Source organism: Zea mays, chromosome 3 (genome assembly GCF_902167145.1).
Source record: "Zea mays cultivar B73 chromosome 3, Zm-B73-REFERENCE-NAM-5.0, whole genome shotgun sequence".
Taxonomy (NCBI): Eukaryota; Viridiplantae; Streptophyta; class Magnoliopsida; order Poales; family Poaceae; genus Zea; species Zea mays.
In genome coordinates this window covers 40,262,579-40,334,667 of record NC_050098.1, presented here as the reverse complement: position 1 = coordinate 40,334,667, position 72,089 = coordinate 40,262,579, and the positions used below count along the sequence as shown (strand labels likewise).

The 72,089-nt window shown below is 49.5% G+C and overlaps 1 protein-coding gene and 1 pseudogene across 2 annotated transcripts; both read left to right on the top strand.

Moving 5' to 3' along the window:
- Positions 1-28,681: 28,681 nt before the first annotated feature.
- Positions 28,682-32,992, top strand: LOC103649984 (uncharacterized). Its single transcript, XM_020550749.1, has 11 exons — positions 28,682-28,891; positions 29,008-29,184; positions 29,319-29,581; positions 29,729-29,832; positions 29,926-30,026; positions 30,214-30,430; positions 31,171-31,229; positions 32,098-32,214; positions 32,680-32,752; positions 32,839-32,953; positions 32,983-32,992. Exons 1-11 carry the CDS (start codon positions 28,682-28,684, stop codon positions 32,990-32,992), a joined length of 1,446 nt encoding a protein of 481 aa, XP_020406338.1.
- Positions 32,993-35,740: 2,748 nt separating this feature from the next.
- On the top strand, positions 35,741-36,953 carry LOC103649982 (DUF789 pseudogene; annotated as a pseudogene). Its single transcript, NR_163501.1, has 5 exons — positions 35,741-35,887; positions 35,968-36,053; positions 36,128-36,276; positions 36,366-36,508; positions 36,614-36,953. The product of NR_163501.1 is annotated as a DUF789 pseudogene (transcript).
- Positions 36,954-72,089: the final 35,136 nt, after the last annotated feature.

Genomic DNA, 72,089 nt, shown 5'->3' with positions numbered 1-72,089 from the left:
ATGGCGGGGATCACTGCAGCAGACGAGTTCGCGGTCCTCCTCTTGGGCGCCATCTTGCTTCTCGCCGGCGAAACAGAGCAGGAGGCGAGTGGCAGAGAAGACTCAGATGCGGAAATGCAAGAACTAGGGCACGGAAAGCAAAGGCGGCTGAAAGCGCGACTCTTAAGGGATATTCTTGAGCCAGATACCTTTTCAAAAGTGCCCAGTCATCACCCGGCGGTCATCTCCGAAATCCCAGCATGCCACGTGGATATCAAACAGTTATTTCCAAGAAAGCCGATGTGCCACCTCATCACTCGGCCATTTTCCTCAAAGTAACTTGAGAAGCTGGCTATCACTCGGCGCTGCCTCTAAAACGCCGACCACGTGTTCAATCGCTCGGCATTACTTCTAAAATGCCGACGCCGACCTTCAATCACTCGGCGCTGCCTCTAAAACGCCGACCCCGTGTTCAATCGCTCGGCATTACTTCTAAAATGCCGACGCCGACCTTCAAATCACTTGGCGCTGCCTCTAAAACGCCGACCACGTGTTCAAACGCTCAGCATTACTTCTAAAATGCTGACGCCGATATTCTATCACTCGGCGTTATTTCTAAAATGCCGGCCCCGTATTTTGTCGCTTGGCATTACTTCTAAAATGCCGATGCCGACCTTCTATCATTCGGCATTGCCTCTAAAACGCTGGTCTTGTGTTCGATTGCTCAGTGCTACTTCTAAAACGCTGATGTCAATCTTCACATCGCTCGGCGCTGTTTCTACTATATCAAAAGAATCAGTTCAACATTCAGCAAAAGCAGTGGCAAGTCATCAAAAAGAGGGGATAAACGATATACTTCATTAAAGGAAAGTTGACGAGCTTACAAACCAACTCTTTATGAGTTGGTACTTCTCTAATTCTACTCTACATTACTACTACTACTAAACTACAATATACTACTCTACATTGCCACTACTACTAAATTACACTAATTACTACTACGTTATTCTAGCTATACTAAACTATACTAATATCTAAGAAAACCAGTGGCGTCTAGCCACTGGCCCTGCCCCTGCCGCCGCCGCCGCCCTTGGTGCTGCCCCTGCTGCTGCCCTTGGTGCTGCCCCTGCTGTCGCCCTTGGTGCTGTCCCTGCTGCCGTCGCCGCCGCCCCTGCCACTGCCACTGCCGCCACCGTCGCCGTCGTCGTCGTCGTCGTCGTCGTCGTCGTCGTCTTCACCCTCGTCGCCGCCGTCCGAGTCCTCCTCATCCGAGGAGCACTCCGACTCGTCCGAGCCTTCGAGCCCGGCGCGCTCGATGGCCCGGATATACGTCCAGACCTCCGCGGCTATCCCCTGGGAGTCGTCCGAGTCATCAGACGACGCCGGGGGAGAGGCGGGAGCCGGAGACCCCTCGGACTCGGAGGAGAACTCCTCCTCCGAATATTCCGAGTCACCAAACTCCTCCGATGGAGGAGTCGGCTCACGCTTACGCTTGTTGTTCTTGCCCATGGTTGAAGCTTTGGGAGAGAAGAAAGGGAAGAGGCAGTAAGGAGCAGCGAAGAGATGTGAAGAAACCAGAGAAGCAAAGGGGTCATTTATAGAAGGGAAAGGCAACCGCTCACTTCTAACCGCGGTCACTGAACAGTCGCAAGGCATTCAATAAGCACTTCCACCCACCCGAAGACACGTCAGACGGCGGACGCCGTTTCATGCAACACTACACCCATTGGGACTCCAGTCAATAGTGCAAAAGATATGATTACACTAGCCGTCCCATCGCATTACTACTCAGAGGCAACCGGCTAAAACACTCAGCGTACCAAGCCGTCCCTTGCCCACACCCATTGGGGGGGGACGCCCAGGAATTATCAGTATATTTTTCAAACGGTCACATCTGTGCAGAGCACGCAGTGAATACCTCAAGACAAAAATGAGATATCAGTAAGGATCAGAGGAAAGCCAAATATAGTCAGCAAAGTACAAGATATGGCCGACAGAAGCGACGTGAAGACTAGGCAGAGAACGTCCGTCAAACGTCCAATCAATCGCAGAAGCAAATAAATTGCACTACCTAGCAAGATATGGATGGATTGCAAGCTCGGCTGCTAAAGACAAAATATACGCTGACCTTTGCAGCAAAATAATGATGACATAATGCTGACCTCAAAAGCATAATGCAAAATAGCTTCATGCCAGTTTCCACAAGCGGAAGGAAGACCTTCGAATGAATTATCTTTAAAAAATCCATTTGAAGGTCGGGGGCTACACCCATTGGGTGCACCTCCGGTGCACCCCATGGAGTATTATTCTAAACCGACATAGCGCCGACTTCTAAGGCGTAGAGCAAAATTGAAAAGACCAATCCTCAACCGAGATGCAGGAGCACGAATGGAGATAACCTTTGGAAGAAGACCTTCGAGTAGATTATCTTCTAAAATCTACTCAAAGGTCGGGGGCTACACCCATTGGGTGCACCTCCGGTGCACCCAATGAAGTCCAGAGTCTTACAATCCAAAATGCCGACCTCTAAGGCACAAGCACAAAACCAAACTTTGGTCGAACGAGTGATCAGAGCCAAAGAAGACAGCAGGAAGTCATTTTCTGGACCTTGGATCTTTGAGTTGATTACCTCTAAATTAACTCAAAGATCGGGGGCTTGTGGGGGATAGATATCCCCTGGGTCCACTAAAGAAGTAAAAGGCCTCACGAAAAGCCCAAGGGCCCAATAATTCGTAAGGTCATTCTTTCGTGGGCCTAGGGAAAGACAACCAATAAAGAAGACGTGGGACTGATTAGAGCAAACACAAGCGGCCCACAACGTCGAACGAATGAATCACAAACAGAGACCCGACTTTCCCGCGCTGAAGCCCCCATGCAACGGAGCCATGCGAGGATAAGTCGGTGGAGGTTACGTAAGGATAAACTCAAGAGGTTCACTATCTTTCAGCTACTTGTTATTATCGTATTACATGTAATGCTCCACGGCCGAGTATATAAGGCCTAGGGGGCACCCCTTCAGATCGATCGACTCTGCTCCACTTAGCCACCCACAAAAACTCTCTGCGCCCTCTATCCAGAGAATCCTCTTGTAACCACGCTCATATACTCACCAGGACGTAGGGTGTTACGCACTTCTAAGCGACCCGAACCTGTAAATCTTGTCCATTGTCCCTCGTGCGATCGGCACGAACCATTTTGCTACAGTCGTCGACACCGTCCTACTCCTAAAAACACCTTGAGGGGCAACCCCGGGTGTGCGGTCGGACCCAAAACACCGACAACGGCCGCAATCAGCAGCAAGTGCACAACATCGCCAACCAGCACCCCGCTGGCGAGGCCCCTCGCCGCCAGGAATATCCCCCCCAAGGCCGCGGGAACGGAACTCGTGGTCGGGGCCGGGGACGTGCATAGCAGCCGCGCCGCCTGTTCCACGGCGAAGACTGCACCCACCAAACCAGAGACTGCCCAGAGACGAAGGCCACCAGAGACAGGATGGCACGGGCGCAACCAGCCGACAACCCTAGAGTTGTCGCGCACACATATCAGCAACCCCCTCCGCCATACATCCACGGCCCCGCTCCGCATCCACCGCACCACGCATACCAACACCACCAGGAAGTACAAATCGTACCTCCCCCACCCCCACCTCCACACCAGCAACAACAAAACATCCACCACCCCCATACCCCAAAGCAAGAGGACTTCGCCGATCAGCCGTATCGCGGAGTCATTCACATGATCACTAGGGGATCCAGCGCCGACTTCGACATGAAGCGGCAGAAGCGGGACCACTACCGCAGCATCAACCACGTCGCCATCACCGGTCCGGTCGTACAGACGAAGTGGTCCCATGTGCCGCTAACCTTCGACGCTCGAGACGTCGATCTGCGCAGCGCCCCCCACATCGACGCCATGGTTATCAACTGCAGCGTGGCAGGCTGGGACCTGCACAAAGTCCTAGTCGATAATGGCAGCCAAGCAGACATCATTTTCCTCCATGCCTTCGACCGCATGGGCATAAGCCACAGCCTGCTCAAGCCTTCGGACAACCCACTGTATGGCTTCGGCGGCAAGGGCATGTTTCCCGTCGGCAAAATAGAGTTGCCTCTCTCCTTCGGTGTAGCACCCAATGCCCGAAGTGAGCAAGTGACTTTCGATATCATCGACATGGTGTATCCGTACAACGCCATTATGGGCTGGGGCTCCATCAACAAGTTTGAGGCAGCCATTCACAGACTTTACCTGTGCATGAAGATACCAGGTCCGCAAGGCGCCATCACGGTCTACGGCAACCAGCAGACTGCGCGAAACATAGAACGGGAATTCATCCCGGACAAAGAAACGTGCACTGCCTCATGGCCCAGCGCGAGGTCCCCGCGTCTGCCAGCCCAACTGACAAAGAACACGACAAAGCACAGCTACAGAGCAACGACGGGACCAAGACTGTTCCCCTCGACCAGGCCACGCCCAAGCAGACGGTCACCATCAGCGAAGACCTCACTTCGCATGATGAGGAGAAACTCCTCAGCTGTTTGTCCAAGAACAAAGACGTCTTCGCCTGGTCCGCCCTCGACCTAGTCGGGGTCAGTCGCTCCATCATCGAGCATAGCTTGGGAATCGACCCTTCGGCGAGACCGAAAAAACAGCGGCTCCGCAAAATGTCTGATGAGAAGACAGAAGCCGCCAAGACCGAGGTACATCGCCTCCTGGAGGCCAAATTTATCGAGCCAGTGGCCTACCCCACATGGCTCGCCAACGTTGTGATGGTGCAGAAAAAGAGCGACAAATGGCGGATGTGCATTGATTTCACCAGTCTCAACAAGGCCTGCCCAAAGGACAACTTCTCGTTGCCTCGGATCGACAAAATAGTCGATAGCACGGCCGGGTGCGAAGTCATGTCACTCCTTGACTGCTTCTCCGGCTACCATCAAATATACATGAAGGAAGAGGACAAGGCCAGCACCAGCTTCATAACACCCTTCGGCACGTATTGCTTCATCAGAATGCCGGAGGGACTCAAGAACGCCGGGTCCACTTTCTCCCGGCTTACCAAAACGGTGCTCGAGGGGCAAGTCGGCAGAAATATATTCACGTATGTGGACGACATCGTCGTCGCCAGCAGAAGCAAGGAGGATCATCTTGCTGATCTCGCCGAAACGTTCGCGAACATGCGGGACGCACGACTTCGCCTAAACCCCGAAAAATGCGTCTTCGGCGTTCGCCAGGGAAAAATATTGGGCTACCTGGTGTCACACCGCGGAATCGAGGCCAACCCAACCAAAATTTAGGCCATCATCAACATGACGCCCCCGCAGTCAGCCAGGGACGTCCAACGCCTGACAGGCAGATTGGCCGCCCTCAACAGATTCATCTCCAAATCCGCAGAGTGAAGTCTCCCCTTCCTCAAAACTCTCCGTGGCGCAAAAGACTTCGCTTGGGGACCAGAGCAGGCGGCGGCCTTCGCCTCATTGAAACAGTACCTGTCGGAACTGGCGATTCTTACAAGCCCCGACTCTTCGCTACCCCTGTTGCTCTATGTTGCGGCTTCGCCACATGCGGTTAGCGCGGCACTAGTTCAAGAGCAGACAATAGAGGGCATGATCAGGCAATGTCCAGTTTATTACGTCTCCGAAGTGCTCACACCATCAAAATGTAATATGACGGAACTGGAAAAGATTGCCTATGCAGTTGTTATGGCTTTGCGCAAATTGCGCCACTATTTTGAAGCATTCAAGGTCCGGGTCACCTCAGATAGGGGACTCGGCGAATTGTTCAGAAACCCGGAGGCATCGGTCCGGATTGCCAAATGGGCGGCCAAACTCTTCGGCTACCACATCACATTCGAGCCCAGGACAGCCATCAAGTCACAAGTTCTGGCAGACTTCGTTGTTGACTGGACTGGGCCAATAACACAGCCGGACCCGCCCGCAGAGAAGGTTTGGACAATCCATTGCGACGACGCATGGTGCCACGCGGGGACAAGCACTGCTGCAGTCATCACCTCACCCACCGGGGTCAAGCACAGATACGCGGCATGCCTCAACTTTGCTCTGGAATCTGACAGATGCACTAACAACATAGTAGAATACGAAGCTGTCATCCTCGGCCTCCGCAAATTAAGGGCCCTTGGTGTCACTACCTGCATTATCAGAACAGACTCCAAGGTAGTCGCCGACCAAGTCGAGAAAGACTACGCAGCGAAGGACCCCTCACTTATGCAATACCTCGCGGCTATCCGTAGCCTCGAGAGACAATTCAAAGGTTTCACCTTGCAGCATGTGGACCAGGCCAAGATTGAGGAGGCCGACGCATTGGCCAAGGCTGCTGCCAGAGGCGAGTCCCTGCCCTCCGACATGTTCTACCATGTTATCGGCACGCCAGCCGTCCGCAGCCCCGAAGGGCTCCAAATAACCAATGACAGCGAGGGCCACCGCATAGTCAACCTCATTATGATCGAAGACTGGCGGGCACCAATAACCCTGTTTCTACAGGGGTACTACCATCCAACCGACATCAATGAGGCCAAGTGTCGGTGTTTTGGGTCCGACCGCACACCCGGGGTTGCCCCTCGAGGTGTTTTTAAAAGTAGGACGGTGTCGACGACTGTAGCAAAATGGTTCGTGCCGATTGCACGAGGAACAGGGGACAAGGTTTACAGGTTTGGGCCGCTTAGAGATGCGTAACACCCTACGTCCTGGTGAGTATGCTTGGTGAATGTGGTTACAAGAGAGCTCTAAGAATACAGAGAGTCGACGTGGGTGGCTAAGTAATAGGGTCGATCGTTCTGAAGGGGTGCCCCCTAGGCCTTATATACTCGACCGTGGGGCAATACATGTGGATATGATAACAACGTGTAGCTAAAAGATAGTGAACTGTTTGAGTTTATCTCCCTATAGTTCTGCCGACTTATCCTCGCATGGCTCCGTTGCATGGGGGCTCCAGCGCAGGAAAGTCGGATCTCTGTTGTGGTTGCTCGCTCAGCATTGTGGGCTGTCCGGGTTTGCACTAATCCGGCCCTATGTCGATCTGCTTTGCTGGTTGTCCTTCCCCAGGCCCACGAAAGAATGACCTTACGATTTATTGGGCCCTTGGGCCTTTCGTGAGGTCTTTTACTCTTTTAGTGGACCCGGGGGATATCTATCCCCCACAAGCCCCCGATCTTTGGGTTAATTTAGAGGTAATCAACCCAAAGATCCCAGGTTCAGCTTACAGGTGATTTGAAGAAAACGACTTCTTACTGTCTCCTCCTGCTTTGATCACTCGTAAACCGAAGCTTTGTTTCGTGCTTGTGCCTTAGAGGTCGGCATTTCAATTTGTAGGACCCTGAACTTCATTGGGTGCACCAGAGGTGCACCCAATGGGTGTAGCCCCCGAGCTTCGAGTAGATTTTAGAAAATAATCTACTCGAAGGTCTTCACCAGAAATTATTTCCATTTGTACTCCTGCGTTTTGGTTGAGGGCCAGCCTTGTCTTTAATCTTGTCCCATGCCTTAGAAGTCGGCACTATCTTGGCTTGGAATGATAATCCATGGGGTGCACCGGAGGTGCACCCAATGGGTGTAGCCCCCGACCTTCAAATGGATTTTCGAGGATAATCCATTCGAAGGTCTTCCTTTTGTGTCTCTTTGCTGAAAAGTTATCCTCTCTTGTTTGTAGAAATTGGTCCTATGGAAGTGGCTGAGGGCCCGTCAACCTTAGAGGTGGTTATTGCGGAGAGCTTTGACCTCAAGAATGGTGCTGACACATGCCCAGCCCCCGAGGATGTCGCCAGGGATGACTTAGCTCGGGTGAAGAGTGTAAGCCACTGCCCAGCCCCCGAGGGTGCTGCCGGGGATGATCCGGCTCAAGTGGGCAGTGCCGACTATGACCCAGCCCCCGAGGGTGCCCAAGCAGGATCTCCTTCCTATACTTCCATGGACGTTCACGCGGGGTCTCCTCCACACTCTGGCTGTATGGTGGTAGCCCAAACTTTGGATCAGGAAGTCGCTTTAGAGGGCAGCGCCCCTGCTGACCGAGTGTTGGGTTCTGCTGAAGGTACTGGACTAATCTCTGCTGGTTTGTTGCAAGCTGCTCCGGTTGGTGGCCTTACGCCTGCTTATCCACTGATCTCCTCTGATTTGGGGATCCCTTTGTTCTTTACCAACCTCTAGGTACCGTGATGTGTTTTAGCTTGATTTTCACATTGTATGAGCTGCTGTCATCACCCTCTTTTGTTTTCCTCATCAGGCTTTGGTGGATGGGATGGCCAGCCAGCTGAGATTGCAGGGTGCTTCCGTCCCAGAAGTGGCTTCGTCTCTTGCATGTTGGAATCCAGTGTCTCTTCAACATCGCGTCTCTGAATTGGAGGCAACCAACGCTGGTTAGTGCCTTTTTGCTTCTCTTCGCCTTCACTGTGGACTGCGTTACCTTCTGATCCCGTTTTGTTTGATTATCTCTTGCTAGGAATGACTCGGCAGATTTCAATTATCGAAGAAAAACACTCCCGAGATCAGGCTGAATGGGTCCAGCGGTGCGCTGACTTCGAGGAGAAGTACTCTCAGAGCCAAATTGAACTGGGTCAAGTCTCCGCTGCCTTGGATGACGCCAACGCCCTGAGCTCTTCTCTTCATGCTCAGCTCAATTCTGAAAAGGTGATTTACAAAACTGTGCCTTGCCTTGCTGAGTTCCTATTACTTGCTCGGTTCTTGAAGGAGTTGATTTTTGCTTGCAGGAGGAAAAACGTATCCTTGCTGCTTCTCGTGACAATCTCGACAGATTGTATCGTGATTCTAGCAACTCGCTGACCATCTTGGAGAGGAGTCACCACTTTACAATGGAGGAATTGGACAATCAACGTTGCAGGCTGCAGGAATCTGCGGATGAAGTGACTCGCCTCAAGCAGCTGACATCAGCAAAGGACGCCACCATCAAAGAACTCCGAGCTTCCAAGAAATCCGTTGCCCAAGAGTTAGAGACTGCTCGGCTGGCTGCTAAAGTTGCCGAAGAAACTTCAGTTACTCTCAAAGCCCAGCGTGACAAAGCCATGGACAAGGCTATTCGGGCGGGACGAATCTTGATGAGGAGACCCGGCGTGGTTGTTCCTGAAGACATAAGGGCTGACGTGACTGCTGCCCCCGATTCCTCGAGTCGCCCTTCTTCGTCGGTTGCCCCTGAGAAAGACGCTGCGAAATAGAGAAACATTTTTGCGTGCTTTGAGCGCGCAGTTAGTATGATCGAGTATTTGTTAGAGGACATCAGTTCAGCATCCGCATGATATAATTACTCTCTTATTGTATCAGAATTCATCGGTTCGTAAATTTGCAGTAGTGAAACGGCGTACGATGATTATGAAATTTGTTTGCGGGATATAGAAGTCATCCCTTGGATAGCATAGGCATGAGCGTGTTGCACCGCCTTAAGTCGTTGCCGACTTAAGTCGATTGCTCCGTTAGTAGGGCATAGTGTTCACCCCGAGTTAAGTAAGCGTGAGCATGTTGCACCGCCTTAAGTCGTTGTTGACTTAAGTCGATTGCTCCGTTAGTAGGGCCTAGTGGTCACCCCGAGTTAAGTAAGCGTGAGCATGTCGCACCGCCTTAAGTCGTTGCCGACTTAAGTCGATTGCTCCGTTAGTAGGGCATAGTGGTCACCCCGAGTTAAGTAAGCGTGAGCATGTCGCACCGCCTTAAGTCGTTGCCGACTTAAGTCGATTGCTCCGTTAGTAGGGCATAGTGGTCACCCCGAGTTAAGTAAGCGTGAGCATGTCGCACCGCCTTAAGTCGTTGCCGACTTAAGTCGATTGCTCCGTTAGTAGGGCATAGTGGTCACCCCGAGTTAAGTAAGCGTGAGCATGTCGCACCGCCTTAAGTCGTTGCTGACTTAAGTCGATTGCTCCGTTAGTAGGGCATAGTGGTCACCCCGAGTTAAGTAAGCGTGAGCATGTCGCACCGCCTTAAGTCGTTGCCGACTTAAGTCGATTGCTCCGTTAGTAGGGCATAGTGGTCACCCCGAGTTAAGTAAGCGTGAGCATGTCGCACCGCCTTAAGTCGTTGCCGACTTAAGTCGATTGCTCCGTTAGTAGGGCATAGTGGTCACCCCGAGTTAAGTAAGAATGCAAGTCAATCGTAAACGAACTAAGTATCTTTGAAACCTCTTTTTTTATTGATGACATATTTCCACTTCACAGAGTACATCGTCGTCCCAGCAGTTTTGAAGTACAGCTAGGGATAAAACTTTCTGAGGTGTTCTATGTTCCAGGAGTTCCCAACTTCTGTGCCATCCATCTGAGTGAGGCGATACGATCCGGGCCGAGTGACTTCTGCTACCATGAAGGGTCCTTCCCATAAGGGTGATAACTTGTGTCGTCCCTCCCCCGTTAGAATTCGGCGGAGGACGAGATCCCCTACTGAGAAAAATCGTTGTCGCACAGCCTTGTCGTGATAGCGCCTTAGAGTCTGCTGATACCGTGCTGACTGGATTACCTCATTTAGCCGTTCTTCTTCAAGTACATCAATGTCCTCCAGTCTGGTGGCCTCAGCTTCTGCTATGATTTCGAAGATCAACCTTGGCGCCCCGAACTTGAGATCAGCAGGTAGCACTGCCTCCGACCCATAAACCATGAAGAAAGGAGTGTTTCCATGCAGGGCTCGGCTAGGTTGGGTTCTTAGGCTCCAAACGACATAGGGCAATTCCCTTATCCACTTTCCTGCGAATTTTTCATTCTTATCGAAGACCTTTTTCCTGAGTGCTTCCAATATCATTCCGTTGGCTCGCTCAACCTGCCCGTTGGCTCTTGGATGTGCTACAGATGCATACTTGATCTGAATGCTCTTTTGCTCGCAGAAGTCGAAGAATTCTAAACTTGTGAAGTTGGATCCTAAGTCAGTTATGATGCTGTTTGGTATCCCGAATCTGAATATTATGTCTTGTATGAATTCCACGGCCTTAGCTGAGGTTAAAGAAGCAATGGGCTTGAACTCTATCCATTTGGTGAATTTGTCAATCGCTACCAGTACATGAGTGTATCCCCCTTGAGCTTTCTTGAAAGGTCCAATCATATCCAGTCCCCAGCATGCGAAAGGCCAAGTTACTGGTATGGTCTGGAGTTGCTGTGCTGGCAGATGTTGTTGCTTTGACAAGTATTGGCAAGCTTCGCACCGTTGAACTAACTCGGCTGCATCGTTCTTTGCTGTTGGCCAGTAGAATCCCGACCTGAAGACCTTCCCAACTAGTGTTCTGGATGCTGCATGTATTCCACATTGCCCAGCATGGACCTCCTCCAGAAGTTGCTTCCTAGTGAACGGGAGAATACACTTCATGAGGACTCCTGATGCACCCCTTCTGTATAATGTTTCCCCAATGAGTGTATAGTGAGCCGACTGTCTGGCAATGCGCTCTGCTGAGTTTTTGTCGTCTGGTTCTTCTTCATTCTTTATATACTTAATGATCGGCTTCCTCCAGTCATCAGAGTCTGACTCGAGTTGATCTATAACGTTGCACTCTTCTGTTTGATCCATTGAGATACTCGGCTGTTGGATTTCTTGCACGAAGACTCCGGGTGGGACCTGAGTTCGACCGGATCCTAGCTTGGACAGTACATCAGCTGCTGTGTTCCGATCTCTTTCTACATGATGGAATTCCAGACCCTCGAATTTATCTTCCAGCTTCCGGACGGCGGCGCAGTATTTTCCCATCGAATCGCTCGAACAATCCCACTCCTTGTTTATCTGGCTGATGACTATCAGAGAGTCCCCATATACCATCAATCTCTTGACGCCCAATGATATGGCAATGTTCAATCCATGGATCAGAGCTTCATACTCGGCTGCATTGTTGGAGGCTGGGAACAGCAACTGGAGGGCATACTTGAGGTGTTCGCCTCCAGGTGCGGTGAAGAGAATCCCTGCTCCCGCTCCCTGCAGTTTTAACGAGCCATCGAAATACATTCGCCATACTTCTGCAGTCTCTAGGTTATCTGGTACTTGTTGTTCAGTCCATTCTGATATGAAATCAACCAACGCTTGAGTTTTGATAGCAGTGCGAGGTCGGAACTCGATGTCATGAGATCCCAGCTCGCAAGCCCACTTGGCTATTCGGCCAATGGCTTCCTTGTTGTGAAGAATATCCCCTATCGGAAAACCAGTAACTACTATGACTTTGTGGTCATCAAAGTAGTGACGTAGCTTGCGGGCAGTTAGAAGTACTGCATATAATAGCTTCTGAACTTGAGGATACTTTTTCTTTGAGGGGCCCAGAACTTCACTGATGAAGTAAACAGGATGTTGCACTGGGTAGGTATGTCCTTCTTCTACACGCTCGACTACCAACGCGGCGCTTACCACGTGAGTCGTGCAAGAGATATACAGTAGCAGATCTTCAGCCGGTTGAGTTGACGTAGCTCGCCGGGGTGGCTTCAGTACTGGTGGTGTTGTCAAGAATTTTTTCAGTGCATCTAGAGCTTCCTGTGCCTCTGAAGTCCATTGAAACTTATCCACCTTCTTGAGTAGCTTGTAAAATGGCAAGCCTTTTTCTCCCAGCCTGGATATAAATCTGCTTAGAGCTGCCATACATCCAGTAAGTCGCTGAACCTTCTTTTGTGTTCGAGGTGCTTCCATCTTCATGATAGCTTCAATCTTTTCTGGATTAGCCTCAATTCCCCGGTGGCTGACGATAAACCCGAGTAACTTTCCAGCTGGTACCCCAAAAACACATTTTTCAGGATTAAGCTTCCATCTATACCGTCTCAGACTGTTGAAAACCAGCTGTAAGTCTTCAATGAAATCCTCCGAATTCTCCGTTTTGATTACCACATCATCTACGTAGGCCTCCACATGCTTGCCCCAGTGATCGGCTAAGCATGTTTGAATGGCTCTCTGGTAGGTTGCTCCCGTGTTTTTGAGGCCGAACGGCATGAAGGTATAACAGAAAGCACCAAACGGAGTGATGAACGCTGTTTTTTCCTCGTCTTCCTTCGCCAAACTAATCTGATGATACCCGGAATAGCAATCTAAGAAAGACAGCACAGAACATCCAGCGGTGGAGTCCACCACCTGATCTATCCTTGGGAGCCCGAAGGGATCCTTCGGACAGTGTTTGTTGAGATCAGTATAGTCGACGCACATGCGCCAATCCACTTTATTCTTTTTGAGTACAAGAACAGGGTTGGCTAACCACTCGGGGTGTAATACTTCTCTAATAAATCCAGCCACGACCAAGCGAGCTAACTCGGCGCGAATGGCCTCTCTCTTGTCGGGCGTGAAACGACGCAGCTTTTGCCGAATCGGCCTCGCCTGGGGATAGACCTTCAATTTGTGCTCGGCCAGTTCTCTTGGGACTCCCAGCATATCCGCAGGTTGCCATGCGAATACGTCTCGGTTATCTTGCAGGAACCGGACGAGCGCGCTTTCCTATTTGTCGTCCAAGCTGGAGCTGATGATGGCGGTCTTGCGTTCATCAGCGAACCCCAGGTTGATCCTCTTGGTTTCTTCAGTCGGCCGCATAGAGGTCGCGTTCTGAGCTTCGTTTGCCGGTACTGCAAGGTCCTCCTCAGGCTTAGAGTTCGCCAGTGTAGAAGGAACTGTCGACGGCTTGGCGGTGAGGGCTGCTTGGATGGCCACTCGGAAACATTCTGCGGCGCCTTGGAAGTCGGCGCACACAGTTATGATTCCCTGCGGTCCTGGCATCTTCAGTATCATGTATGTGTAGTGGGGAATGGCCATGAATTTGGCCAGTCCCGGCCTCCCGATGATGGCGTTGTACCCGCAGTCGAAGTTCGCCACTTCGAACCTCAGGAACTCGGTTCTGTAGTTCTCCGGAGTTCCGAAGGTGACCGGCATGTAGATGTGGCCCAGCGGGTATTCCCCTTCCGTCGGCATGATGCCAAAGAAAGGAGTGTCCGACTCGTGGAGCTCTTTGAGGTGAACTCCCAAACCTTGGAGTGTCCGGGGGAAGGTGACGTTGATGCTGCTCCCCCCGTCCACTAGCACTTTCTTTACCCGGCTCTCTCGGATCACCGGATCAACGAGGAGCGGGTATTTGCCCGGGTGGTCGAAGTTGAGCCATTGATCCTCCCGAGTGAAAGTGATCGGGTGCTCCGACCACCGGTATGGGGCGGGAGGACCGGTGGTCGCTACCAGTATCTGGCGGTCGTTGAGCTTTTGTTGTCTTTTGTTCTCTTGCGACCCATGTCCGCCGAAGATGACGTTGACCTCCCTGTCAACGCGCGGGAAAGCTCCTCCTCCCCCCTCCTCCTACTGATGGGGTTGTCGTGGTTCATCTGGTCCTCCCCTTGGCGGAGGAGGAGGTAGAGGTTGGAAGGGTCGGCCGTGCCCGACGGAGTGCTTGAAGTCCCGGCAGTTACGAAGAGTGTGGCGCATGTCCTTGTGGTACGGGCACTGGGCATCGAGGATGTCGTCCAGCGTGCGTTCGCCTCCACGAGGTCCTCCTCGGGCGCGAGAGGCAGGTGGTCCGGCGGCGTGTACTTCCTCGCGAGGCCTTTTCTCCCATCGTTTGTCGGGTTGCTGGTTCGCGTCGCGTCGTGGTGCTGTCGGTGCAGGCTTTGCTCCTCCGATGAGGTCCTGGGCTCGCTCGTCGGCGGTGATGTAGAGGTCGGCTTCCCGGAACAGCTCCTCGGAGGTAGTCGGTGCCTTCTGTAGTATGGCTCGGACGAAAGCCGAGTCATTGGATCCTCTGTAGAAGTCCTCGATCATGGCCGCCTCCGTGACCTCGGGGATACGATTTCTCATGGTCTGGAACCTTTTGAGGTACGACCGGAGAGTTTCGTCCCCCCGACGCTTGATGGATTTGAGGTCCCATGGTTGCGCCGGTTTGTCGGAGAGGGACTGGAAGTTGGCGGTGAAGCGTCGACTGAAGTCCCCCCAGTCGTCGATGCAGTGTCGGGGTAGATGTCGCAGCCATTGCAGCGCGTCTTGCCCAAGGACGATGGGTATATACGCGGTCATCACGTCTTCGAACGCTCCAGCAGCTCGAGCAGTGGTGGTGTAGACGGCTAGCCAACCCCCTGGATCCTGCTTGGGTTCATATTTGTCGACATTGGATACCTTGAAGTTGGGAGGCCATTGAATGGCCCTAAGGCGCGGAGTAAGAGCGGATACTCCGCACGTGTCCTCTTGTCATCAGGGACGATGTCTGTCCCGGGGAGGGGAGTTGTGGTTGTGGTTCCTCGACCGTCCCCGGGTGGTACCGCCAGTTGAGGCCGTTGCCGACTCAGTTCTGGTGGCTTGGCTCTGAGCCGGAATGCCATGATCCCTGTCGTACTCCTCCCGACGGCGAATCTCGTTCTCGTGCCACCGTTCGCGCGAAGCATTGATGGAGCTTCGCGCATCTCGGCGACTGTTGATGGCGTGTCGTAGATCGTTCGGCGGGTGAGCAAGCGGTAGAAGATGGTTGGCTGCCTGGGTGAACAGGCGTCGGTAGCCCTCAGCGTCGGGAGTCCGAGGAAGTCCATCAGCTATCCGGGCTAGTACCCCTCCGACTTCGCTCGGCGTGTTCATAGCTCGGGCGAAGTCGGGATTCAGGTTGCGCCCGAAGAACGGATTCTCCCGGCGTTGCCTTGCATCTTGCTCGGCTTGTTCCTGAGCCCGTCGGCGATCACGTCGTCGGGAGTTCCTTCGTTCTCTGAAGACGCGTTCTTCCGGAGTTTCTCCTATCTCTGAGATCTCGTCTCGCGAGACAGGCTGCTTCGGATCCTATTCTCTGGCCGCGTGATGTCGTCGAACGTTCCTGCGCCGATTCCTCCGTCGGCGGGATTCTCGTTGAGGCGGTTCTTCTCCGGGTGCGGTCGACTCGTCGTCGGAAATGGTAGGCGATTCCACTCTCCCGATGAAGAGGACGTCGGGGTAGAATGGAGCTGCTGTCGTGGCAACTTTCTTTCCGTTCTCCTTTGAGGCCGGAGGAACGGAAAGAACAACTTGCTTCTCCCTGGTCTCCTTCTTCCTCGCGATCCGTGTCCATTCTTTTGTCGGGGAAGTAGACAGTGGAGTTTTCCGGGTCAGCGAGCCCTCGGCCCCCAACTTTCCAGAGACGATCTTTTTCCGAAGAGCATTTTCGGAGTTCGTTGGAGGAGACTTCTTTTCCGGCGGATCCGCGATATGGTGTAGAATTCCCCCTTCATCCGCTACGGATGAGATTGTTCCGAAGCAGAATACGGATCCAAGACAGAGGGTGATCTTGCTGTAGAAGGTGACGGCCATTGAGCTAGCTTGAATCGTCGACACACCCCCTACCTGGCGCGCCAGCTGTCGGTGTTTTGGGTCCGACCACACACCCGGGGTTGCCCCTCGAGGTGTTTTTAGAAGTAGGACGGTGTCGACGACTGTAGCAAAATGGTTCGTGCCGATTGCACGAGGAACAATGGACAAGGTTTACAGGTTCGGGCCGCTTAGAGATGCGTAACACCCTATGTCCTGGTGAGTATGCTTGGTGAATGTGGTTACAAGAGAGCTTTGAGAATATGGAGAGTCGACGTGGGTGGCTAAGTAATAGGGTCGATCGTTCTGAAGGCGTGCCCCCTAGGCCTTATATACTCGACCGTGGGGCAATACATGTGGATATGATAACAACGTGTAGCTAAAAGATAGTGAACTGTTTGAGTTTATCTCCCTGTAGTTCTGCCGACTTATCCTCGCATGGCTCCGTTGCATGGGGGCTCCAGCACAGGAAAGTCGGACCTCTGTTGTGGTTGCTCGCTCAGTGTTGTGGGCTGTCCGGGTTTGCACTAATCCGGCCCTATATCGATCTGCTTTGCTGGTTGTCCTTCCCCAGGCCCACGAAAGAATGACCTTACAATTTATCGGGCCCTTGGGCCTTTCGTGAGGTCTTTTACTCTTTTAGTGGACCCGGGGGATATCTATCCCCCACACCAAGAGCCTCAAACATCGAAGCCGGGACTTCGCACTAATTGAAGGCCAGCTTTACAAGAAGGGGGTCAGTCAACCCATGCTCAAATGTGTCACCGAGACCGAAGGCGTCCAAATCCTGCGCGAAGTCCACAGCGGTACTTGCGGCTCTCACGCAGGGCCAAGGGCCCTAGCCGCAAAGATGTTCCGTCAAGGTTTCTACTGGCCCGCAATGATCTGCGCCGCAAATCGGGTCACAAGGTCCTGCGAAGCCTGCCAGAAGTTTTCTCCTCGATCAGGAAGCCCTTCGCAATTCACGAAACTAATCGCCCACACATGGCCTCTCCAGCGCTGGGGCCTGGACATTGTCGGGCCCCTGCCCACGGCTCAGGGGAACCTCAAGTTCACCTTCGTCGTTGTCGAGTATTTTACCAAATGGATCGAGGCGAGGGCTGTATCCACAATAACATCAAAGACTGCACAGAAATTCTTCTGGCAAAACATTGTTTGCCGCTTCGGAGTCCCGTCCGAACTCACAGTTGACAACGGCAAGCAGTTTGACAGCCAAGACTTCAAGGATTTCTGCTTCTCCATTGGCACCAAGCTTGCCTTCGCCTCAGTATACCACCCGCAGTCCAACGGAGTTGTGGAACGCGCAAATGGCAAAATTTTCACAGCTATCAAGAAGATGCTCCTCGACGAGAAAAAGGGCAAGTGGGCCGATTTGTTACCTGAAGCGGTCTGGGCACTAAACACGACTGAGTGCAGGGCGACTGGGTTCACCCCTTTCTGCCTTCTATATGGATCGGAGTCCACGACCCCGCAAGAAATAAAACATGGGTCCCCACGGACAGTCTCGTTAGCTGTCCCCGACGTGGATGAACCCACTTCGAAGGATCTCATCGATGGAGACCGCGTCTTCGCCCTACAGGCTCTAAATAAATACCAAGCCCAAACAAAAGCATGGCGTGACCACGCAGTCATCCCGAGGGAATTTAGCGAAGGAGACCTCGTACTCGTCCGGACAGCTCGGACAGAGTCCAAGGGCAACCTGGAGCCCAAGTGGGAGGGCCCTTTCATCGTCAAGACGAAGGCGTCCCCCAGCGCATACAGGCTCGCAACGCCATCCGGCGAGGACTTGGAGCATTCCTGGAACATTGATAATCTCCGCAAGTTTTTTGTTTGACTCCTCAGGGCCAGCTCGCCCTTGTAATTCACAAAAACAATTTTATTCTGGCCTGCACTCTTTTCCTCCCGGGGAGTGAGGTTTTTAACGAGGCGGAGTCATGTAATATACAAGTGAAAAATCCCCCGCAAAAATCTACATCAAAAAAAGACCGCGTCGACGGTCTTCGACATTCGACCAATACACAGTCACCGCGAGGGGCAGCGCTAGCCACCCTCGCGTGCGACACTCCGCGCAAAAGTCGCCTAAGGGTGCAGCCGGACTAGCACAACAAGTGCGAAAAATCGAAGTCTTCCTCAAAAAGACTATCCGTGCAAAAGTCGCCTAAGGGTGCAGCCGGACTAGCACAACAAGTGCGAAAAATCGAAGTCTTCCTCAAAAAGACTATCCGTGCAAAAGTCGCCTAAGGGTGCAGCCGGACTAGCACAACAAGTGCGAAAAATCGAAGTCTTCCTCAAAAAGACTATCCGTGCAAAAGTCGCCTAAGGGTGCAGCCAGACTAGCACAACAAGTGCGAAAAATCGAAGTCTTCCTCAAAAGACTACCCGTGCTAAACCCTAAACCAAACTGTCCGTGCAAAGACCGACTACAGGCGCGCCGGACCGACATAATAAACGTACTAGACCAAGTGCGCAACGCCTTTATGAGCATAGCCAGATGCGCGAAGGCGCACAGCCTCATCATACAAACTATAGTTACATATGTACAGCGAGGGCATCACACCTTACATCAGTTCAACCTTCTGTATGATTCCCATCTCCCTATAGTTAAATAGCATTATCCTAAGCTCCTCACCCTCAAAAAGACTTCGCAACTCCCCCTCACCTACACTCGCAACGGCCGGCGAGGACAACAATTCCTGCTTGCCAGCCCTGCCCACACGAAGCCGACCGCCATCCACCTCACTCACTCTACGCTTCGCAACCGCCCTTCGCCGCCTACGCCCAGCACTCGGACCAGGCACAACTTCAGCATCCGCAGCACGCGGCGAAGCCTCCGCCGCTGCCACATCCAAGGCCGCAAAGTAATCCAAGTCCTCATCCGACGACTCTTCCGTCCACTCAACCGAACTCCCAGAGTCACCAAAATCAGAAAACTTAGAAGCAGACTCATCCGATTCATTCCCAGCATCCACGGTCGAAGCCGCCACAAAATTAGCAGTAGCGGTTGCGTGCGCAGGCCCAAAATCTTGAACCTGCGCAGCAACCAAGGTTCAGCAACATATACAAAATTCTCTAACTACCCACACCCACTAAGCCACCTGTGAAGACCCAGCCGCCGTGGGATCCTCCGCTGCCGGCTCCGTCGCCATCTTCGGGAGATCCTCAGCCCTCGGCACAGCGGTTGGCGACGAGCCACCACCGGACACAGTAGCCGCAGGGGCAGCGAGGGAGCCTTCACCGGTTTCCGGGGGCGGCGCCGGGTCGACCTCGGCCCCGGGCGCCACCGGGTTCGACTCCGCTTCAGGCCGCGCGCTGTTCAAAGCTCCGAAGTCCTTCACGTTCTCGTCACACGCCGCCTGCAACACAGCACACCGATTCAGCAAACCCACGTATAACCCACATTCAACAACACTAAACAAAAGATAAACATTACCTGATCCCTCGCACGGTCGGACCGCTCCCTAACCACCTCCCGACCGTGGGGGCCCCACATCCGGTCAAAGAGGGCTCCCGCGGAGTCCTTCACCACAGGGTCCTCGACCTTGTAAATCTCGCACTCGAAATCTTCATCAGATCGGTCGAAGACCTCATAGTGACTGCACCCTTCGCGGGACAGCGCGTTCATCGCCCCTTCGCAGGTAACGAGGGAGGCAAAGGACATAAATCCCTCCACAATGGTCGGGAGCACCAACAACTCCTCTTGCAGCCACTCGAGGCAGCGAAGGCCTGACTCTCGGTCGAGCACTTTGAAGTCAGCGGTCCGCGCGCCCAGCTCGCGGTATGAGTCCATGAGCTGTTTGCGCGTCCGCTCAACTTTCGAGCGCGTAGAAGCCTCAGCCCTCTCCATACGGGCCTGCAGAGCGTTGAACCGCGTCTCCCATTCCTCGGCGCGCTGGCTGGCGAGACTACCCTCCACCCGCGCCAAATTGGTTTCCGCCTGCGCCGACTGTGCCTTGGCGAGGGCCTGATTAGCCTCCCTCCTCTCCTCCAACAGCTGGCGCCGGAGGTCAGTCCTCTCGCCTTCCAGGGCGGCCACCTTCTCCGCCAGCTTGCGGCACTTGCTATCGGCGGCCGACTTTTCCCGGACGGCGTCAGCATGCTGCGCCCGAAGTCTCTCGACTTCGGCAGACACAACTGCCGTAAGGGTCCCCGACGCCACGCGGTCAGCGAAGCCAGCCGCCTAAAAGACACACATAAGACCACAATCCCCACGAAAAGCTGTAAAAACCGAAGTCTAGCTCAACTTACCTGACTTAGCCGCTGCGACGCCTCCCTCAGCCGGCGGGACACAGTGCTCGCTTCGTCCTTGACGGCAGTGAGCGCCGAAATCTCACCACCAGCGCTGAGAGCGCTACCCTTCGCCCCAGGCACCGCGGCAGACACCGTGGTCGCCACCGCAGGCGGAACAACAACAAGTGGCCCCTCGCCCGATCCTGCAACGTATCAACGGTAAAAAAAAACAAACTCGGGCCAATGACTTACCAATGAGATAATCGTCCACACTAATATTGGTGCCGAAATCGGCAACGCGCTTCCCCGGCGAAGGCAATTCTTGGGCCTTCGCGGATCCGACCGAGGCAGACTTGGTTCCGCCGGCGCCGGCTGCCTTCACGACATCCGGCACCTTGCTGGACCCAGGGGCGGCCGACTTCGCCGCCAGCGTCCGCTGTCTACCGCCGGGGGTGGCAGCCTTCGTAGTCCCCCGCGCCCTCTTCGGCCTAGCCTCGGGCAGCCTGATGACCGCCCGACGCTTCTGCACAGCTTCCTGATGATCCTTGTCCATCACTGCCGACACAATAGCAGCAATATTCCGTCCATAAGGAAACAATCTCAAGTCACGAACCATGCGAGATGTAAAAAAGTCTTCGCCGGCCGCGCGGGGGATAGGAACGTTCTTAGGCCACCAACCTCCGGTAACCTTCAGCATCCGCGCCGAAGACTCCTGGAGCTCGGGCGAAGACATCCTTCCCCCGGGGGCCGCGCATGTCCCCATCAACTCCATAGCAAAACTATCAGAGACCCCCAGTCCTCCCATCGCAGTACCTAGCTTCCTCTTCTTAGTGGATGGGGCGGCCGCCGGCGCGGGGTCGTCTTCAGTCTCCGCCGCCGGTTTTTTCCCGCGACGGTCGACAACGTCTTGCCCGGGATAACCGCCATACGGCAGACGGTTCAACTCGAAGACCCTATTCAAGCGATCGTTGGATCCGAGTATATCCCAACTACGCTGGGCCTCCGTCTTTGGCACGTAGCGACCAACAATCCGCACCGCCCCATCCTCCGCCTCACGCACAAATGCGGCGGGATCTCGGCCATGCAAATCCAGTGCGAAGGCGGGACTCCGCACCAGCATCCCGCCACGGGAAGGCATCTGGCGAGGGCATACTTCACCCAGCGCCCAGCCACACGCCAAGGGCCACACCCCATACGCGACAAACTCCTCAACCAGATCGCGCCCGCTACTCATGCCGGCCGCGCACCGGAGGGCCCCTTCGTCTGCATCCTCCTCCACTACTTCAAACTGCGGGTACGCTGAGTAATAATGCGAACACATCTCGGCCACGGGGAGCCCCGGATGGTCTTCGACTGTGCCTTCGGCAACGTAGAACCAAAATTCCCACCAGTTGCCCCATTTATTGCGGGCGCAGGGAACCAACTCAACGACTTCCATCGAAGTATTGCCCGTCTTCGGCGTAAACGTGCAAGACCCAAATTGAGCAATCTTATTTCCGATTTTCCTTTTCTGCCAATGCAGACAATAATACTTCGCGAAGACTTCGACCGAGGGCTGCCCGCCGTACGAAGTCGTTGCCCAGACATATTTCGCCAGAGCCACCACAGCATTTGGCATCAGCTGGTGGACCTGGACGTTGAATCTACGAAGAACTTCTCCCACAAATCGATGCGCGAGCAGACGAAGGCCAGCAGCGAAAAAAGCCTCGAAGACAACCAACTCGCCTTCTGGCTCGGGGACCTCATCCGTTCCCGGGACACGTGCCACTCCGCCGCCGAAATAACCAAGCTGTTGCATGTCTTGCACGCGGACCGAGGACATCCGCGACACGCCGAACTCCACTGTGTCACCGGCGCGCAACTCCTCCGCCGCCACATTGCTCAGCGCCTCCTCGGACGACGCGCCGGCCGGCGGTGTAGCGGCAGTAGAAGAGGAAGAGGACGGCATCGCTACGTACCGTCGGCGGCGGCGGGCGGTCTGCTTCACACGGGCCAGATCTCCGACGAGCAAGAGCAAGGAGGGCAGACGAGCAGCGAACGTTTCGAGAAGAAGGTTAGGGTTTTCGCGGAGCGCGGAAAGATAAAGTTCAAAACGCACCGCCCCCCGCCCACTTTTATACACTGGGCGCGGCGCTTCGGGAAACCCGCAATCCAACAGTATGACGTCAATCAACGGTCATGTCAAAAACCCCCGCGGAACCACTTCGAGCGAGGGCAGCGTCTCCACCATCTAGCGACGTCTTCGGCACCAGATGACTTAGTCGAACTGGTCCCTCGGAGGGCAAATGTTGGGGCGAAGGCGAAGACGCCACCCTTCGCTCGATGCCTTCGCCGGCCTCGCTGCACCAACGGAGACAAGACGACTAGCAGACTTACCCTTCGTCCCACACGTCGCCGGACGAAGGCCTGTGACGAGGTCGTCTCATCTTGCGACCTCGTCCAACATGGAGGCCCACTTGTGATCCGGCCCATTGTAACAGGCCCTGCGTGGCCGCTACGCATTACGGGCCTAATTTGTAAAGATCTCCTTGTAATTACGGTCTGTAACCCCGCTTTATGGGAATATTCTGGGGATAACCTAGGTGCCTGAGGGCACATGCGTCCTTAACACTGGACGCTGGGCACTCAGATACCTATAAATACCCCCACACAGTGCCCTTGAGAGGCTAGATTAATAGAGCTATTGCCATATCGAGCAAAAACCATGTTTACGTTGCTTCACTCCCCCGTTGGATCAACTTGCTCGGGAGAGCAAGTTCCAACAGTGGTGCAGGATGTGGGTTTATGTTAAAAAGCGATGCAGGAGTTGGGGTTTGAACCCACACCCCGATGAAAGAAGGGTGGAAACATTAGTCAAAGTTGTCTAACCAGTATAACATAATGGTCAGATGTTTATAATATTGAATATAAATTTTACATATGTATATATGATTTTCTGTAAAATATAAAAATAATCTTGTCGGGCCGGGCCAGCACTACGGGCCGAGGCTACGGCCCAAGGACCGCACGACGCTCGTGCCGGGTTGGCCCAGACACTATTAAATGGGTCGTGCCTCGGACCGGCTCGCTAGACACGGCCTATTTGGCCATCTATACCTCCCCACAATAATGATGGTCCTTGCCTCAGTTGTCACCACCTCGTTCGCCATTCTACTTCTTTTCTCTCTCCCCTCATGCCTCCACCTTCGTGCCACCCTATTCTCGGTAGAGGGCGTAAGAGCATGTGTTTCCTCCCCGTATTCGTCTGACACCAGCCTCGACACCAACTCGCGCAGTGGCTATTGCACATCCATGGGGACGTTTCATCATCGTTTTTGCCGTTGTCGAACGTCCCGTTTGTTTTCCCGGCCTTTGCCCTGTTCTTCCTCCCCAACCAGCTGCCCCCCGCCCATGGTTGCAGTCGCGAGCCGACCGACGCTCGTCGACGCGGGTATGGGGCGAGTCGGTTATGCTCCTGGCCTTTCTCTATGCGTGTCGTCGAGGAGGACATGGTGACGCTTGTCACGCTTATGTTATCTTGGCGATGAGTAGTCCAGGTATGAGATATTGGACAACCAAGGCCCATAGCGTGACAGCAGTCGGCATATTCTACGTAGTTGGTGGTGGTGTTGTGTCACTTCGGCGGGTCCAGGGCTGGAAAGACACTCGCATTCTCTCGCCCTTCTCGGATTAACACATGGTGTGGGTGCCTCTCGGTTTGGAGCTGCTCCGACTGGGCTTCTTTCTTCGCTTGTGTGCTCTCTCCCTATATATCTAGCGGTATAATACCTATGTCGCCTCCAGATGCCCAGGTCTTCGTCGTATCCTTCTCTGGCAAGGAACATGTATGTCCGCCTCTTCCCTTCCCCTCTTGCTCTACGAAACCTTGGAAGTGGAGGAGGCAAGGGATGGGGGTCTCTGATTTGCTGCCTATGGTACCCGTGCGTTCATAAAAATGTTATGCAAAGAACGGAGACAATCAATAAAAAATCTTGAGATCTTTTTGGTGGATAATTTACGTGGATATTGTTGTGAGTCGTCGCAACGCACGGGTAACCGACTAGTAAGTATCTAATCATCTGCTTATAGATTATTATAATATAGATACCTAGATTATATAATATATTCCAATAATGTTTGTCTCTTGACTTATTTAAGCTAGATCAAATATGGCCTTATCTATACCACTATATAACCCATCAGTAAAAATTTGCAAAATCCACTCAACCAAATCACTCTCATACTCATAACCTCCACTAAATTCATCAAACAAATTACACCCAGACTTAACACACCATTAAAACCAACGGTTCAGATCGCTAGATAACCCTTCTCCTTTACCCATTCAAATCCAATGGACAATATTATTTGAATCATCACTTATCCCTTTCCCCCCTCCCCCTCCCCCGCGATCTAGCCACCCCTAGCCTTCCCCTCACTCGCTCCACCGCCACCATCAACTCGTCCCCTCGTGTTGTCATCGACCCCTTCCCAAGATCGTAGCGTTAGCACAAACTATATGCTAATCTTATATACTCCCTTCGTCCCAAAATATAGTTTTTTCTAGCCCTCTTTTTTGTCCATATTAAATAGATGATAATGAATATAGACATGTATATAAAGTACATTCATAAGTTAATTAATGAATATATGTTTAGTCTAAACGAATAATATTTTGGGACAAAGGGAGTATAACCTAGATTATTATTGAGCACCATATGTGCCACCTGTGAGAGGTCGAATGGTCTAGCTGTTTAGCCGGACAGTGTGAACTGTGGACGGTCCACCCATAAGCACGTACGGTCCGCAATTAGGTTAAATCAGGCGGATAAGCCCCTTTTTCCGTGTGTGTGTTTATCCATCTAAAACGACGGATTCTATTGGGGGATGCCTAGGAATAGGTCCAGACCTTCTCTCTCTCTCTCTCTCTCTATATATATATATATATATAATATTTTATTCATTTACTTTTTCCCTATGAGTAGCCAGTAACTGTCACACCCGATTTCAAAAGGCAAACCGAATGTGAACCATATATATCAAACTAAAAGTAGCCAAAATAAATAAACCCACCACAGGTAGCTGACTGGGGGATATCGCTAGCCTAATCCTCGAACTCGTCGAAGTCCTAGAACTCCTGGAGATCCTCCTCGACGTCTTCTTCTTCTTCTTCTTTACCTGAACATAGGTTGCACCTAAGACAACCTGGTGTTTTGTGAAAGCAATGGTGAGTACACATCAACGTACTCAGCAAATGCCCTTTTGACTGAGGTGGACTAGCTTTATATGGGGTTAGGCTCAAGTAGTTGCTTTTAATTCATCAAGTTTTATCATTAATATAAGCCAGGTTTTAACATTAATCCCAAGTTATTAGCCAGATATATCCTCGTAAAGGAAATAACAGTAATTGTATTCATGTTCATCATAATCCATTGTGTCTCTAATCATTGGAGCTCCCAAGGCTGCTCTTAACTGTGAGCACGACTGATATATTAGTTTCATTCCTCTATAGAGGTCATACACTTTATCCATAACCTGTGATTCCCTTTTTGTCCGAGGAGCGCTACTTCCTATTGATCACTTCCAAGGTGAACTGGTAGGTTTTACTACATAGCCTTTACAAAGATTCCCTAAATATATAGTCGTCCGTTAGGATTCTCCGGGTTTAATAAAACAACACTTCTCCCCATAGGGGAGTGACTAACAAAAAGCAAAATGAAAAAACCTCGACATCCAGCCTCGGTAGAGACAGTATTGTGTCGCAGACCACATTGACGACATGACAGTGAAGCGACTACACCTCCAGCTCCGGTGAGCAATTACTTCCAGTCCATACATCGTTGGCAGAATCGGAGGATACTGCTGTGTTCGTCTCGTCGAGATCTACGACCTGGTGTTCTTGGAATTCGGTTTCCACCTTGGAATCGCCGTCAATCAACAAATTTCTTCTCGGCTCCAGCTAAATCCTTTTTCTCCAGTGAGTACCTCCATTGTTCATCATCTTTCTTCTTCGTTTTTGCTAGGTAACCGCATCCCCCTTTCCTCTCCCACCGCGTTCGTGCCCTGTGATTTTCCCATGTCCTCTTCCCCTCTTTCTTCTCCCCGCCCCCCCCCTACAGCACCCCCTCGCACTGCCATGGTTAACTGGCCATGGTGGTCGAGCTGTCTCGCCCCCAACCCATGAACCCTAGCGCACGTGACCAACAGACTAGTGTCGAGGCCACCAGCTAAGCACCCCCTCCCACTGCCCCTGCTGGAGCAGGCGTGGCCCTCCCTAGCTCTACCACGCTCCAGAAAGTCACCTAGAGGGGGATGGATAGGCGGAATCTGAAATTTACAAACTTAAGCACACACTACAAGCCGAGGTTAGCGTTAGAATTAAATCTGAGTCCGAAAGAGAGGGAAAACAAATCAGCCAAGAAATAAAGCGGATGAACACGGTGATTTGTTTTACCGAGGTTCGGTTCCAAGGAACCTAGTCCCCGTTGAGGTGGTCACAAAGACCGGGTCTCTTTCAACCCTTTCCCTCTCTCAAACGGTCACCTAGACCGAGTGAGCTTTCTCCTTAATCAACGGATCATTTAGACCCCGCAAGGACCACCACACACTTGGTGTCTCTTGCCTTGATTACAAGTCACTTGAGAATAAAAATGGGAAAAGAAGAAAGCACGATTGCAAAAGCCAAGCGACAAGAGCGACAAATAACACACAGACCACTCTCTCTCTCTCTCAACTCTCTAATCACTAATGATCACTTGTCTCAATTGTGGAACTTAGAGAGATTGGAAGCTTTGATTGTGTCTTTGAATGGATTGCTAGCTCTTGTATTGAATGTGAAGGATTGGAGTGCTTGGGTCAAGTGAATGGAGGTGGTTGGGGTTGTATTTATAGCCCCCAACCACTTCCTAGCCGTTGCTCCCTTTCTGCCGACCGCGGACGGTCCGCGCCCCTGGTCCAGACGGTCCGCCCCTACACATCAACGGCTGAAATCGCAACGGTCAGCAGCAACGGCTATTTCAACGGCTACTATGCATTAAATGCGTCGTGAGATGTTAGGTACCGCAGTCGCGGACGGTCCGGCCGTGCACCCCGGATGGTCTGCGAGGACGCTTAAAATTCATTTTACCGAACCCGTCACCTTCGGGTTTTCTGGTTTTTCAAGATCGGACGGTCCGCGCTTGGTCTCGGACGGTGCTCGCTTCTTCATCGGACGATCCGTAGTGTTGACTTGTGTTTACGCAGTGTTCCTGTCCGAGGGTCATCCTGGTGTTGCGGACGGTCCGCCGCAAGGGCTCGGACGGTCGAGTTAGAATGATTGTAGATGAACTTATGCACCTGTGAAATGATCAACTAAGCAAACTTGGTTAGTCCAAAAGGTTTGGGATGGTCGTCAAACACCAAAATCGATTATTGGAAATGTTTGAGACTATTTCCCTTTCAATCTCCCCCTTTTTGGTGTTTGATGGCAACACAAACCAAAGCAAATACAAAGTATAGAAATGTAAATAGTTTACATTTTGATAGATGTGCATAAGTTATTTTGAAATGAAGGCATTTCTAAGTAGATAAGTTTGATTTGATATATTTAACATTTTGGACCACATTTGCACCACTTGTTTTGTTTTTGCAAATTATTTTGGAAAATCTTTTCAAAGTCCTTTTGCAAATAGTCAAAGGTAAATGAGTAAGATTGCAAGAAGCATTTTTAAGATTTGAAATTTATCCCCCTATTTCAAATGTTTTTTCCTTTGACTAAATAAAACTCCCCTGGATGAAATTCTCCTCTTAGTTTTCAAGAGGGTTTTAATAGATACCAATTGGAAACATATTGAGATGCTAGATTTGAAAATATACCAATTTTAAAACAACATGCCAATTTGAAATATATCAATTAAAAAATTCGAAAGGTGGTGGTGCGTCCTTTTGCTTTGGGCTAATACTCTCTCCCCCTTTGGAATTAATTGCCAAAAACGGAGACTTGGTGAGCCTTGTTTACTTTCTCCCCATTGGTACAAATAAATCTTTACTACTTATTAAGGCTACAAGGGTAGCCTGCCGTTCTGCCATCCTGCAATCTCAACCGTCCGTTCTTCCGTTGTACGATCTTATCCGTCCTTCCGTCACTGCCTTCCGCGGCCGGCCCGCATCTCGCAACCGTCCCACGCGAGCAAAGAGCCCCCGTTCCCCCTCCCCTTCCGCTCGAGTCCATCGCCGTCGCTCTGCCCTCATCCCCTCCCACGACACTGAGATGCTGCCGTCATGGACTCTTGATTGCCGCTTGCTCTGTTCATGGACTCATGCGCGCGCGTGAGATGAATGCGCGGTCGGCGCTGGACGAGGTCACCGACACGGGCGCCTTCGGCCGGTCGCCATCCACCTTCCGGAGCTCCGTTTCCAGGGACAGGCGGTTCCCTGCCGTGGCGGGGCGGTACCACCTCTACGTCTCGTACGCGTGCCCCTGGGCGTCCCGGTGCCTCGCCTTCCTCAAGCTCAAGGGCCTCGACCATGCCATCGGCGTCACGGTACGTCGGTAACCCTAGCTTCGCCCTCGCCATCGCGAGCCGACAAGCCGGATCGGGGGTTCGCTCGGCAGTGGATTGATTCCAGTTCCCCGTGATGCGCTGCATCGGAACCGTAGGTCGTGAAGCCCATCTTCGAGCGGACCAAGGAGAGCGACGAGCATCTGGGCTGGGTGTTCCCCGCCGCCGATGACGAGGAGCCCGGCGCCGAGCCCGACCTTCTCAACGGCGCCCGGAGCGTGAGGGAGCTCTACGAGATCGCCCGCTCCAACTACGCCGGGAAGCCAACCGTCCCCGTGAGCCTCCAATCCCGTCACTCCAAATCCACCAAACAAGCAGCGGATCTGATTCTCCCCCTCCTCCTTTCCGGTACGCAGAAGTGCAGAACAGCCCAACAGCCGAGCTGATTCCAGTGTTCCATGCGTTTCAGGTGCCGTGGGACAAGCAGCTGAAGACGGTGGTGAACAACGAGAGCTCCGAGATCATCCGGATGCTCAACGACGAGTTCAACGGCATCACCAGGAACCCCGGGCTGGACCTCTACCCGGCCCACCTCCGGGCCTCCATCGACGAGGCCAACGAGCTGGTCTATGACGCCATCAACAACGACGTCTACAAGTGTGGCTTCGCCAAGAAGAAGGACGACCGCGTGCTTGTGCCGGATTTGGGGTCGCTCACCAGCATCCATGACAGGTTGGTGCTTTAACTTTTTCAATCGCCTTAATAGTAGATTATTATGTTTTTTATTATGATTTGGTATCTTCTCCGTGTCTATGAACAAGAAAGATTATGTTCCCCTGAATATAGATCGCTGAGAATTTATTGTTCCTAGCGATGCAGGGCGCGTGAACTCTTCTACTACCTCAAGGGTGGGCAGGTGGACTATGGCGAGGAGCACAGCAAGGCTTGCAGCCACAACAGGTTTGGGAGAATATATCACACAGGTAGGAGATTCCAAAGAACACAATACATGGCCATGGCCTTTCAGAAATTTATTTATCCATTAGTTCTTACATGGCTGTTCTAATTTGGTGCAGGGCACTATCCTATTTGTTACGAGCACAACCCAGTGCATTTTGTGGGGCACTCTGCTGGCGCGCAGGTTGTGAGGGTGCTGCAACAGATGCTTGCCGACAAGGTACACAAACAAGAGATTTTTCGGTTTTACTCACAAGTTATAGCTGTTTATTGCTACTGGTGGAATTAGTCATGCCTATCATGTGCTTTCAGAGGGATGGTTCATGTGAACTGGAGTACAGGATTAGAGCACCCAAATTAGGATGACTTTAAGTCATTTTCTGTTAACTATTAAGGGGGCAGTGTAGACTGCCCCCGCCTACGAATCCCACCCGCCGCCCTGCCTCACCCGCCGTGAAACCAGCCACAACAGCCACCTCCCCCGCGACGAATCCCGCCCGCGCCTCCCCCGCCGTCATCCCCGCCGCGACAGCCACCCGCGAATCACCCGCCGCGGCTCCATCTCCGCGAACCGCCCGCCCGCCTCCCCCGCCGCCATCCCCGCCGCGACAGCCACGGCCCAGCGTACCCCCTCGTCGTGCACATGGGCGACACCGTGCTACTTCCCGCGCCCCCGTCATCCCCTTCTTCCCCCGCATAGGTTCTCTCCCACCGCCACCTCCTTTTCGGCTTCGTCAGGCTGTGGTCGCCACTCTTCCTCCTCCCCGTCGTCGCTCTCTCTTCGCGAACCCAGCCACAGCAGCCACCTCCCCCGCGGCGAATCCCGCCCGCGCCTCCCCCGCCACGAATCCCGCGCCATCCCCGCCGCGACAGCCACGACCCGCGAATCGCCCGCCGCGACAGCCACCCGCGAATCACCCGCCGCGGCTCCATCTCCCCGGCTCAATCTGCATATTAGAAACTTATGGATTACCTCAAAGTGAATCTTAATGATTCCCATCTAGAAGTGGTTAATGTGAGCATCTTTTTTTATTTTTGCATTGTTGGTATATGTATTGTGTTCCTAATATTTTTAAAAGCTACGGTTCTAATAGTTACTGCATTTTTATCTAGGCGGGTCTTTCACGCAGATCCTTTGTTCTTATTCAAGTTTGTTATTTTTTACCACTATTAATTTACATTGTTATTGTTTACCCGTCTTAATTAGTTATAAGAAATTATTTCATATACGTGAGCTGTCTTAGCTATATGCTTATCTTTTGAATGATATGCAGATTGAACATACACCATTTAATAGTGATGTGCAATGTGCTGATTATGTTATTTCTTTTATGTTTTATCTGCTTTTTTGTTGGGTCCTCCAGGAATCGGAGAGACACAAACTATTCTTGGACTCCTTAGTGTCGTTCTCCATTCTACTCCTGTAAGAATGCATATCAAGTAACAAAGTTACTTGGTTATTCTTTATATTTTGGTGTATGGAGTATTAGTTTTCTTTTCGAGGATAGAAAACATGGGGGCTAGAACTGAACATTGATGGTAAGTACCAAGTATGTGAAGAATGTAGACCTCCTAATTAGTTTCTAATATATTTATTTGACTTTGGGCTGGGTATGGAAAATGGGAAGAATATAAAGCTGATTAGTAACATCTAGCTACTTCAAATGATGAGTTTCCCTTTGAAATTCTCCATTCTTAACTTGTTTCTCTTATAGATTGCATGATTATGTGTTGGTTATTAGTAGATAAATAAAAAACATAGTTTTGACATTTTTTGTTCCTTTGATATCTCAAATCGGCCAAACAAACTAGAAGTGCTGGCAGGAAAAGATTGGTATGTTTATGCTACCATATTAAGACGTTTTTATTTTCTAGGTTTTCTTTGAACTTGCACGGTACCATCTATTTTTCAGATTTTGCAATATAATTATCAGTGAAGATTTGTGTAGTTCTCTTATAATGCTATATAATTACCACAATACAGTGCACTCAGTTTATTATTTCTTGATGAAAAGTGAGTGATATAGCCACTTTATTTGGAGGTTTTTACCCAAGATATCATGTACCTGAAATACTAAGATAGTATGAATCAATACATGGATATTGAAGGCTATACTCTGAAATGCAGTCTCACTACATAATTGACTCATGAAAAATCTGTTTTCTTATTACATGATTCTGTTTAGTAGAATCTATGGTTTTAAGGTCGTAGTAGTTTTACGATCGTATACTTGAAGTTCTGGTCTGATTCAGGATCACTATTTTAACAACCTTGTGTGGTTAATTTGCAGGATCGTGATAACTATTGGAAGATGATGCACAAGTACATAGGTTCAGATGTTACATCACTTGTGACACTTCCAGTCATAATTTTTGAGCCAATGACAATGCTTCAGAAAATGGCTGAGGTTTGTACTATGTTCCGAATTAGACTTCTTGAGATTTACACTTCCCATCTACAACTGAAGGATGTGTCTGCAATAGTTTGATCCTTGTTGTCTTTAAAAAATATTTTGTGCATCCCCTTCACCAAATATTTATTTACTAATGTATAAGGTTAGAAGACATTACAAGCTGCCTTATGGTTGTTCGGTAGCAATTACTTGTATGGCAAACTCCTGATGTCGTGTTTCATGTTCTGCTGTAGAAATTAGGTTGCCTGTAATGCCATGAATTCAATAAAAAACATAGAGGTAAGTAACCTAATGTGGTATGACCCTATTATTGGATGGCCATTATAAGTTTTGATTTGGTCACCCATTATGTGATACAAGTATCTTCCTATTCTTTACTGAGCTCCATACAGAAAATAACTTCTCTTTTATCTTGTGATGATTCATGCTAATGTTTTTACCTGTTCCTGCTGAATGCAGTTGATGGAATACTGTGAGTTGTTAGACAAAGCAGAAGAATGTGAGGATCCATACATGCGTATGGTTTATGCTTGTGAGTTTTCTCCTTCCCTTGCTTTGCACATCGTTCAGTGCCATATCATGGTTGACTTGACTGAGCTGTTAATCAATTTGTTTCAGCTACATGGGCTGTTTCGGTATACTTCGCATATCAGCGCACATGGAAGCCTTTTAATCCGATCCTTGGAGAGACTTATGAGATGGTTAACCACCAGGGCATTACATTTCTTGCCGAGCAGGTCGGTGATACGAATGTCATTGCAGATTATCTTGAATGGAGACAACTTTGTCAACAAATTTTTTCTAATTATGCATTTTGTACTCTCATTTTTATCACGTAAGCCATCATCCCCCAATGGGTGTTGCTCACTGTGAGAATGAGCATTTTACTTATGATATCACGTCTAAGGTGAAGACAAAGTTCTTGGGAAATTCATTGGAAATCTATCCAGTTGGAAGGTTAATTGTTAGAATTGTATTTCTTTCTTGGAGATCTATATGGCTTAAAAATATTTTATTGGAATAAAATGGAAACCTTTTTGAAGGCTGAATTGGGACCCAGTTATTCTAATCCCTGTAATATAATTTCCATGTCACAGGACTAGAGTGACACTTAAAAAATCTGGTGTCGTGTTGGATTTGGTGCCACCACTAACAAAGGTTAACAACCCGATATTTGGGCGTACTTGGGTTGATTCTCCTGGAGAGATGGTTATGACAAACCTGACAATCAGAGACAAAGTTGTGTTATATTTCCAACCATGTGGCTGGTTCGGGTATGATATTTGGCCATCAATTTATTCTTGCATTTGTTGACTTTTCAGTTTCAGTACTATATATTCGCTTACTATTTGCTGGAAGCGTTGACAAACTTGACAACCGAACAAGCAGGTCTGCAGCGGCCCTGACGGCGTCAGCACTAGGAATGTCGGGCAGCACTGTAGCACCTCCGCGACGCGGTCGTGGTCCATGGCCGCGCAGCTCCGGGAAGTGGCTCACGGTATAGAAGCGTCTGCTCCCCGAATCCCTTCCACTCGCCTGCTCGATGTGATTCACAAGCAGCCATGGATCTTCGCTCAAGGTGTTGTTTTCTCTTTTTTTCTTTCTATCTTGAGTTCTTTCTTCAACGATTTTACCCTATCATGTATTAGATCCTTAAATCAATTTTTCATATCTTGTTTGCGCCCGGCTGTTGATTGATGCGCTCGCTCATCTCACATGGGTGGGACTCTTCGCTCTTGCAGCACTGCCTGTCTAGCGGGAGCTACTCTAGCTTCCGGACACCAACTCCAGCGCCCCTGTATGGAACAAGTCCACCCTCACTGTCTGACAGCGAGGTCAGGCCACGACCTTGTCCTGTACCTTCCCTACTTCCTTCATTTGTCTCTTCTCCACATCCTGATTTCCTTTGTCACCCTTGGACAATCATGTATGTTATCACTATATAGTAGCATATATGTTCTTGATTTATGTATGATCTGTGCTACCTTTTTTGCTTTGGGGCATAATATTGCACTACAGAAGGTTGGGTGTAGCAGTTGACCAGATGATCTCGCTTCCTATTCATTCAAAGCTTACATCTTTATGTGCTTTTGATTGATTCCCGGTGACTAATTTTACTGCTCTCCATATATACAAATTCATTCACCTGTCATATAGTTTCATCGATGAATCTGAGACTTTTATTGTTCCTATGTTGCCCACTGTGGAATCTTATGAGAAAGTAAAGCAGGAAAGGGAATCAGCTGAGAGATCATGAGATGTGATAACTGTGAACCTACAAAGGGTCACTCATGATGCTAAGGTTTTATTGAGCAGGTAATGGTTGGCAGAATGTATTTTTGAGAAATGGTGAACATAGTCTTATTGAATATTTTTACATGAGTTTCTACACCTATTTGTTAACATAATATGTGTTGTGTTAAGCCAGCTAAAAATGGTCCAAGACACGAATAAAAGGCTTCAATAATACAATACCAGTCTGCAACAATACAACTCGTTTGAGTCCCTATATTTAAATAATGTTTGATGCTTATCTCGCTTGGTAATCGTTCTGGATTTCAGGTGAGAATCTGAGCCCTTACTTTTAAACCAAAAGAAAAATACTAGGGTGTAGAAGTTAGTGATTCCTTGCTTCTTGTTTGTGTGGGCCTAAACAAACAAGTATGGGTTGAAGAAATAAATATTTTTGGCCTTTTTGGTTGTTTGAATTTTGCAATCTAGGGTCATAGCATTAGTGTGCTAGATTTACATAACGACATGTTGTTCACTTTACCTATATAGTTTTTTATTTCATACATGTAAGGTACTAAAGAGCAGACTGTCATTGTTATACTTGCAGCTCCTACAATTATGCTTGCTATTACTAATACCTTTCCTTGCTATTTTGCAACAAGTCCACAACAGTTGCTCGTGTGTATTTCCTCTGTCTCGGGTAAGCAGCATAGCAGTAGAGTAGGTGTTCACTAGCAGTACAAAGTCCTCCAAGGTTTGGTTAGTGTCTATTTTGATCATATTGTAATGTTTGTGAGGCGTGTGAATTTTTTTTGTTACATTAGCAACACAAGTATGTGATGTTGAACAAAAAAACTTAGACGAATAGACTGTGGGGCTTCTAGGTAGGGATGTGGTTAGTGAATTCGATTAGCAGCACTTGTGTTAGTTAGGCTAATATCACAGAATGCATGACTGTTTCTATGAATTGGCCTCCATTGACAATAAATCAGAATGCATGACTGTTTCAGCTTTCTATGAATTGGACTAGCAGATACGTCTTAGAAATAATGTTCATTTTTTCAGTAATGCATGAATACATCAATTGTTACTATTATTGTGTACTCTTATAGTCAACTTTCTCTTGGACATTCCTTAAAAACATTAGATAATTATGATCTTTTGGAAATGTTTTTTTGTTTTCAACTGCAGATACCTTAATGAAGGCAGTGACGGTGACAATGCTCCAGAAACAAGCAGTGATGTAAGCAATGAGAGTGACAATGACAATGGAAGGTCTATTGGAAGAACAACCCAATGTTTAGCACAAAATATTTGCACCGATCAAGAAAGGTTGTCCAGTGATGACTGTGATTCCAGTAACCAGGAACCTCCCCCTGTTTTCCAATATATGGAGCATGATGCACCATATGGAAGACAACCATTAGCAGATATGGTATGTCTTTTTCGGTTCTTGTGCAACCAAATGTAGTATTTGTAACCTAGCTGACAGTTATATTTTATTAATACCTACAGATTTCAGTATTTGCATGTAAGTTTCCTGATCTAAATACATACAAGAGCTGTGATCTTCTCCCGTCCAGTTGGATCTCTGTAGCCTGGTACTTCCCTTAACTCCTTTAGCTATTGGTTCATTAGTTACATAGCTGTCTTATCCAATGATAGTTGATTGCAGGTATCCCATATACCGGATACCAACAGGACCTACGCTACAAGATCTAGATGCTTGCTTTTAACATTCCATTCACTGTCAACAACACCTGACGGTGAGTGCTCGTGTTTCTTCTTGGATAGGACAAGCCGACGACCTGCGGCAAGAAACAGGTGAGCGCCGATGCTGCCAAATGCTTCCTACTCAAATTCAAGTACGACCGCTCATGCTGACTTGTGCTTTCACCATCTATGTTCAGAAGAAACAAAGCGCCCAGATTGATGTAACGACTCAGCAGCTCGGTGAGCCCAGGCCGGCCTTCAACAACGGCATCCAGCGCAAAGCTGTGGAACCGGAGAGAGTTTCTAGGGCTGCATCGTCAACACGAACAACCAAACCAGCAAGGTTTGCAGGACTTCTTTGCTGAACTCCTCACACTGGCGGCTAACACTCCGTTGTACCGCTGGCAGACCTGACACACACATTTCTCTTCACTTTCCGTTTGCGCAGAGGCGTTCCGGCACCACCACCTTCCCGGACTGGGAAGGAGAGGAAGGTTGCCGTGAAGCTGTCGAGGTTCCAAACAGCAACCGCTTGAGCTCGTGCAGAATCAGGGAGGAAACTGTTGTTTTGTCGTCTGTCTGCTCCAACGACGAGTTCTAGATTTCATTGACTTGTGTACACTGATTCTTTCTACGAATCGTGTGGTGGAATTCTTCTACTCTGTTACCCGTACTACCACCAGCAGGATTCTTTCTGTAATATGTTTTGGAATTTGATCCTTTCTGTAATTTAAACTGGGGAAAGGAGGCCCAGCCGCCCACCCAGCCCATGAGACATTTTTATCTCAGTATCTCTGTACTCCTTGTTCCGGGCTTTATGCGAATTCGTCCCACAAAATCCAGACCGTCACGAGGCAAATTCAGGAAAATTTCCAACTAAGGGTGTCACGAGGGGGGGCTTTGGCGCTTGGTGACACTGTCCTCTGTGTCGAGCAAAGCTGGTTAGTAGCGGCTGGTTAGTAGCGGCTCTCTAACATCCGCAAACACTATCCTTTGAGCATTACATATCTTTTTGAACTGATAAAAGTAGTGTATTATAGTAGTAAAGATAGTAGATAAAATACCCCCACCCAATTGTTAGCATGTCGATCTAATACTATATGGTTCTACACTTCTACATAAAATAAAATAAAAAAGAAAATTCTCGTTGAAAGAGAAGTGATAACGATAATGGAAATTGAGAAGAGAAAAAAAATACTCTACAATAGGGTCTATCATAGTGATGTTTGTCGTTCCATATCAACGTTTCATACAAATCTTTTACTTCCGTCGCAACGCACGGACACATATCTATACCAATATAACACACGTATGTACATAAGTTATCGTGTCATTATACGGTTCCGTTGCAACGCACGGGCACTCACCTAGTAAGAGTGAAGGATTATACCAATTTGGAGTGATGTGGAGTGACAACGAAGGGTAAATAATACCGATAGAGTGGAGTGGAAGCCTTGTCTTCGCCGAAGACTCCATTTCCCTTTCAATCTACGACTTAGCATAGAAATACACTTGAAAACACATTAGTCGTAGTCATGAAAGAGATGTGATCAAAGGTATATAAATGAGCTATTTGTGCAATGTTTCAATCAAAATTCCGAGAATCAAGTATATTTAGCTCATTCCTAAGTTTGCTAAAGGTTTTCTCATCTAATGGTTTGGTAAAGATATCGGCTAATTGTTCTTTGGTGCTAACATAAGCTATCTCGATATCCCCCTTTGTTGGTGATCCCTCAAAAAGTGATACTGAATGTCTATGTGCTTAGTGCGGCTGTGTTCAACGGGATTATCCGCCATGCGGATTGCACTCTCATTGTCACATAGGAGAGGGACTTTGCTCAATTTGTAGCCATAGTCCCTGAGGGTTTGCCTCATCCAAAGTAATTGCACACAACAATGGCCTGCGGCAATATACTCGGCTTCGGCGCTGGAAATAGCCACTTAGTTTTGTTTCTTTGAAGCCCAAGACACCAGGGATCTTTCCAGAAACTGACAAGTCCCTGATGTGCTCTTCCTATCAATTTTACACCCTGCCCAATCGGCATCTGAATATCCTATTAAATCAAAAGTGGATCCCTTGGGGTACCAAAGACCAAACTTAGGAGTATAAATTAAATATCTCATGATTCTTTTCACGACCCGAAGGTGAACTTCCTTAGGATCGGCTTGGAACCTTGCACACATGCATACAGAAATCATAATATCCGGTTGAGATGCACATAAATAGAGTAAAGATCCTATCATCGACCGATATACCTTTGGATCTACGGATTTACCTCCCGTGTCAAGGTCGAGATGCCCATTGGTTCCCATGGGTGTCTTGATGGGCTTGGCATCCTTCATTCCAAACTTATTAAGTATATCTTGAATGTACTTTGTTTGGCTGATGAAGGTGCCGTCTTGGAGTTGCTTGACTTGAAATCCTAGGAAATACTTCAACTCCCCCATCATAGACATCTCGAATTTTTGAATCATGATCCTACTAAACTCTTCACATGTAGATTTGTTAGTAGACCCAAAAATGATATCATCAACATAAATTTGGCATACAAACAAATCTTTTGCAATAGTTTTAGTAAAGAGAGTAGGATCGGCTTTACCGACTTTGAAGCCATTAGTGATAAGGAAATCTCGCAGGCATTCATACCATGCTCTTGGGGCTTGCTTGAGCCCATAAAGTGCCTTTGAGAGTTTATACACATGATTAGGGTACTCACTATCTTCAAAGCCGGGAGATTGCTCAACATAGACTTCTTCCTTGATTGGTCCATTGAGGAAGGCACTTTTCACGTCCATTTGATAAAAGCTTAAAGCCATGGTAAGTAGCATAGGCAAGTAATATACGAATTGACTCAAGCCTAGCTACGAGTGCATAGGTTTCACCGAAATCCAAACCTTCGACTTATGAATATCTCTTGGCCACAAGTCGGGCTTTGTTCCTTGTCACCACACCATGCTCATCTTGCTTGTTGCGGAATACCCACTTGGTTCCTACAACATTTTGGTTAGGACGTGGAACTAAATGCCATACCTCATTCCTCGTGAAGTTGTTGAGTTCCTCTTGCATTGCCAGCACCCAATCTGAATCTCTTAGTGCATCCTCCACCCTATATGGCTCAATAGAGGACACAAAAGAGTAATGTTCACAAAAATGAGTGACTCGAGATCGAGTAGTTACCCCCTTATGGATATCACCGAGAATGGAGTTCACGGGGTGATCTCTTTGAATCGCTTGGTGGACTCTTGGGTGTGGCGATCTTTGACCCTGAATCTCTTGATCATCTTCCTCGTCTTGGTCAACTTCATCTCCCCCTTGATCATTGTCCTCCTCTTGAGGTGGCTCATCCTCTTGATCTTCATCTTCATTTTCTTGAGCCTGATCCTCATCTTGAGTTGGTGGAGATGCTTGATTGGAAGATGACAGTTGATCTTGTGATTGAATGGGCTCTACGGATTCCTTAGGGCACCTATCTCCAATGGACATGTTCCTTAGAGCGATGCATGGAGCCTCTTCATCATCTAGCTCATCAAGATCAACTTGCTCCACTTGGGAGCCATTAGTCTCATCAAGCACAATGTCACAAGAAACCTCAACTAATCCAGTGGATTTGTTGAAGACTATATATGCCTTTGTGTTTGAGTCATATCCTAGTAAAAAGCCTTCTATAGCCTTGGGAGCAAATTTAGATTTTCTACCTCTTTTAACAAGAATAAAACATTTGCTACCAAAGACTCTAAAATATGAAACATTGGGATTTTTACCGGTGAGAAGTTCATATGATGTCTTCTTGAGGATTCGGTGAAGGTAGAGTCGGTTGATGGAGTAGCAAGCAGTGTTGATTGCTTCCGCCCAAAACCAGTCCGGAGTCTTGTACTCATCAAGCATGGTCCTCGCTATATCTAGTAGAGTTATATTCTTCCTCTCCACTACACCTTTTTATTAAGGTGTGTAGGGAGAAGAGAACTCATGCTTGATGCCCTCATCCTCAAGAAAGCCTTCGATTTGTTAGTTCTTGAACTTCGTCCCGTTGTCGCTTCTTATCTTCTTGATTCTCAATCCGAACTCATTTGGAGCCCGTCTCAAGTATCCCTTTAAAGTCTCTTGGGTTTGTGATTTTCCTACAAAAAGAATACCCAAGTGAAGCGAGAATAATCATCCACAATTACAAGACAATACTTACTCTGGCCGATGCTTATGTAAGTGATCGGCCCGAATAAATCCATGTGGAGTAGCTCAAGCAGTCTGTCGGTCGTCATGATGTTCTTGTGTGGATGGTGGGCACCAACTTGCTTTCCTGCTTGACATGCTCTACAAACCCTTTCTTTCTCAAAATGAACTTTTGTTAGTCCCAAAATGTGCTCTCCCTTTAGAAGCTTATGAAGATTCTTCATCCCAACATGGGCTAGTCAGCGATGCTAGAGCCAACCCATATTAGTCTTAGCAATTAAGCAAGTATCGAGTTCTGCTTTGTTAAAATCAACTAAGTATAGCTGACCCTCTAATACTCCCTTAAATGCTACTGAATCATCACTTCTTCTAAAGATAGTAACACCTACATATGTAAATAGACAGTTGTAGCCCATTTTGCATAATTGAGAAACTGAAAGCAAGTTGTGATCTAAAGAATCTACAAGAAAAACATTGGAAATAGAATGGTTAGGTGATATAGCAATTTTCCCAAGTCCTTTGACCAAACCTTGATTTCCATCCCTGAATGTGATAGCTCTTTGGGGATCTTCGTTTTTCTCGTAGGATGAGAACATCCTTTTCTCCCCTGTCATGTGGTTTGTGCATCCGCTATCAATAATCCAACTTGAGCCCCCGGATGCATAAACCTGCAAAACAATTTAGGCCTTGTTCTTAGGTACCCAAACTGTCTTGGGTCCTTTGATGTTAGAAACAAGAACTTGGGTATCCAAACACAAGTCTTGGAGCCCTTGTGTTTGCCCCAACATATTTGGCAACTACTTTGCCTGATTTGTTAGTTAAAACATAAGATGCATCAAAAGTTTTGAATGAAACATTATGATCATTTGATGCAGTAGGAGTTTTCTTTTTAGGCAATTTAACATGGGTTGATTGCCTAGAGCTAGAAGCCTCATTCTTATACATAAAAGCATGGTGTGAAACATTATGACGTTTCCTAGCATGAATTCTCCTAATCTTATGCTCAGGATAACCAGCAGGATATAAAATGTAACCCTCGTTATCCTGAGCCATGGGAGCCTTGCCCTTAACAAAGCTAGACAATTTCTTACGGGCATTAAGCTTGACATTGCTTCCCTGTTGGAAGCCAATGCCATCCTTAATGCCAGGGCATCTCCCACTATAGAGCATGCTTCTAGCAAATTTAAATTTTTCATTTTCTATCTCATGCTTATTAATTTTAGCAGTAAGTTGAGCTATGTGATCATTTTATTGTTTAATTAAAGCAAAGTGATCATGGACATCATCAACATTTACATCTCTACATTTAGTACAAATAGAGACATGACCAACATTAGGTGTAGAGGGTTTGCAAGCATTTAATTCATCAATCTTAGCATGTAAAATATCATTTTCATTTCTAAGATTGGAAACAGAAACATTGCAAAGATTCAAATATTTAGCCTTAGAAATTAACTTATCATTCTCAGTTTTAAGGCTAGAAATTAATTCATTCAATTTATCAATCTTAGCAATTAAACTAGTATTTTCTTTTCTAAGACTGACAATTGAATCATCACAAACATTTAACTTTTCAACCTTAGTAATTAAACTAGCATTCTCAGTTTTAAGGTTGGAAATAGTGTCATGGCAAATGCTAAGATCTTTAGCCAAATTTTCACATTTTTCTATCTCCTGAGCATAAGCATTTTAAACTTTAACATGCTTTTTGTTTTCCTTAATAAGGAATTCCTCTTGGCTATCCAAAAGTTCATCCTTCTCATGAATAGCACCTATCAATTCATTTAGTTTTTCCTTTTGTTGTATGTTAAGGTTGGCAAAAAGACTAAGCAAGTTATCTTCATCTTCACTAGAACTACCCTCATTACTAGATGTAGTATATTTGGGGGTGGTTGTAGATTGTACCTTCTTTTTCTTGCCGTTCTTTGCCATGAAGCACTTGTGGCCGATGTTGGGGAAGAGGAGTCCCTTGTTGACGGCGATGTTAGCGGCATCCTCGTCGGAGGAGGAGTCGGTGGAGCTCTCATCGGAGTCCCATTGCCGACACACGTGGGCATCTCCGCCCTTCTTCTTGTAGTACCTGTTCTTCTCCTTCTTCTTCCCCTCTTGTCGTCGCCCCTGTCACTATCACTAGACATAGGACATTTAGCTATAAAATGACCGAGCTTACCACATTTTTAGCACACCCTCTTGGAGCGGGGTTTGTAGTCCTTCCCCCTCCTTTGCTTGAGGATTTGGCGGAAGCTCTTGATAATGAACGCAATTTCCTCGTTGTCGAGCTTGGAGGCGTCGTTTGGAATCCTACTTGATGTAGATTCCTTCTTTTCTTCTTCCGTCACCTTGAATGCGACGGGTTGCACCTCGGGTGTGGAGGTGGCGCCTTGTTCCAAGTTGACAATTTGTTTTGAGCCTTTGATCATAAGTTCAAAGCTCACAAACTTCCCAATCACCTCCTCGGGAGACATTAGTTTATATCTAGAATCACCACGTATTAATTGAACTTGAGTAGGATTACGAAATACGAGTGATCTTAGAATAACCTTGACCATTTCATGGTCATCCCATTTGGTGCTCCCGAGTTTTGGGGACTTGTTCTCAAATGCTATGAATTAAGAACAAGGCAACACAGAAAGAAGTTAATGGTTAATGCCCTTCGTCCTTCGAAGCATTATTTTCCTTAGGATACAACGATCTTTGGACGAAGGTCATGAAGGACATACCTTTCATCATCATAATTTACATTGATGAAAGAAGAAGCATATGGAGCATGAGAAATAACATGAATAGTCACATAACATCATTTATGCATCTTTATTATATAATCATGGATGAATAAAGACAATATTGAATTACATTTGTACCTTCGGCTTGACAGAAGGCAAAAGTACAAGTGTGACACACGAGCGAGTACAAGTCAGCGTGAACAGTACAGGGGTATTGTTCATCTATTTATAGGCACAGGGCGCAACCTATGTGAAATTACATTCATGCCCTTCATGTTCACTAATGACTTAAGAACAATCTATCAGGGACTAGATAGCCTTTTCCTCCTTAAGTCGGTTCCTTTTTCTGCTATTGAGCCGAAGCTCCCTTGCGCGCAGCTTCGACGCTGGTTCAACCTTCGTTCTGACCCTGCTCTCCATATTGTGTACAACTTCATCCCGAGTCTGAAGGTTCTTGTACATATGTTATGCTTGGGAAACATTGTTAATCATGCTTTTTGAGGACCTTTGGAAGATGAAGGCCCCCAACAGTAGCCCCTTGCAGTATTAATTTGTTATAACAACGAATTCAGACTACGATGTGAACGAAGGCCTTAAGCCGAAGGTCCAAAAAAACACCTTCCCTTTGCTAGAATAGCAACAATCAATGACAGACGGGGCCCTCCAAGTTGCAGCGTGCTAGGCGTATAAATATGAACTCACACCAGCAGCATTTGATACGCTGTTTCTGCCATTTGCATTATTTTCTCAAACTTTTAGCTTTTGCTCACTAGCGCTCGCTAAATTTTCAAGCTTTTGAGCTTCGGTTAAAAGACGCATTTTGACCATGTCTGGGGAAAAATGACTGAGAGGGTGAAGCTGACTGAAGAGACGAAGCTGTTTGAGGAGAAGAAGGTTGTGGATCCTTATATTGTTGGATTTATTGAGTACATGGCAAAAAAACACAGAGAAGATTACTAAAGAGATACTGAAAGGTTCATCTAAAGATACTAGTGACAGCGATAGCTATGATGTGGAGAGTGGGGATGAAGATTCTGAGGATCGGCCCTGGCGACCAAGCCATGCTGTCTTCGAAAAATCGACCATTAAACAAAGTGACCTTGAGAACATGAGAGGAAGGTACTTTCGGGACATGTCTATCGTGAGGGCTGGCGGAGACAATAATGTCCCTGCCCCTGAGGAAAATGAAGTTGTTATCTACCGAAGCTTTTAAGGCTGGACTTTGGTTTCCTTTAAGCAAGTTTGTAGTTGAAGTGCTGAAGATCTACCAAATCTTCCTTCATCAGATCACCCCCGAAGCTGTTATGAGGATGGGGATTTTTGTCTGGGCTGTAAGGAGTCAGGGGCTAGGGCCAAGCGCAAAGTGCTTCTGCTGTATGCACGAGCTCTTATATGAGACGAAGGCTACTGGCAAAGAACAGTACCATAACAACTTCAGTTGTTATGGATTTATTGCTCGCCCCAACGCGAGCCACCCGGTACCAACATTTCGTAAGAGATGGCCCGGGGCTTGGATGGAAGAGTGGTTTTATGTGAAGAATGATTTAAAGGCAAGGGAAGACATTAAAGAAATCATCCAGCGCCCCATCTGGTCCCGCTTCAGCCTCCAAAGGCCGAAGGTGGAAATTGATGACGCTGTCGAAGTGTGTCAGAGGGCTTTCAGCACTGTTTGCTCCTTCACTGGTACAAGAGATTTGATTCAAGAACATATAGCCTTCATGGTATGGCCGCTTGTGGAAAGCTAGGAAATGCCGAAGGAGACCACCGCCGACTCTGGTAAGGGTGGTCTGGTCCGACTAAAGTATACCTTTAGATTTAGGGAGAAATTTGATGAGCCGAACGATGACTGGTTGAAGTGCATCGAAGCTACTAGTGATGAACTGCTTGGATCATACTCCAAGGCTGAAGATAATGCCCTGTCCACAGCCTTTGGTGGCCGAGGCAAGAAAATATTAAATAGGGTATTTGATGCTATTGACTTCGTATACCCTGATTACCGCTACCTGCTGCGAAGACAAGAGAAAAAGAGGAAGATTGCTGCTTCGGTCACCCCAGTTGAGCCTGTGCCGAAGAGCAAAAAGATGAAGGTTCTGACCCACCGACCGCGTTACATTGAACCGGCCGTGGTGCCTGACTTTGGCACAGGGTCCTCTTTAGCAGTCGAAGCAACACAGACTGCTTCGATTACACAGAGCGCCGAAGAGCCGACTATAATGTCGAAGGAGCATATAGTCAAGGCAGTCGAAGATAAAGTTGATAAGGATGATGAACCAAAGGTTGAAGAGATAATAAAAATGCCAAAGATTTTGAGCCCTCCGACAAAGGCAAATCTGCCGAAGGTGCAAAAGGCTTCTGCCGCAACTCCTAAGAGAAGGATGGCCAACGTACTAGATGTTGTGCTGGAGACTACAAAGGCATTGAGCCCTGCTCCTTCAAAGAAAATTGCTCAATCTGAAGCCAAATCACAGGCCAGAGCCGAAACTGGGCAAGTAGAAGCCGAAGCTACGCAAGTTCAAGCTGAAGCCGAAGCTGAGCCTTCAGTGCCCACCGAGACAGAGCCTGCCTCGCCTGAAGAAAAAACGATAGAATAGATTGCTCCTAAAAAGATCGAGACTCCTGCTCCCAAAGCTTTGATTGAAAATGTTGACTACATCATTCGACACGCTTCAGGGAAGAAGCTGTCCGAAGAAGAAATTCTGGAAGCCAGGCACTATGCGCGAAAGTTGAAATATCCAAAGGAAGCCTTGGTTTTTAACGGGAGTAATGAAGATGATTTTTATATTGTCTCCCGGACAACAAAGAAATATCCGTTTGCCGGGAGATAGGTAGAAGCATGGGATTCCCGAAGCTGGAAGACGGCCTTTCAATTTTGCGAAGGATGATCTTGCTGACAGCCTAGCATACAATATTATAAAGGTGTAGAAGTTAACTTTGAATTTAGAATGAGGTGTTTCATTTGTCATACTCAATTCTTTCCTCCTCTTGCAGGGCTTAATTCTTAGTAATGCCCTTAGGGCGCAGAAAAATATTGAGGATGAAGGTTATACGAGGGCTCTGAACAACCTTCGTTCGGAAGTGATTGAATTGAGAAACGAAGGTCTTGAAAAAGATAAAATCTTAATTTCTCTGGTAAACAAAGTGAAGTAAGACGAAGCTAGTTTCAAAGCTCAGGCCGAAGCCCAAAGGACTGAAATTGAAGACCTTCGAAGACAACTAGTCGAAGGTAAGGAAAAATGCGCACTCGCACAAGCTAACCAAGAAATTAGCGAATATTGGAAAAATCATCTAAAGAAAAATGTTGAAGAACTTCACACATCCAAGGAAAGGTGTTTTGAAAAATCCTTGGATTGCGTAAATAAAATAAAAGCTAGCTTCGCCAAAGTGGGTGCCTATTCTGCTGAAGAAAATTTCATACGAGGCGACCCCGAAGGCGTTGTTGAGTGGATAAGTGGAGAAGCCGAGACCTTCGAAGAAATTTTGAGTGATCGCGGGGATGTTTGCGCGTTTTCCGGTGCGCGGGGAATTTCAGCTATCTTGGAGAAGGCGGGATGTGATCACATCAAGACTATGGCCCAGGCCGAAGCTGCCTTCTCCGTAGATGATACGAAGGATCCTTCAGCAGAAGCAACCTTGATGGGCGGGAAATTTTACAATGATGTCGGGGTGAATGGTGGCCGAGAGATGGTCCATGAAATTATAAAGAAAAGTGAAAAAGACACCCATGACACCCGAGTGGAAGCAAGGCGAGCTGAAGAAGCTGCAGAGCGCGAAAAGCGTATATGTATTATATTTTGGTTTTCAGCTTCGACATTTATCTTTGTGGCTTCGGACTAATTATTTTTTTCCTACTTCAGCTGAATTATCTTTGCCTCCGGAAATGTTCGATCCCCTAGCTGATCCAAAAACGAAGGAAGCGCTGGAGATCATAAATATGGCTGAATCTATTGTCGACGAAGTCGTTAACAAATTGCTGAACGAAGTTGCAGAGAAAGTTCTTAAAGAGGAATAGATTGTGTCGTAATAAACATTTTAAAAAATTTGATGTATAAAACAGATGAAGGAAGATTAGGTTTCTATTGTAACAAAACTATGATATTTGATGTGTGTAACTTTAAATCAAATATGTAAATTATTGTAATTTATTTCTTTGCGAGTTATGAAACTTTACATACATACCGTTTTTTAGCCTTCAGCGAAAAAACACCTTCCCTTCTTTTCATGCTCTGTAAAGAAAAAGATTCATGCTTCGTAAAGATATCCATGCTTCACAAAAAGGGATCCCTTCTTTTGTGACAAGGCTGGTGAAGCTGTATTTCCCGAAGCTTACTTCGTGCCTTCGCACATTTTCATTTTTACGAAGCATTCACCGAAGATCAACTCCGTATTCGATTCTTGTGTCACTGATGTGATATGATGTGATGATATAATGCAAAATGATACTGATGCCGAAGACACACACCCACACACCCACACTGGAATACACAAACTCTGCATCCCCTTAGGAATGACTTTTGAGCTTCTTCACCGTTTATTTTTCGGTATTCACCGTTTTTTTTCGATGTAAGTTCTGCATCCCCTTATGAACGACTTTGGAACTTCTTTGCCTCCTATTTCGGCGGTATAAGTTCTGCATCCCCTTAGGAACGACTTTTGAACTTCTTCGCCTTATATTTCGTCGGTATTTGGCTCTGCATTCCCTTTGGAACGACTTTTGAGCAGAAAACTTACGCTCTTAGGAACAACTTTTGTAGCTTCGGCAATTTTGGATGTGCATTCCCTTAGGAACGTCTTTTGAGCTCAAAACTTACGCTGCGTTCCCTTAAGAACGACTTTTGAGCTTCGAAATTCTGTGAAGAAGATTTTGGGCTTCGTAATTCTCTGAGGAAGGTATATTTCATTCTGATAGAAGCAAAATCATTACAAGAATTTAAAACTAAATTTACATTACTTGTTCCTTATTAAAAAGCAAAATGGCATAGAACACAAAATCATTTCAGAGGTAGGATATCGCTCAGTATTTGTGCTTCGATTCTGGTACAACACAATTGACTATACGAGCTTCGGACTCCTCCCTGAAGTCACGTTGTTGCTGGGAGCGTTGACGCCCTTCTGGCTACTGGCTTCAGTATTAAGTGGGATGCAGTGGTGGTGGCGGTGGAAGCTGAGGCCAAGAAGCCTGTGAATGGCTTGGCGAAGAACCAGAGGTTGCAGGTTGATTGCCCACGTATTCTGGTATGTAAGGAGAGTGGCACGAAGCAGTGTGCAAGATCTGCTTCGGCTGATTCTGCCGAGCTTCGGCTTCGGCGATCTCCTTTTGTTTCAGAATAGTGATTTGGCACATTCTTGAAGTGTGGCCCTTGTCTTCACCACAGAATAAGCAATAAATTTTCCTAGGCTGATCCCCATATCTTCCTCCGAAGCCCCTGGCGCCTCTGCCCCTTGGAGCTGACGGCTAGAAGGAGCTTTGCTGCTGTCCCGAAGACTATGAGGTGTGTTGTGACCTCTGAAGCTGGCTTCCTTTGTCATCATTCTGACTGGAGCTATGGATTGATCCGACATGCCTAAGGTGAATTCTCCCTCTGAAGCCCCTAGTCATCTCAGAAAATCTGTAAGCTTCCTCCCTTCTTTGTCGGAAGTCATTGTCAGCTCGGATGTACTCATCCATTTTCTGAAGTAACTTCTCCAGAGTTTGGAGTGGTTTCCTGGCAAAGTATTGGGCTATAGGTCCTGGTCGAAGACCCTTGATCATGGCCTCAATGACAATCTCATTGGGCACTATTGGCGCTTGTGCTCTCAGTCGCAAGAACTTTCGGACATAAGCCTGCAGGTATTCCTCATGGTCTTGTGTGCACTGGAACAAGGCTTGAGCTGTGACTGGCTTCATCTGAAAGCCCTGAAAATTGGTAACCAACATGTCTTGAGCTTCTGCCATAACGTGATTGTCCCTGGCCGAAGAGAAGAGTACCATGTCTGGGCCACGTTTCGGACTGCCATGACGAAGGACTTGGCCATGACAGCTGCATTACCTCCGTATGAGGATATTGTTGCCTCATAGCTCATCAAAAATTGCTTTGGGTCTGAGTGCCCATCGTACATGGGTAGCTGAGGTGGCTTGTAGGATTGTGGCCATGGGATAGCCTGCAATTCTGCTGCCAGGGGAGAAGCATCATCAAAAGCAAAGGTACCATGATTAAATTCATCGTACCATTCGTCTTCGTTGAATGAGCCCTATTGACGAAGCTCCCTGTGTTGGGGCCTTCGGTCATGGTCATCTTAAGTAAGATGACGCACTTCCTCAGTAGCTTCGTCGATCTTCCTTTGAAGGTCGGCCAGCCGAGCCATCTTCTCCTTTTTCCTTTGCACCTGTTGGTGAATGATCTCCATGTTCCTGATCTCCTGGTCCAATTCCTCCTCCTAAAGTGTTGGGCTGGTGGCCTTTCTCTTTTGGCTTCTGGCCTCTCGAAGAGAGAGAGAGAGTCTCCTTATTTGTGTCCAGTGGCTGCAGTGCAGCCCCTGACTCTGTTATCTTCTTCGGCGGCATGACGAAGGTTGATGCTTTGCCAAAGTTTGTGGAAGTGAGTACACCGGAGGTGGGCACCAATGTTGGGGACTTGTTCTCAAATGCTATGAATTAAGAACAAGGCAACACAGAAAGAAGTTAATGGTTAATGCCCTTCGTCCTTCGAAGCATTATTTCCCTTAGGATATAACGATCTTCGGACGAAGGTCATGAAGGACATACCTTTCATCATAATAATTTACATTGATGAAAGAAGAAGCATATGGAGCATGAGAAATAACATGAATAGTCACATAACATCATTTATGCATCCTTATTATATAATCATGGTTGAATAAAGACAATATTGAATTACATTTGTACCTTCGGCTTGACAGAAGGCAAAAGTACAAGCATGACGCACGAGCGAGTACAAGTCAGCGTGAACAGTACGGGGGTACTGTTCATCTATTTATAGGCACAGGGCGCAGCCTGTGTGAAATTACATTCATGACCTTCATGTTCACTAATGACTTAAGAACAATCTATGAGGGACTAGATAGCCTTTTCCTCCTTAAGTCGGTTCCTTTTTCTGCTATTGAGCCAAAGCTCCCTTGCGTGCAGCTTTGCCGCTGGTTCAACCTTCGTTCTGACCCTGCTCTCCATATTGTGTACAACTTCATCATGCTTTTTGAGGACCTTCGGAAGACGAAGGCCCCCAACACTGAGGTTGCGCACTTGGTTCACCATGGTCTTTAGCCGGTTGTACATGGCTTGCGGCTCTTCCCCATGGTTGAGGATGAATCGACCGAGCTCTCCCTCGATCATCTCCCTTTTGGTGATCTTGGTCACCTTGTCCCCTTCGTGTGCGGTCTTGAGGACATCCCAAATTTCTTTGGCGGTCTCTAACCCATGCACTTTGTTATACTCATCTCGACTTAAAGAGGCGAATAGTATAGTAGTTGCTTGGGAGTTAAAGTGTCGTATTTGGGCAACTTCGTCCGAGTCATAGTCCTTATGCCCCACCTGTGATACCTGCGCTCCATACTCAACAACATCCCATATGCTTTCGTGGAGTGAGTTTAGATGACCTTTCATTTTAACAATCCACATAGAATAATCTTCACCATAAAAAACTAGTGGTTTGCCTAATGGAACGGAAAGTAAAGGAGCACGTTTTGAAATGCGGGGATAGCGTAAGGGGATCTTACTAAACTTCTTGCGCTCATGGCGCTTAGAAGTGACGGACGCGGCATCAGATCCTGTGGTGGAGGGCGACGAAGAATCGGTCTCGTAGTAGACCACTTTCATCATCTTCTTCTTCTTGTCGCCACTCCGATGCGACTTGACGCGGGGAGGTGATTCCTCCCTTCCTTTGGCGTCGGACTCCCTTGATGGAGCCTTCCCGTGGCTTGTGCTCGTTTCCATCTCCCTCTTGGCGGATCCTCCCTACATCACTTTGAGTGGTTAGACTCTAATGAAGTAACGGGCTCTAATACCAATTGAAAGTCACCTAGAGGGGGCGGTGGATAGGCAGAATCTGAAATTTACAAACTTAAGCACACACTACAACCTAGGTTAGCGTTAGAATTAAATCCGAGTCCGAAAGAGAGGGAAAACAAATCAACCAAGAAATAAAGCGGATGAACACGGTGATTTGTTTTACCGAGGTTCGGTTCTAAGGAACCTAGTCCCCGTTGAGGTGGTCACAAAGACCGGGTCTCTTTCAACCCTTTCCCTCTCTCAAACAGTCACCTAGACCGAGTGAGCTTTCTCCTTAATCAACAGGTTACTTAGACCCCGCAAGGACCACCACACACTTGGTGTCTCTTGCTTTGATTACAAGTCACTTGAGAATAAGAATGGGAAAAAGAAGAAAGCACGATTGCAAAAGCCAAGCGACAAGAGCGACAAATAACACACAGATCACTCTCTCTCAAGTCTCTAATCACTAATGATCACTTGTCTCAATTGTGGAACTTGAAGAGATTGGAAGCTTTGATTGTGTCTTTGAATGGATTGCTATCTCTTGTATTGAATGTGAAGGATTGGAGTGCTTGGGTCAAGTGAATGGAGGTGGTTGGGGTTGTATTTATAGCCCCAACCACTTCCTAGCCGTTGCTCCCTTTCTGCCGACCGCGGACGGTCCGCGCCCCTGGTCCAGACGGTCCGCCCCTGCACATCAATGACTGAAATCGCAACGGTCAGCAGTAACGGCTATTTCAATGGCTACTATGCATTAAATGTGTCGTCAGATGTCAGGTACCGCAGTCGCGGACGGTCCGGCCGTGCACCCCGGACGGTCCGTGAGGACGCTTAAAATTAATTTTACCGAACCCGTCACCTTTGGGTTTTCTGGTTTTTCACGATCGGACGGTCCGCGCCTGAGGCCGGACGATCCGCGCTTGGTCTCGGACGGTGCTCGCTTCTTCATCTGACAGTCCGTAGTGTTGACTTGTGTTTACACAGTGTTTCTGTCCAAGGGTCATCTTGGTGTTGCAGACGGTCCGCCGCAAGGGCCCGGACGGTCGAGTTAGAATGGTTGTAGATGAACTTATGCTACTGTGAAATGATCAACTAGGCAAACTTGGTTAGTCCAAAAGGTTTGTGATGGTCGTCAAACTCCAAAATCGATTATAGGAAATGTTTGAGACTATTTCCCTCTCAGCTCCCCATGCCGAAACCCATGTGCACGGCCGCAGCCAGCGCTACCGGCGTGTCGGTAGGGTGCGGGCAACGGGCGTGCGACAAGCCCTGCCCCATTCCCCACGCGCGGCTAGTCCGGCCAGCCGGGCCAGCCCCTCCTAGCGGCAGTTTTTTCCTGTTTCCCATTCTTTGTGAAAATGCTAGAGGTGGAAGAAGGTGGCCACACCAAATCCTATTAACCACGGTCTTCTGTGGCCGAAATCCATGCGACCCATACTTTGCCATGTCATTCAAATTCGAGATTTAAAAAAATTGTGTAACAATTTCATTATAAATCTGATTCACTCTGTTTAGGTTGTGTTAGGTTCATATTAATGATGACTATATGTAAAATATATTATTTCATCACATCACTTGTTTTAAATAATTTATTGATTGTTTGACTAATGTTTATTAAATTAGCTTTCCAATTAAATCTAATTTACAGTTTTCAACTCGCGCTTTTAGAAATGAACATTAACATGGTTAATATTAACTTAAACACTTTTTATTTGACACTTGTTTAGTATAAACACAATATTTGTTAGTGATTCTCGCGTGTTGTGCTTGCTATTGTTCCGTTGTTCACGTGCGTCATCGTTTGCGGGCGTCGTTGTTCGTGCGTGTTGTCGTCGTTCGCTAGCATGTTCGTGCATGCCGCGTCACCCTCGCTGCATACGCATTCGTGTCACAAACTAAAGTTCACGCCCTCGCTGCTGCACCACATTTGTGTGTGCCATTCGCGCGCTGTTTCTCGTGTTGTCAGCACGTTGTCCGTGCGCGTTACTAAACCATTTCGCTCATAGTCGTTTATGTTAATCAATTAATTACCTGTTTAATCTTCAACTATAAGAGTAGCAGGTTAATCAAAACTGAGTAGTAGTTTTAATTTACATTTCATAAATGTATGTTAATATGATTATGTGGAATTAAATTTTCTAATTAATACCCGTTTAGCGTAAACGCGATACCTTCTCGACTGTATCTCTGACTGTCGTATTTTTTTCTCACGTGACCGTAGAAGCAAGCTCTATTTTCATATTGCATGTTTTGTGATGTTTTTCCTTGTATGATGTAATATTCTTATGTGTGTATGTGTTTGTTTGCTTGTGATTGTTCGTGTGAGTTGCATATCTCAAATAGAACGCGATTTGTTCCCGGGCTTTGGTGAATCGAAGATCAACCATTAGTGACCAAGTGATCAAGCTCTTCAAGATCTATAATATTGAAAACCTTGAGCATATGTTTGATGAAGACAAGTGTCCTCTGAACTATTATGTCCTATTTACTTTGTAATTCATTCTCCCGCATAACATGATCAACCTAAGGACTAATAGCTTTCTATTTATCGTGTCCTTGATTACCTTTTTGGGTTGGGCTATTATGATCAATATTATGCTAGCGCTCTACTTTAATTAATGAACATGATGAGACTACTTTATGATACGATGTTCTTTATTCTGGATATGATGATGAACTTGGGATACTAAATGAGGCTCGGGCTGTTTTCCGAGTACTTCTCCATAAGGATATGTTCATTGGATGACTGTGGGAGATAGATATCCCATGGGTCCTTATAAGCATGGAAATGTTCCATGGGTTGTCTAATGGGTCCCCGACGGTTCGCCTAGCAGGGCGTATCATTGGGCCATGTCCAGACTGAACGTGTTCGACCAAGAACGGTGACGACCGAAACAACCGAGTTATATGCGGCTGACGTAAAAGGGGCACTGATGCCTCGCGCTAACAGTTCACATGTACCTGAAGAGCTAGATACTCGGGAGATAACTTGAAAGAAAGGCGACCGAACTCCGGATGAGCAGGAGCACCTGCCGTGTCGAAGATAGACTTATATAGGATCAGATAGACTTCACGGCTTGTAAAGAGATATCCCTTTGGTCCCCTATATAATGTCGAGGGGATACCCTTACAAAACGCTCTCATCCCATCTCATATCTAATCAACCCTAAACCTAAACCTATATAAACTATCTTGTGTTCCGACGTGCATCCACACGTACCATTGAGTCACGATCAACGACGTCGTCCTGCTGTGGGACACCTCGTGGTGCGCAGTCGGGTCATAAACACTGACAACTGACGTGCCAGGTAGAGGGTGCAACATTGATTCACGACGACTCTTGAGAGACTTCGTACCTCTGGTTGTCTTCGGTAATGTTTTCTTTTGATTAGGGGTCATCCGTGGGCATTCGTTTTTGCATGCGGAGTCGTCTTTGCCGATATTTTATTTAGTATGGTGTGCACCTGTGGGTGTGTTTGCCAAGATTTTATTTAATATGGCATCGTTGTGTTAGTTGCACATGTGGGTGTTTTCGCGCCTGGAGGTGTCTTCGTCTAGGTTTTATTTTAATTTGGTGTCGTCTTGAGGCGTTGTTTGCACCCGGAGGCAGCTTTTGCGCCCGGAGGCGGCTTTTGCGCCCGGAGGCGTCTTCACCTAGATTTTATTTTAATCTCGTGTCGCCTTGAGGCATGAGCACCTGGAGGTGTCTTTTGTGCCTAGAGGCGTCATCACCAAGATTTTATTTTAATTTAGGATCACCCTGTGGCGTGTGCACCTAGAGTCGGCTTTTGCGCCCGGAGGCGTCTGCGCTAAGATTTTATTTCAATCTAGCATCTCCTGGACACGTGTGCACCTGGAGATAGCTTTTGCGCCCGAAGGCGTCTTCACCAAGATTTATTTTAATCTAGCGTCGCCCTGAGGCATGAGCACCCAGAGGCGGCTCTTGCGCTCGCAGGCGTCTTCACCAAGATTTTATTTTTAATCTGGCGTCACCCAGAGGTGTGTGCACCCGGAGGCGTCTTCGCCAAGATTTTATTTTAATCTAGTATCGCCCAGAGGCGGTTTTGTGCACTCGGAGGTGGCATCGCACATTGCGGACGGGCTTTGCGTGGCGCGTTAGTGACTTTTTAGGGCTGGATGTTGGTTTTGGGAGCCTGTTCGGCCGATGGCATTCGTTGGGGATTTTTGCTGCTTTATTACAAGGCTCCACCTTATTAAAAACTTCGCCCCCTTTGCGAGGAAAAGAGTGCAGGCCCGAATGTCGATGTTTGAATATTACATGGGCATCCCGAGGCCCATTCAAGCGAAGTCGTTTTTACACATAGAACCTTCGTAAGTTTTATACACTCTAGCTATGATCGAGATGCATGCCTGTTTGGCTAGTTAGCCTATAGGTGTACGGTGAAGTCTTCTTTGAGACGATGTAGGGCCCTTCCCATTTTTGTTCGAGCTTTCCTCACGCCTGTGTTCTGGGTGTTCGGATAAGGACCAAATTGCCTTCGTCAAACTCTTTGGTTTTGACTGACTTGTCTCTCAAAGTCTTGGTTTCTTCTTGATACTTGATGATTGTGCCTAGGGCCTTGACTCTGTAATCTTCGAGTAAGTCCTTGTTCGCTGGTTCATCGACATCCATTGCTGAGTTGTTTTCCAATCTTGGGGACTTGAACTTGAGTTCTTGTGGCGTCGTGGCCTCCACGCCATACATTAGCTGGAAAGGTGTGAAACATGTGCATCGTCTCGATCGTGTTTAAACCCCAAATGTCAGGTAGTTGGTTAGGTCGTCGTCCCTTTGTCTTGTCATGTAGTCTTTTCTTTATCGCTGCAAAAATTTTCCATTTGCTCTTTCCACTATGTTGTTTGACCGGGGGTGATATACAGATGCGAAGTTGACTTTAGTCCCTACTGATGCACAGAACTCACGGAATTGTTGGCTATCAAACTGCTTGCCATTGTCCATAGTTATCTCGGAGGGGACCCCAAATCTGCAGATGATGTTCCGCCAAAAGAATTTCTAGGCTATGTTTGAAGTTATTAAGAAGACTGCCCTCGCTTCTATCCATCTACTAAAATATTCCACAGTGACAAAGGTGTATTTCAGATTCTCTTAAGAAGTTAGGAGGGGGCTAACAGTATCGATGTCCCATCGTTGCAGCGGCTATGTAGGCGCGATCAGCTTTGACTTCTTTGAAGGCCCCCTGCTTGGGGCAAAGGCCTGACATGCCTCGCAACTTTGGGTGACATTTTGTGCGTCACTAACAATGACGAGCCAGAAGAAACCAAGTCATAAGGTTTTGGAAGCGATGGCCCTTGGGCCGACGTGGCATCCGGAGAAACCCTAGTGGACCTCAGCCATTAGTTCTCTGCCTTCGCCTGGCCTGATGATGCACTTGAGTAGTGGTTGGACTATTCCTTTCCGATACAAGGTGTCTTCAATAAGCGAGTACTGTCGACACCTGTATGCAAGCTTGAATTCTTCTGAGGGGTCTGCTAAGTGGTAATGCCCCCGGAGGTAGGATATAATCTGAGCCTTCTAGTCCCCTTGACAGATCATGTTGATCGGTATTGCTTCTAAGTCTAGATGCCCGACGAAGGGTGTTTCGGTGACTTGGTAAAATACGTCGAAGGGTAAAAGGTCTCCTCTTATGGCAGCCTTCGCCAAGGTATCTGCTTCTTCATTTCTAGAGCGGTCGATATGTTGGACAGTGAAACCTCGAAATTGATTTTCAAGACTCCGCATTTCGGATAGGTATTGTAGTAGAACCGGCTCACATACCGCACAATCTTTCTTGATTTGCTATCTTCGAGTCTATTTTGATGATGCAGGTCCGACATCGAGGGCTCTTAGTTTGCGCAGGCCTAGAACGATTGCCTCATACTCCGCAATGTTGTTTGTACATTTATCGGAGTCATTTGTGAATCTTAGTCGGATGGCATATCTATACTTGGATCCTGAGGGTGATGTTGATATTGCAGCTACTCCAGTCCCTGAATGGCCCTAGGCCCCGTCACAATGGATGATCTAGGCTGTTTCATTGGTCGGTGGCGAAGGGGTAGCGGGGACGATCCAGTCAACGATGAAGTCGACTAGGACCTATGACTTCATGGCACTTCAGATTCGAAGGCCAGGTGATATTTTGACAACTCCATGGCCCATTTTCCTATCAGTGCGGAGGCTTCTAGGTTGTTGTAAATGTATGACAGGCTTTGCTCTATTAGCACCTTGATTTTGTGAGCTCCAAAATAATGCCTTAGCTTTCTTGATGCCATGACCACAACATATGCGAATTTCTCCATTTCAGACATGTGGGTTTTGGACTTAGTGAGGACTTCGCTAACGAAATACATCGGGGACTGGACTAGCCTGCCTTCGGTTAACTTTTCTTGTACAAGGACTGTGCTCACTGCATTATGGGAGGCCACTAGATATAGCAGTAGGTTAGCTCCTAGGGTTGGATTGGACAATGTGGCGAGGTTTGTCAGGTATGATTTGAGGACTTCGAATGTGTTTGCTTGCTCTGGGCCCGATGCAAAGTTTTTGGGCCCTCACAACACTTTCAAGAATGGTAGGTTGCGCTCGGCTGACTTCAAAATGAACCTGTTCCGAGCTGCGATGCGGCATGTCAGCTTCTGGACCTCTTTCACTATTTTTGGTGGATGCATTTCTGCTATAGCCCTAATTTTGTTAGGGTTTGCCTCAATGCCCTTTCTTGACACTATGTATCCTAGAACCTTTCCCCTGTGGATGCCGAAGACACACTTTTCTAGGTTGAGCTGAAGTCTGGCCTCTCTCATGTTAGTGAATGTCTCCTCTAGGTCTGCCAGGTGGTTGGCTTTATTTTTTCTTGCGACGACGATGTCGTCGACATAGGTGAAAATATTTCTGCCAACCTAGTCCTTGAGTATGGACTATGTGAGGCTAGAGAAGGTGGACCCGATGTTCTTGAGGCCTTGGAGCATCCTTACAAAATAGTAGGTGCCGAAGGGGTGATGAAACTGTGTTTGCCTTGTCCTTCTCGCTGAGTAATATTCGATGGTAACCGGAAAAATAGTCGAGGAGGGACATGACTTTGCAACCTATTGTGGAGTCAACAATCTTAGCATTAAAATGAGTAGTAATGAAATCAAAATGCAGAACATAGCTCTTCTTGCCACGAGTTGCTCAATCAATGTGGATAACTTTGGGAGCTAACTCAAAAAGATTGTAAGCAAGAGAACTTAGAGGGAGAATAAGAATCAAATTGCAATACAAGATTAACACAAAGACACATGTGATTTGTTTCCCGATGTTCGGTTCTAAAGAACCTAATCCATGTTGAGGAGGTCATGTAGGTCGGGTCTCTTTCAACCCTTTCCCTCTCTCAAACGATCACTTAGACCGGTTGAATGCTTCTTCTTAATCTCAAGGGTCACTTAGACCAGGATCACCACACAATTAGGTGTCTCTTGCTAGCTTTATAATTCACTGAGAGTTTAGGAGAGGAAGAAAGCATGATCAAAACACCAAGACAAAGAGCAACAAAATATGAGAATGTCGCAGTCTCTTGAGTCTCTCCGAAGCCGTAATCACTAATGATTCTCGAACACACTTATGACATTTGGAGATGGATTCTCGAACACACTTATGGCAATGAATGTGAGTTGTGGAAGCTTAGGTGAATTGAATGGAGGTGGTTGAGGTTATATTTATAGCTCTCAACCACTTTCTAGCCATTGCCATCTTTTCTGCCACACGTGGACGGTCCGCGTCCGTGGGCTGGACGGTTTGCCCCTGCATATCAACGACTAGAATCACACCATTCAGCAATAATGGCTATATCAACGACTATAAGTGCATTAAATACGTCGTTAGATGTCAAATAAAGCAGTTGCGGATGGTCTGGCCGTGCACCCCGAATGGTTCGTGAGGACGCTAAAATGAATTTTACCGAACTCGGTACCTTCGTGTTTTTATGGTTTTCAACGGGCGGATGGTCCACGCCTGAGGGTCAGACAGTTCGCTCTTGGTCTCAAATGGTACTCTCTCTCCTTCGGATAGTTCATAGTAAAAGATCTAAAATTTGCATAGTTCTTGTCCGAGGTTCACCGAGGTGTCGTGGACGGTTCGCCGAAATGGCCCGAACGGTCCGCGCACAGGTTATTCCAGACAGTTGACTGTAATACCCAAAATCATACTTAGGGATTTATTAAAAGAAGGATTCCTTCAAAGATCAAAACAAATATTAACTCTAAATAAATGGATTAAATGAAAAAGATCATTACATGTACTTTGCTATAAATTTCGAAATAGTCACTAGTATTTCTTAAAGGAGATTATACATTAGAAAACATTTTATCTTACATCAAATAAGTAATAGAATATTGGAAAAACTTTTACTCAAACTTCACATCCAAAATAATATTGTATGTGAAGTGAACAATATGTGTGTGGCAAAGTTAAAAACATGTTTTACTTAATTAAAATCATTAATATATATAAAATAAAACCTTTGCATTGACATGCTAAAGTTTTGAGTTGTGCATATAAATTTAAATTGAGACCTTGAACTCAGCTTTGAATTTTAAAATCTAAAACTAAAACAAAATAGAAATTTCAAATGAAAATAAAAAGATAAAGAGAAGGAAGCCAGATGGGTCGTTGCTGCCACATTTTGGCCCATCTATGTTGTCCCCCACCAGCCCAAGTCTCCCAGATGCGCGACCTGGGAACACGCATTCGCTGCCATGTGGGACCCACGCACGGGCCAGTCACATACCTCGCACTTCTGTCCCCCGTGTTGCTAACACTTTGGGTCCGCGTGGGTAGTGAAAGTCGCCTAGAGGGGGTGAATAGAAGAAACCTGAAATTTATAAACTTTACACATGCACTAAGGCCAGGGTTAGCGTTAGAGTTAAATCGAAATGCGGAAGATGGTTTTCTTTGCTTAGAGTTGCTCAATCAATGCGGATAACGTTTGGGAGCAAACTGAAACAATATTAGCGAGAGAACTTTGGAGAGAGGAATGAGGGAAAACAAATCAAGTGAAGATCACAAAAATGAACACGGTGATTTGTTTACCGAGGTTTGGTTCCAAAGAACCTAGTCCCCGTTGAGGAGGCCACAAAGGCCGGGTCTATTCCAACCCTTTCCCTCTCTCAATCGGTCACACAGACCGGTCAAGGCTTCTCCTTAATCACTTGGGTCACTAAGACCCCGCAAGGATCACCACACACTTAGGTGTCTCTTGCTAGCTTTACAAAGCACTTATGAGAATAAGAATAGAGAGGAGAAAGCAAACCAAGCAACATGAGCAACAAAAGAACACAAAAACACCCTCTCTCAAGTCACTAATAAATTGAGTTGATTTGGAGGCTTGGAGAGGGTTTGATCTTTGGAATGTGTCTTGGAGTGAATGCTATTACTCTTGTATTGAATGTGAACTTCAGAAAACTTGGATGCCATTGAAGGATGTGGTTGAGCGGGGTATTTATAGCCTCCAATCACTTCCTAGCCGTTGGCTGTTTTTGCTGCAGTCTGGGGGTGCACCGAACAGGTATTGTTCACTGTCCGGTGCGTGCCACATCAGCACGCCCGTTGGGGTTTGGAGCGGTTGGCTGTGACGGAACCTTCCAAGTCATTAGGCCCACCTACAGTTGTCCTTGTCCAATGGACCTTGGATAACCCTGTAGATGCACATAATCACTCGACAAGTTCGGTATCTGTATCCTTTTCCTCGCACAAGAGCGTTTCACCCGTCAAGAAGATATTACAACACATCGGAGGAATGAATAAGCGGAAGTGGATTACAATAACTTAATTTACATTCATTAAAATATAGAAAGAGTATTATTATTACATCACCAGGTTATAAGAGTGCTTAAGTATTATTATTACAAACTTGGGAGGCAAAAACCCCTCCCACATAAAAGTATATTGTTTTTCAAAAGGGAGGCCAACATCCTCCCGCAACCACTTCACTGTTGAGGTTCGTCCTTGGGCACCACATCCTTGGGCACCACCTTAGTGCAAAAACAGCAAAAGCCTGTTGTTTCCTCACCTACAACAACATGGGTTCGAAAACCCTGAGTACGGATTGTACTTTCGCAAGTCTTACCCGTCAAAACAAAAGACTCTCAAGGATATGCTGGTTTTAAGGGAGTTAAGGTAAGGCTTAATTGAGAATCAAGACTCTGTTTGCAAAAATGCTTACTAATAGTGGATCCTTAAAAGTCCAGTTTTATTAGCATGTTAAGTCATTACCTGTCACTAGAGTTCTTTCTATCCTAGTTCAAGCTCTTGGTCTATACTACCCATTCTTTTATCAACCCCTTCTTGTTTACTGGAATGCTACGTGTAAGTCAGTGACCAAGTCTTCATGTCCGAGAAGTAGTGGCGATCCGAATCGATTAATACTCAGTTGAGGATCTCCAATCACACGACATATGTAGCACTTCACCCTTGCATATGTCAACTCGCCACCGGGGTTCTTAAGACCAGACCGGGTTCACGCTAACCGAGAGCACAGATACACCACCGTCCAGCCTCTTGCCACGGAAGGTACACACTACTCTCGCCATCTCTCTACTCCCATTGCGTCAGATTTTCACAGAAGACCCTTGCAATTTGAAAACCCCGCAAAGAGTCCCCAGCACTATTCCTATGTGTCATTGACTCTTTGCGCAGAGACCCTTCACTTTCTAATTCTTCGCGAGTTGAAGTCCCCGACCGAGGACGGCGGAGCAGCGGCTCTGGCGAGCCAAGACAGGCCGGAAAACACAATGATCGGTGTTCCGGCGTGGTTGACACCTAATTAGACCCCTAATGACCATTTCCCTCACCCAATTTCAAGGTTCTAGCCCCTAATCTCTCTGCCCGCGGCGACAGCGCGATCAACAGACAAACCGAGGCATTCCCGGTGATCCTACGTGTTCTAGCTCAATTAGCTAGGTCGAGAAGCATCACGGGCACACAGGGATGATAAAACAAGAGCGAGGAGGGCATGATCGGACCTGTGGAGAGCTGGCCACGGCGGGCTCACACAGTACGGTGTTCTTGGCAGATTTGGGGGAAATCCCTAATTAGAGCTCTCTGATGGACAATTCGAGACACGGGTGGGTGCGTTGGATGCTTGACTACCTAGCGGAGCTAATGGCACGCTCAATTTATAGGGCCCGAGGGCGGTGGCTCTTGAATTTGACATGGCGCGCTGGCAGCCGGAGAGAGGGGAGAGCACTTGCACAAAGGATTGGTGGCTTTCAACGTGGCGAGGTCACCGATGACAAACAGACACGCTTAAGACGAGTTACTGCGACGTGGTAGAGCACCTAGGAACGTGGCAACCAATCGACAGGCGGCCAACTCCGGTGAGCTTATCTGAACCGGCCGTGAGTCAGGCGGACATGGCGGCCGGAGCGGAAGAGTGCCTCACGCTCATCCGCGGTGAAGATCTTTTCAACCCGATGCGTTATCCGGGCACCGGTGAGCACAAATCACCTCGGCGGCGCGAATCCAGGCGCGAGGGTCGTCGGCGGCAAGGTGCACTGCACCTGGGATCTTCTTTAGTTACTGTACTATCAGAACACCATTCAGAACACTTGACAACGAGGTTTGCAGCGCCCAGATCTCCAATCTTTCTATGAGAACTTGTTAATCCACCTGTAACAAAGTTCTAGCCCTATAATCCAGCTACAATCTTGCTATAGTAACCCTACTCGAATACTTACTGGATTATCTTCAAAAGCGCTCCCAAAGTTCATCCCACGTTACTGTCAGTAAAAATTTAGGTTCTGAGTCGACTGACAGCCAGACTTTGAGTCCATTTAACTCCAACTTTTGTACAACACTTATGCCTGATGTCTTAAACAAAGTTATACTGCTTTAGTAGCTCTACAAGTTTGATGTATTGACCCTAGGAAAATTCCTTATGAATGGAGAGATATAAGGCTCCAAAGATGCTTTAAGCTCACTAAATTTCAGACTTAGGCCTATATGGTTTAAGTGGTGCTTTTTGCAAATAAGTCCAAATCCCATAGTTTGATTTGCAAATCCTCAAATGTGTGAAACATATGATTTGTGGTGCTCTTAATACTTTGGTTTTTGCACTTGGGTCCAAAAGTGCGGTTTTTGCACTTGGGTCCAAAATTGCACAAAATTTACACTTAACCCCCTAGGGTTCTAGTTTAGGGTTTTCCAGGGGTCTTTTTAGGGTTTTATCACTTTAGGGTTTTGGTGTCACTAAAGTCCTTCAAATGTGATATCTTACTGTCGGGGACCATAATTAGGGGTACCCTCAAGACGCCTAATTCTCAGCTGGTAACCCCCATCAGCATAAAGCTGCAAAGGCCTGATGGGTGCGATTAAGTCAGGGATCAGTCCACACGAGTGACTCGATCATGCTTCACCCGAGCCTAGCCTCGGCCAAGGGCAGCCGACCTCGAGAGACTTCCGTCTCGCCCGAGGCCCCCTTTTTATGGCGGACACATCACCGGCTCGCCCGAGGCCTTGGCTTCGCTCAGAAGCAACCTTGACTAAATCGCCACACCGACTGACCAAATTGCAGGGGCATTTAACGCAAAGGTGGCCTGACACCTTTATCCTGACACGCGCCCCCGGCAGAGCCGAAGTGACCGCCGTCACTCCACCGCTCCACTAACCAGTCTGACAGAGGGACAGCGCCGCCTGCGCCACTCCGACTGCAGCACCACTCGACAGAGTGAGTCTAACCGGCAGTCAGGTCTTGACAAAGGCGCCACGGCGAACTCCGCTCCGCCCGACCCCAGGGCTCGGACTCGGGCTAAGACCCGGAAGACGGCGAACTCCGCTCCGCCCGACCCCAGGGCTCGGACTCGGGCTAAGACCCGGAAGACGGCGAACTCCGCTCCGCCCGACCCTAGGGCTCGGACTCGGGCTAAGACCCGGAAGACGGCGAACTCCGCTCCGCCCGACCCCAGGGCTCGGACTCGGGCTAAGACCCAGAAGACGACGAAACTCCGCCTCGCCCGACCCCAGGGCTCGGACTTCGCCTCGGCCGAACGACTTCCGCCTCGCCCGACCCCATGGCTCAGGCTCGGCCACGGCAACAGAAGACGGACTCGACCTCAGCTTCGGAGGAACCCCCACGTCGCCCTGCCTAGGGCACAGACCGCCACGTCAACAGGAAGCGCCATCATCATCCTACCCCGAATCGACTCGGGTCACGGAGAACAAGACCGGCGTCCCATCCGGCCAGCTCCGCCAGAGGGGCAATGATGGCGCTCCACAAGCTCTATGACGACGGCGGCCCCCAGCTCTCTTACGGAAGCAGAACGACGTCAGCAGGGACTCGACCGCTCCAACAGTTGTCCCTCCGCCAGGCTCCGCCGCACCTCCGACAGCCACGACATCACACCAGCAGGGTGCCCAGATCTCTCCGGCTGCCACATTGGCATGTACCTAGGGCGCTAGCTCTCCCTCCGCTAGACACGTAGCGCTCTGCTACACCCCCCATTGTACACCTGGATCCTCTCCTTACGACTATAAAAGGAAGGACCAGGGCCTTCTCAGAGAAGGTTGGCCGCGCGGGACCGAGGATGGGACAGGCGCTCTCTTGGGGCCGCTCGCTTCCGTCACCCGTGTGGACGCTTGTAACCCCCCTACTGCAAGCGCACCCGACCTGGGCGCGGGACGAACACGAAGGCCGCGGGACTTCCACCTCTCTCACGCTCGACTCCGGCCACCTCGCCTCTCCCCCCTTCGCGCTCGCCCTCGCGCTCGACCCATCTGGGCTGGGGCACGCAGCACACTCACTCGTCGGCTTAGGGACCCCCCTGTCTCGAAACGCCGACAGTTGGCGCGTCAGGTAGGGGCCTGCTGCGTGCTGACGAACAGCTCCCCGTCAAGCTCCAGATGGGCAGTCTCCAGCAACCTCTCCGCCCCGGGACGGTGCTTCGTTTCGGGACTCTTGAGTTCATGTCCTTCGACGGCAGCTACGACATGATACTCCTTCCACCGCCGCGCGACTACGACAATGGCGGCCGACAACCCGCCAGCCGGCGGCGGAATCGACGACGTCTTCCCCGCGTGGTGGAAGGGCAACATTCGGGCTCGCTCCGTTCTCTCCCCCGCCAACGGAGGAGGAGACGGGGCCGTCAAGGCCAGGTGGGAGGCCGCGCTTCATCGGCCGTCGAGCAAATCGACGCCCCCGACACCCCGACGGAAGGCACGCCGGACGTCGACCTCACGTTCAAGACGGAGGCAAGCGCCGTCCCCCCGCGGCACGCTGACCCCGAGCAAGAAGACGGCGCCGGCGCGCTCGCGGAAAGCCTGCAGGACGTCACCCTCGGACCAGAGATGATGGTGCAACCAGTCCCCGATGTGACTACGTCGCTCCTCGTCGACCAAAAGGTAACGACTAACTCCCATCTTGCGTCATTTCGACTCGGCCTCAACCTGCCAAACGACCTCGTTTTGGCGGGCGCTCTCATTAAGGCGAGTGCAACCCCACTGAGGTTCCGTATGCGGTCGCCTTAGGACCGATTGACGGACGTCTCGACCTACGGGCCCTCTGGGTCCGAGGAAGATGACGATCCCAGCATCGGTTGGGATTTCTCCGAACTTGGCAACCCCAGCGCCGTGCGGGACTTCATGACCGCATGTGACTACTGCCTATCCGACTGTTCCGATGAAAGCCGCAGCCTTGGCGACGAGAGCTGCGGCCCAAGCCGCGAATGTTTCCACATCGAGCTAGGGGATCCCTCCGAAGGCAACCATCTTGGCATGCCGGAGGACGGTGATCTCCCTAGGCCGGTGCCTCGCGCCGACATCCCACGGGAGCTAGCTGTGGTCCCCGCTCCGGCGGGGGGTTACGACCCACAACTCGAGCAAGTCCGCGAGGTGCAGGCCAGGCTCAACGAGGGAATAGGAGCGCTTGAGCCGATCCGTCGGGACGTCGGACAGGCGTGGGTGGGCCAACCCCTGGCCGGAGAAATACGTCACCTGCCCCGAGGTCTCCAGCACCGCGTCGCCGACGATGTCAGGATCAGGCCGCCGCCCGCATCCAGCGGGGTTGGTCAGAACCTGGCAGCCGCAGCAATGCTCATCCGCGCGATGCCGGAGCCGTCAACCACCGAGGGTCGGCGAATCCAGGGAGAACTCAAGAATCTCCTGGAAGGCGCTGCGACCCGGCGGGCCGAGAGCACTGCCTCCCGAAGGCAAGGTTGTCCCTCGGAACCTCATGCCGCGACTTCCCGATTCATGCGGGAAGCCTCGGTCTACACCGGGCGCACGCGCAACACCGCGCCTGCGGCCCCGGGCCACCTCGGCAACGAGCACCATCGACGCGACCGTCGGGCTCACCTCGACGAAAGGGTGCGCCGAGGCTACCACCCCAGGCGTGGGGGGCGCTACGACAGCGGGGAGGATCGGAGTCCCTCGCCCGAACCACCCGGTCCGCAGGCCTTCAGTCGGGCCATCCGACGGGCGCCATTCCCGACCCGGTTCCGACCCCCGACTACTATCACAAAGTACTCGGGGGAAACGAGACCGGAACTGTGGCTCGCGGACTACCGCCTTGCCTGCCAACTGGGTGGAACGGACGACGACAACCTCATCATCCGTAACCTCCCCCTGTTCCTCTCCGACACTGCTCGCGCCTGGTTGGAGCACCTGCCTCCGGGGCAGATCTCCAACTGGGACGACTTGGTCCAAGCCTTCGCTGGCAATTTCCAGGGCACATACGTGCGCCCCGGGAATTCCTGGGACCTTCGAAGCTGCCGGCAACAGCCGGGAGAGTCGCTCCGGGACTATATCCGGCGATTCTCGAAGCAGCGCACCGAGCTGCCCAACATCACCGACTCGGATGTCATCGGCGCGTTCCTCGCCGGCACCACTTGCCGCGACCTGGTGAGCAAGCTGGGTCGCAAAACCCCCACCAGGGCGAGCGAGCTGATGGACATCGCCACCAAGTTCGCCTCTGGCCAGGAGGCGGTCGAGGCTATCTTCCGAAAAGACAAGCAGCCCCAGGGCCGCCCATCGGAAGAGGCTCCCGAGGCGTCTGCTCCGCGCGGCACCAAGAAGAAAGGCAAGAAGAAGTCGCAATCGAAACGCGACGCCGCTGACGCGGACCTTGTCGCCGCCGCCGAGTATAAGAACCCTCGGAAGCCCCCCGGAGGTGCGAACCTCTTCGACAAGATGCTCAAGGAGCCGTGCCCCTACCATCAGGGGCCCATCAAGCACACCCTCGAGGAGTGCGTTATGCTTCGGCGTCACTTCCACAGGGCCGGGCCACCCGCCGAGGGTGGCAGGGCCCGCGACGACGACAAGAACGAAGATCACCTAGCAGGAGAATTCCCCGAGGTCCGCGACTGCTTCATGATCTATGGAGGGCATGCGGCGAATACCTCGGCTCGGCACCGCAAGCAAGAGCGCCGGGAGGTCTGCTCGGTAAAGGTGGCGGCGCCAGTCTACCTAGACTGGTCCGACAAGCCCATCACTTTCGACCAGGCCGACCACCCCGATCATGTGCCGAGCCCGGGGAAATACCCGCTCGTCGTCGACCCCGTTGTCGGCGATGTCAGGCTCACCGAGGTCCTGATGGATGGGGGCAGCTGCCTCAACATCATCTACGCCGAGACCCTCAAGCTCCTGCGTGTCGATCTGTCCTCCGTCCGAGCAGGCGCCGCGCCCTTCCACGGGATCATCCCTGGGAAGCGCGTCCAGCCCCTCGGGCGACTCGACCTCCCCGTCTGCTTCGGGACACCCTCCAACTTCCGAAGGGAGACCCTGACGTTCGAGGTGGTCGGGTTCCGAGGAACCTACCACGCCGTGCTAGGGAGGCCATGCTACGCGAAGTTCATGGCCGTCCCCAACTACACCTACCTGAAGCTCAAGATGCCGGGCCCCAACGGGGTCATCACCGTCGGCCCCACGTACAAACACGCGTTCGAATGCGACGTGGAGTGCGTGGAGTACACCGAGGCCCTCGCCGAGTCCGAGGCCCTCATCGCCGACCTGGAGAACCTCTCCAAGGAGGTGCCAGACGTGAAGTGCCACGCTGGCAACTTCGAGCCAGCGGAGACGGTCAAGGCCGTCCCTCTCGACCCTAGTGGCGACACCACCAAGCAGGTCCGGATCGGTTCCGGGCTCGACCCCAAATAGGAAGCAGTGCTCGTCGACTTTCTCCGCGCAAACGCCGACGTCTTTGCGTGGAGTCCCTCGGACATGCCCGGCATACCGAGGGATGTCGCCGAGCACTCGCTGGATATTCGGGCCGGAGCCCGACCCGTCAGGCAGCCTCTGCGCCGATTCGACGAGGAGAAGCGCAGAGCGATTGGCGAAGAGATCCACAAGCTAATGGCAGCAGGGTTCATCAAAGAGGTATTCCATCCCGAATGGCTTGCCAACCCTGTGCTTGTGAGGAAGAAAGGGGGGAAATGGCGGATGTGTGTAGACTACACTGGTCTCAACAAAGCATGCCCGAAGGTTCCCTACCCTCTGCCTCGCATCGACCAAATCGTGGATTCCACCGCTGGGTGCGAAACCCTGTCCTTCCTCGATGCCTACTCAGGGTATCACCAGATCCGGATGAAAGAGTCCGACCAGCTCGCGACTTCTTTCATCACGCCGTTCGGCATGTACTGCTATGTCACCATGCCGTTCGGATTGAGGAATGCGGGCGCGACGTACCAGCGGTGCATGAACCATGTGTTCGGCGAACACATCGGTCGCACAGTCGAGGCCTACGTCGATGACATCGTAGTCAAGACAAGGAAGGCTTCCGACCTCCTCTCCGACCTTGAAGTGACATTCCGGTGTCTCAAGGCGAAAGGAGTCAAGCTTAATCCTGAGAAGTGTGTCTTCGGGGTCCCCCGAGGCATGCTCCTAGGGTTCATCGTCTCCGAGCGAGGCATCGAAGCCAACCCGGAGAAGATCGCGGCCATCACCAGCATGGGACCCATCAAGGACTTAAAAGGGGTACAGAGGGTCATGGGATGCCTCGCGGCCTTGAGCCGCTTCATCTCACGCCTCGACGAAAGAGGTCTGCCTCTGTACCGCCTCTTAAGGAAGGCCGAGTGTTTCGCTTGGACCCCTGAGGCCGAGGAAGCCCTCGGCAACCTGAAGGCGCTCCTTACAAAGGCGCCTGTCTTGGTGCCCCCGGCGGACGGAGAAGCCCTCTTGGTCTACGTCGCCGCGACCACTCAGGTGGTTAGCGCCGCGATTGTGGTCGAAAGGCAAGAGGAAGAGCATGCATTGCCCGTTCAGAGGCCGGTCTACTTCATCAGCGAAGTGCTGTCCGAGACTAAGATCCGCTATCCATAAGTTCAAAAGCTGCTGTATGCTGTGATCCTGACGAGGCGGAAGCTGCGACACTACTTCGAGTCTCATCCGGTAACTGTGGTGTCATCCTTCCCCCCTGGGGGAGATCATCCAGTGCCGAGAGGCCTCGGGCAGGATCGCAAAGTGGGCGGTGGAAATCATGGGCGAAACGATCTCGTTCGCCCCTCGGAAGGCCATCAAGTCCCAGGTGTTGGCGGATTTCGTGGCCGAATGGGTCGACACCCAGCTGCCAACGACTCCGATCCAACCGGAGCTCTGGACCATGTTTTTCGACGGGTCGCTGATGAAGACGGGGGCCGGCGCGGGCCTGCTCTTCATCTCGCCCCTCGGAAAGCACTTGCGCTACGTGCTGCGCCTCCATTTCCCGGCATCCAACAATGTGGCCGAGTACGAAGCTCTGGTCAACGGATTGCGGATCACCATCGAGCTAGGGGTCAGACGCCTCGACGCCCGCGGTGATTCGCAGCTCGTCATCGACCAAGTCATGAAGAACTCCCACTGCCGCGACCCGAAGATGCAGGCCTACTGCGACGAGGTTCGGCGCCTGGAAGACAAGTTCTTCGGGCTCGAGCTCAACCACATCGCTCGGCGCTACAACGAAACCGCAGACGAGCTGGCTAAGATAGCCTCGGGGCGAACGACAGTCCCCCCGGACGTCTTCTCCCGGGATCTGCATCGACCCTCCGTCAAGCTCGACGACGCGCCCGAGCCCGAGGTACCCTCGGCACAGCCCGAGGTACCCTCGGCCCCCGAGGGCGGGGCACTGAACATCGAGGAAGGGCAAAGCGGGGCCACGCCAGATCAAGATTGGCAGGCCCCGTACCTGCAATATCTTCGCCGAGGAGAGCTACCCCTCGACCAAGTCGAGGCTCGGCGGGTAGCGCGACGCGCCAAGTCATTCGTCTTGCTGGGCGACGAAGAGGAGCTCTACCATCGCAGCCCCTCGGGCATCCTCCAGCGATGCATCTCCATCGCCGAAGGTCGGGAACTGCTGCAAGAAATACACTCGGGGGCTTGCGGCCACCACGCAGCGCCCCGAGCCCTTGTCGGAAATGCTTTCCGGCAAGGCTTCTACTGGCCAACGGCGGTGGCTGATGCCACTAGAATTGTCCGCACCTGCGAAGGGTGCCAATTCTACGCGAAGCGGACACGCCTGCCCGCTCAGGCTCTGCAGACAATACCCATCACCTGGCCCTTCGCTGTATGGGGTCTGGACCTCGTCGGTCCCTTGCAGAAGGCGCCCGGGGGCTACACGCACCTGCTGGTCGCCATCGACAAATTCTCCAAGTGGATCGAGGTCCGACCTCTGAACAGCATCAGGTCCGAGCAGGCGGTGGCATTCTTCACCAACATCATCCATCGCTTCGGGGTCCCGAACTCCATCATCACCGACAACGGCACCCAGTTCACCGGCAAAAAATTCTTGGATTTTTGCGAGGATCACCATATCCGGGTGGACTGGGCCGCTGTGGCTCATCCCATGTCGAATGGGCAAGTAGAGCGTGCCAACGGCATGATTCTATAAGGGCTCAAGCCTCGGATCTACAACGACCTCAACAAGTCCGGCAAGCGATGGATGAAGGAACTCCCCTCGGTGGTCTGGAGCCTAAGGACGACGCCGAGTCGTGCCACGGGCTTCACGCCGTTTTTCCTGGTCTACGGGGCGGAAGCTATCTTGCCCACTGACCTGGAAAACGGCTCCCCGAGGGCGAGGGCCTACACCAAACAAAGCAACCAAGCTAGCCGAGAGGAATCGCTGGACCAGCTGGAGGAAGCTCGGGACAGGGCCTTACTACACTCGGCGCGGTACCAACGGTCCCTGCGACGCTACCACGCCCGAGGGGTCCGGTCCCGAGAACTCCAGGTAGGGCGATCTGGTGCTCCGGCTGCGGCAAGACGCCCGAGGGAGGCACAAGCTCACGCCCCCCTGGGAAGGGCCATTCGTCATCGCCAAAGTTCTGAAGCCCGGAACATACAAGATGGCCAACAATCAAGGCGAAATCTACGGCAACGCTTGGAACATCAAACAGCTACGTCGCTTCTACCCTTAAGATGTTTTCAAGTTGTTCATATACCTCGCACCTACGCAAAGTTTAGTCGTCAAGGAAGGGTCGGCCTAGCCTCGGCAAAGCCTGACCCTCCCTCGGGGGCTAAAAGGGGGGAGACCCCCTCTGCGTCGAATTTTTCCTCGAAAAAGGATCTCTTTTTAGCAGGATTTCTTTCGTGCTTCTTGACTACTTCGAAAAGCGGATCCTGGAAACGACGGAGTACACGTAAGCAGCCAAGGCTGACCGAGCCGAGGGACTCCTACGCCTCCGGGATACGGATACCTCACTCATCACCTTCTGCGATAAGTAACTTGCGCTCGGATAAAGCGACCCCGTGGACCGAACAAGTCTTCACGTTCGGAAGTTCTCCTGCCGAAGCGGTCCTTCAAGCTTTCTCGACTGAGTCGGGGACAGGGCCTCATGGACGGGTGAAAGTACGCGTAAGCGGCAAGGCCGACCGAGCCGAGGGATTCCCACGCCTCTGGGATGCGGATACCTCACTCGTCCCTTCCACGAAAAACAACTCTCGCTCACACAAACATCCCTGTTACCGACAGAGTCCAGATGCTCGAAACAAGAGGAAAAAAGGCGCAGCTTCGCAAGCACGGCGAGGGTGTGTTTTTTCTGGCCTCGGCGGCCGCAGAAAGCACACGCTACAAGATGATCTGATCCTGCAGGCTCGGGTCTTCACGCTGAAGGGAGCCATAGCACC

Coding starts and splice junctions, on each gene's coding strand:
- LOC103649984 (XM_020550749.1), top strand. CDS start 28,682: ATGAATGCGCGGTCGGCGCTGGACGAGGTCACCGACACGGGCGCCTTC. Junction 32,215..32,679: donor TGCTTCAGAAAATGGCTGAG/GTTTGTACTATG, acceptor TGCTGAATGCAG/TTGATGGAATACTGTGAGTT. Junction 32,753..32,838: donor CATGCGTATGGTTTATGCTT/GTGAGTTTTCTC, acceptor AATTTGTTTCAG/CTACATGGGCTGTTTCGGTA.